General features: G+C 34.6%; 1 long non-coding RNA gene and 1 pseudogene across 1 annotated transcript; one reads left to right on the top strand and one right to left on the bottom strand.

Moving 5' to 3' along the window:
* Window positions 1-32,522: 32,522 nt before the first annotated feature.
* LOC109119602 (uncharacterized) lies at window positions 32,523-33,820 on the bottom strand (annotated as a pseudogene).
* An 8,902-nt stretch (window positions 33,821-42,722) lies between these two features.
* On the top strand, window positions 42,723-50,303 carry LOC138348508 (uncharacterized). Its single transcript, XR_011221142.1, has 2 exons — window positions 42,723-43,048; window positions 50,009-50,303. It is a non-coding gene; the product is annotated as an uncharacterized lncRNA (long non-coding RNA).
* Window positions 50,304-72,089: the final 21,786 nt, after the last annotated feature.

Raw genomic sequence — 72,089 nt, 5'->3', positions numbered from 1 at the left:
TTGCTTTCGATCTAAAGTTATCTTTAGAAATTAGCAATAATGATGCTTGATGGTTTGTTTATAGCATGTTTTTCGATATCTTAGTATAGTATTTCTATAAAAAGATAGTGTATTTTGTTAGTCAAGTGGACAGGATGCGAGGTTTAGGAAGAAATATGGACTTAAAAGATGGATTATAACCTGATGTTGTGATGTATACCTCGGTTATCTTTGGTTATTCCTAGTTTGGCGAGATAAATGAAGTGATTGATTACTTACAATATTAATTCAAAACTAATTACATTTAACATTTCCATAATAATTTCGGTGACATGGGACATATGTGTCAGCCAAAAAAATTGTATGGCAGAGTGTGTGTTGATTGTTACTCGCCAGAATCCAGATGTTTTTTTCTACATTTATTATATTAGTGATTAAATGAATATTAGGTTACACTCATGATTTTATTACTGAAGAAATAATTATCTTAATTTTATCTCGAAACATATATAATTTGTCTGTTCTAATTAGTATATGAGCAATGAGAATAAAGTAAAATGAAGGTCGAATGAGTCAACTGAAGTTGAGGGGTGATATTGTGTGAATAATGAATTATGCAACGCGTGTAATTTTACCGAAGAAAATGTCATATTATCACAAAATATTCAATTGAATTATGTCCCAATTGATATCATAGATGTTTTTTGGGCATCATGTCATGTTAAACACAAAGGAAGCTTATAAGTAGCTCTCATTTAATCAAAGGAATTGAATTTGGATTTATCATCTTCAATGTGATCTGTACTATTCAATACAAGTTTAGACATCCCAGTGGGTGTTCGATTAAAAGAACTATGGATTCCTTTACCATTGTTGACGAAAGACATGGATCCTTGTTAAAACATATCTGTTTACTTTGTAATATTTGAAGGAACCTGTGTATGAATGTTCCCTTAAAATGCTTCAAGATCAAGAAGCATGTTCATCATTATATCATAGAGGTGAGAGACTCAATTATTTTTTTTTTCATGCTTAATCTGGTAGTTTTGTTTTCCTGTTTTCATAAGTTCAGCTGCGATGTTTGTGAAATTAACATGACTGAAACTTTCGATTGACAAATTTATAAAACTTTTTGTTTAGACTAAGTTATCACCATAGGTAATAGGCGTAAGATTTTTTTTTTTTGGGGGGGGGGGGTCTCCATGTTAATTATGTAGAAAAATATGTATAATGACATGTGCTGGACATAGAACCTTGGGTCAAGGTTACAAAAAAAGATTGCACAATAATCTTGCTAGGAAATGAAGTAGCCTATAAACAATCCTTTGCAATTACCTTGAAAGAAATTAACCAACAAAGAAGTTACATGTTTATCTTCTGCTAAAAGTAGGAGTTTTTTAATTTATCAGCTTGAAGTATATCCTAGCATTTGTAGGTAGTTTTGAAAGACTGTGATATAAAGTTCTAGTTCAACTTGTAAAGACCATTTTAGAAAGGAGGTCTGCAGTTTGATTTGTTTTACTCTAGCAATGCGATATGACATACTGGATACCAGTGAGATGATTTATGATGCTGCTAACAATGTATTTAAGCTTTAAGTTGTATGTATCTGTGTTGATCAAAATGATGTAGATGATGAGATATTCCAACTCAGTGCCTAACTCTGTTAATTCCTCTTTCATACACCATTGTACATCGAACTTAACTGCAAAGCTTCAGTATCGTTGTTATTGTGGCCTAGATAAACCTCCTCTAAAAGGTAAATGTCCAAAACTAATCTTCTAAAAGATAAAAACGTATCCGAAATGAATTTTGGTTGTGCCGAAGATTAGAGACAATAGTGTTGATGTATTTGTGGTTCCTTATCAATTTCATCATTTTCAAGTCAAATAGATGTGATATATAAAGCCACTTGACTACAAATGGTGTAATAGAGCTTCTGACATTCCACCTCTCATTTCTCAGAAAGTCGTTTACCTATTTTATAGCATTATCTCTTGTCATAAACTTTGGATTGATGTTCACAAAAGCCCCTTTTTTTCTTAGTCACCCAACGAAGGACTACAATTACCATTGTTAATCTTCTACCCAATGCATTTTTTCACTCATATCTCTTGCTAGTGGAAGGAGTTGTCAGCATACAAGGTTTTGCCCACGACATGGATTTTAGAACAATATTTAGCATTTTGGAACTTTGTCCACATAGAATCCTTATCTCCAAATTGCTACTATCTTTTGACTTTGAGGATTGTAGAAAGATCTCTTATGCCTCTAATGCCAAAATTTAATTCCATAACTCTATCAAAAAAATATTTTAAGTTGCATCAGCTTCCTGTTCACTTGATCTGACATTATTTCTTCATTAGCAGGTGAAGCATTACATCCCTTTCACTTTTTGCTGGTTATAAGTTTTTCAAATCTCCCTCTTTTAAAGAAGACGTAAACAATAAAAAGAGCTAAGAAAATGATAAAATGCTTCACCTTATATTTTATGAGTCTATCAGGTCATCTTATATTAAATGTTATCATATGAAGGCTAACTACAAGGACATCTTATGGTTTGCATTGGAATCCATTAATTGGAAAAAGATTTTTAAAGAGTGCACCTATAACTATCAGAAACTTTAGGATTGTGCATGAAACTATCACCTCTTAATAAAAAGAAAACTACTATGCATCTTTTTCAATAAATCATTGGAATAACGTAATAATTCGAGTGAAATGTTAATGACTACATTGACTTAGAAGAATCAGAAATATGGAATTTTGGGGAGAGAATGTTTTTCAGAGAAATGTCCAGAAAAAAATATTTCCAATGTCTATAAAAAGTATTTACAATGTCTAGTAAGTTTTTCAAAACTCTGTTTTCTTGTTAAGTTATTCAAGGACCCTACAATGTGTCCTCTGTTCACTTCTCTATAAGTTTCATAGAAATGTGTTCAATTTCCTGAAAGAAAATTTCCCCTAAGTTATAAGTCATTTTGTACTGTATACATACTGCATTATTTTCTTTAAGGTTGTCTTGCATAAATCTTGTTTCGATATACTATAGTTATTCAATTTAATTATTACTTGATTTTATTTTGTTTTACTTGTGTTCTATTTTAGCTAATTTTATGATTGCTTCATGGTTTTCTTGTTTACTTGAATTTGTTCTACTTGAGCTGAAGTTGCTTCATAAATAGCATTTGTACTTCCAAGGAGTAGAAAAAAAGTATGTGTATGATCAACCATTCGTAGACTCTACTTGTGATATTTTACTAAGTATGTTGTTTTCGTAGTTATATTTTTATACATTATCTCATGTTCTATTATGTGGATCTGATCTTTTCATAGGTCAGGCATGTGAAATACTTTCTTGATGGTAGGTGGTAGTGCGACTTCAAATATAGAATCCCTACTTACTCTTCTGCTATACATGTTGAATTGTGCGTCATATTCCTAACTACTCAAACTTTTAAATGAGATTGGTTAAATAATTTAGCACTAATATCTGTTGCTTTCACTTCTTGCAATACCGAAATTAAAAAGAAAATTTCTTGTACAGTGTAAGACATGCTATTCTTTCAAACTCTAATCCTCATTATTGCTTATGTAAGTACCTAATTAAGTTTTTTGTTCATCTCTTTTTATTGTTTGCAGCATATTTATTTTCAAGAAAACCTATGAAATTTAGTACAGGGTGTGAATCTATACTATCAAACATAGTTACAATTATCTCAATTTTTCTTATTCCTCCTATTGTTAAGGTAAGAAGAGAAAACCCTTTCTTTGGGAAATTCGATTCAATTATAGTTAGTTTTCTTTTTGAATAAAATTTATTGGATTCTTCATAGTTGTTGCATTTACTTTCATATTGGTTAATTTTGATTTTTTGCAAAAAAAAAGTAGCATCTATTGCTATACTAACATGAACTTATTGTTTTAACAGATCAAGAATTCGGTGTTTTGAGAACCTATTCACGAAGAAAGTGCAGATAAAGTATCAAAAGCTAAAAATATCATAGAAAAAGTTGAAGATCAAAGAGACCTAGCTATTCGTTATTTCGTTAGGAATTATGTAAGATGTTTTCACTAATACACAAATTTATATTTTGTGAGGTATTGAATAAATGCTATAATTTTTATAGATATCCTTTTGGTCATGTAACTATTTAGTTGTTTGTAATTTACTACGAATTTTATAAGAATATATTTATATTTATTTTAAGATTCTTCTTTAATTTTAATACATATTTACAATATTAATCATATATTAATTTATTTTTTGGGGGTTGGAAGATTACAAATAATTGACAATGTAGTGTTCTCTCGAAAGAAGAACTACAACAAACTAATTTACTATTGTGATCTAATATTATCAACAACCAGTATGATAATTAACGAAAGGAAATGTTGGTCGCTAAAAAGAATTGAAAACAAACTAATTTACTATTGTTATGTTATATTATTAACAAGCAGTATGATAATTAGCGAAAGGAAATGTTGGTCTCTAAAAATATAAATAACGACCGGAGTCCTTATTGTCGTAAAAGTTCTTTGACGACTGAATTTGAATCCAGTCGTTAACTTTTTATAACGGAACTTTTAGCGACCGGTGACTACCAAACTTTCTCCGGTCGTTATAGATTATTAAGAAACTGGAATTGGACCTTTAACGACCAAATTCCCCCTCGTCAAAAGTGATTTTTCTTGTAGTGAATCTTAAAATACCTAATACACTTAAAATAACCATTCATGTATTTAATTTGACAAGGGAAATATTTAACAAACCACCCTTGGCTTGGGTGAAAGTTGAAAACAACACAAGTCACAACTCATGACCAACATCCACGGACCGTGGGTTGGACATGTTCATGGTTTTTTGTCAGAGAGTTTCCATTTAGTGGCCTGACCTATGGAGGTCATCCATGAAGAGTGGATGGACCTACGGGGCGTGAACTCCATATATAGGTCACCACCATTTGGTGAACTCTCTTGATTCAAGGAGGTCTTGGGGTTAGACTTAGGGTATTCCTCAAGGATCTGTTAGGGTGTTTCTTTGGGGAGTCTTACCCAAAGGTTTAACCCATCAACATGGTATTTTAAGTGAAGGAACATTTTATCTTGATTTTATCCTTTAAACGACACTCCAAAACTCCACTACAAGTCACTACAACACATTAGTTCAAAGGATTACTGTATAGACCTCATGGTCGTTCTTTGACGTTCGACCTCAAAAAAATTTAAGCTAATCATAAAAATCCATTCCTAATCATTTAATCATGTTACCAACATCACAGACACATATGAGGCTCTAGTTCTTCCTATTTCATTTAACGTCATTACAATATCCCCCACTCCAGAATATTCTTCCTCGAATGACAATTTAATAAAGAAATTAAACAAGACTAGCAGCCCACAACCAAGCATGCAAAATCAATATAAAAGAACACAACTAGGAGGAAACATCATCTCCACATCAAAATCTTAAAGCACAAGCATAAAGTAGGAACTACATCTATAAACTCATCACGCATCAAACTTCATATTTTTATTTTCATTGGAGTGACTTTGTTTTCCAAATCACATTATGCTCATTACAACATCATTAGGCCAATATGAAACTCTTTTAATAACACATTTCGGCATGTTCAACATTGAACCTCATAAAACATTTAAGCAAAACACACTAGATGCATACTAATTGGAGGAACTCATTTTTTTCTCATTAAACAAAAATTAAACTAAAACATGCATAACATGAAGAAGCCATGGAAAACACATTAATGCTCATAACTCTAAAACATACGGAAAGCTACAAGAAAACTCAAGATCTAAAGCTCGAGTAATAATACAAGGGAAAAAGACAAGGGTAAGGATCTCTAACAACCGTACTATTCATCATATCATCACCCACATAAGGGAACACATAAGAAGAGTATCAATATACATTAGAAAAAGAAGGAACTATCACTTACCACATACCTTTATTAATATTATCTCCCATTACATCTTTAGCTTGAAGTGCATAGAACGATTCTTCTTTTGAGCATCAAGATTTCGGCCATTAAGAGAAGCTTCTTTGGCCTCCCTTTCTCTAGCTGTAAGAGTGGGAAAATCTTTCACTTGGTGATCTTTTTTTCCACGACCATAGAACCAACTCGTACCGGCTAGACACTTCTCAAAATATTTCTTTCAGCAATTGTGGCAAGTAGGTTTAGCACTTTGAGATCCACCACCTCCATGTTGGTGACCTTTAGGAGAACTTGAAATTTTTTTATATGGAGCTGTCTTATTTAACCTAGGTTGATCTTGCTCATTGGATCTACCCTTCTTCACATCCCTACTCATCCTTTTAGGTTTAGACACCTTAATAGATTGAGCATACATAACAAGTATAGATATGTTCATAACATCATGGAGAATCAACATACGACACTTTTCCTTAACTAGGTTTGATACACTTGGAAAAAAACGTACTCGTCTCATCTCTAGGGTTAGACACCAAGGATGGTGAATACTTAGAAAAGTGGGTAAACTTCAAGGAATATTCCTCAACATTTATGATCCTTGCCTATGGTTTATAAACTCCTCAATCTTAACTTCTTTCTTCTCAAGGGAAAGTACCTACTAAGAAATGCCTTCTTGAACTCTTCCAATTCTATAGGACCCGCTCACTATAGACCTATTAGTCTTCCATTGAGTAAACCAAATTTGAGAAACACTTATTAATTGATAGGAAAACAAATCCACCTATTGTTTAGAGGTGAATCCTGTAGCATCAACTATGTTATAAACTTCATCCAAGAACTCTTGGGGATCTTCTCCCACTTTAGAGCCAAGAAAAATAGGAGTTCATCCTCACAAAGTCTCTCAATCTAGAGGTCATAGTACTCTCATTAGCATTCATCCTAGTCCCCACATGTCTACCCACTTGGTCCATCATAACTTGGGCCAAAGTTAGGAAAACCGCCCTAATCTCTTGATTAGTCATATCCGGGGAAACCACCAGAACCTCATTCTCTTGATTACCTTGGGGAGGAACTCCCTCATCCACAATCTCTTCTTTCACTCACCTTGAAGGTCTTCCTCTCGCATTCATATCCGATAAATAAAAGACAAGGATAAGAAAAAAAAACACTGTAGGACTCCAGTCTAAGTCACGACTTCAAGAATAATGAGAAAAATGTAACTTTCTATCATCCTATAGACTCTCACTCGTAAATGTATTGTAATTCTCACAGATGAACAAGACTATACTAGACATTGCAAGTGAGACATAAACCTAAAGACCATTGCCAAAACATTATGCTCTGATATCAAGTTTATCACGACTTGATAGCACCTCTAAGTCATGGAACAACGTACTTGACCTAGTAGGGGTTTTTAACAAGCCTGTTACCATTCATTCATCAAACATGCAATAAAAATAGCATCGAATTAAAACTTTTCTAAATAAAATGAATCAATCAAAAACTCTTTTATAAAGAAACGAAATATTAAGTCTCAATATAACCATCTTAGACAACACATCAACATCATAGGGACAAAACCCTCTACTTCAAAAAAGAAACTAGTAACAGTTTATTACATCAAAAGGAAACATAAGAAGTTCATTGTCCTCGAATCCATTACTACATACCGATTATTGGACAATAGATTTTCAAGCCTTCAACTATTGAATCCACGTAAAATTCTCATCCTACACTTAGTAGTAAACACATGAAGAAATGGTCTTACCACAATTAAGCACTAAGAATGAAGACCACACAAAAACGTGTTGAAAGGGAATTTTTGTTGACTGTCATGCTTTAAGCCATTTTGTAAAACTTAATGAATATTTGAACAATAAAGACATAGTATAAGTGAGAGCCAACATATAAATCACAACATCTCATTCAAACCATTACCTTTACCTTTTCACCTTGTCCTCAAATAGTCATACTTACACTAAAACCCACATGAAATTCATAAGCACATACATTAAGAAGATCATTCATCATTTTAGGGTCTCTATCTAAAGTTACCCTAAGACACTCTTATGTATGACCTAAAGTGGAAGCCCATACTACCTCTTCATGCGGCACCTAAATGTTTCTCAAGGATACATTTAGATAAGATCCTTTACATTTCGACACAACATGCTAAATAATCCTTTTCATCAACATAAGAGAGACATGCTTCACATTATAAAGACAATAAGTCAATGTTCATCATTAGATTAACTTAGAGGACTTTCAAATTAGTTAAGAATACTTAAGGAACTCACTCAAGTCCTATCAAATCCTACTCGTGTCTTCGGTAGATAACATCCAATACTACAACCTACACCTTGTAAAACCTATCAAGTAACTATAGTGCACATCCCACAAGATGGGAATAGGCATTAACAACCACAGACCATGCAAGATAGACATGGAATCTGGTGTTCTATTCCCATACGTAAAGTGGTTTTCTCCTTCAAAAGGGTAGAACTAGTACGCATCCTATATAGGCACATAGTTCAGGGGATATCCAAATATGTTCATTGAACTCTATCCTAACATTGGGAAGAGCCATCATCTTAAACATATCCACTCGGTGCATAGCCTTAGTTGTCATAGAGTATTTGCATTAAAAATTTATATGTGTGCTTGAGTGGTCTACCAACTTTAGTCCTGCTAACCCAATGCACATACACATGAAGGGCCACCACCATTAGGTCTACCGACTCAATGTATAGAGGATAGCTCATTTGATCTTCCTTAGGAAGGGCTATCACCATTAGGTCTACCGATCCTAGGTTAATAATCTCACACACAAAAAAGGCTACAACCATTAGCTCTACCAATCCTATGTTAATCCTCTCATAAAAAAAGTGGCTACAACCATTAGGTCGACCACTTCAAGGTGCTACATTCACCTAGGATTCTATACTCATCATGAAGGGCCACAAAATTTAAATCTATCGGTTCAAGACATGGGCTGAAATACCTTATAAGTCTTTCATGGGGAGGCTACCAATATTAGCTCTACAAACCGAGACATTAACTCATTCAAGAAAGACACGACAAGAAACTGTAGGTCTACAAAAGGATGCTTTAGCCTTCCAATTCACGATACATTCACCTTTTCATTCATTTATACAAGAAAAAGATGCCTAAGCCGATCAATACAAGAGTATTTAGAGAAAGTATACTTTCAATCAAAAAAATTCACATTCTATACATGATCATCAATATAAAATGTGAATCGTATGTACACGACCTTCAAGACATAATCACCTCTATTTCACTAGATTCACATTCATATAGATATCAAGTAAGCACCTCCACCATAAGTGGATCACACATCAATATTTCAAAAGTACATCTCAATAAGAATAGATCTTAACTCTTGTATCAAATATACTACAATAGATAAGAATATTGAAATAATTCATAACCAATTCCATCATTAATAAAAGCAATTTGATAATAGTTTGATCACAACATGCCTTCAAGGCCTTTATTTCCAACTCACTAACACACAAAAGCATCAATACCTCAATATAACAATAATTCTCCATCGTAATACATAGTTAATGACAAAAATTCGTAAACCAGCTTCATATTATCACATGATATTCAATGTACATTCGTAATCTACCAATTTCCATTCAATTTACAATTTAAGAGGAAGACATTGTTCTTGAAGGAATTCCATATAAAATCAACTTAAAATAATCAATAAAACTTTAATTCATTAACATAAATGCTTTATAAATGTTTTACCAGTGAACTCATGCTTAGATTAGAATGTAGGATTTTTTATCATTTAAAAGCTTTTAAATCTGTTTTAAACTGACTTTTTCGATGGAAAATTAATCTAGGATTAAGGATCACCATACCTTATACGTGAATAATCCCAAAAAACTGACTTGAAAAATTCAATAAATTTACCCTAGAACCTTGAGTTCTTTATCTCTTATGGAGTTTTCCTTGAGAGAGAGTTTTGGGTAAGAGAGGTTTCTAACTTTGGTGTTTTGATATTAATAAAGTCAAAAATACGTTTTAAATGTTTTAATACTCTTAAAATACCTAAAAACACGTAAAATAACCATACATGTATCTAATTATCCAAAGGAGAAATTTACCAAATAACCCTTGGCTTGGCAGAAACTTGACAACAACACAGGCCACGACACACAGCCACCATCCTGGACCGTGGATAGGACTGCAAGTTGTACACCTGTCCGTCATTTTAGTAAGAGAGAGGACATTTGTTTTCCTGACCCACGGAGGCCATCCACAAACTGTGGATTGACCTACGGGGTGTGAACTCTATCCTTAGGTCACAACCTTCTGGTGAGCTCTCTTGATTCAACTAGGTCTTCGTGTTACGCTTAGGGTCTTCATGAAGGACCCCTTAGGGTAGTCCTTTGGAGAGTGGCACCCAAGCATTTAACCTCGAAATATGATATTCTAAGTATAATAACTATTGACCATGATTTCAATCTTCGAACTATTCTCCAAAACTTCGCTATAAGTCACTAGTTTATGGGCGTAATGGTCGTTCTTTAAACGAAACGTAAAAATCGATTTCTAATCATTTCAATAAGTTACAAACATCACACACACATATGAAGTTATAGTTATTCCTATGTCATTTTAAGGTTAGTAAAATTATATTCTCTCTCTTTGTCAAACTCTAAGGCAAAATCCTAAGGGAAAATGAGTATTCTTTACCACCCAGGTAAGGCTAATGTACTTTTTGATGCTTTGAGTAGGTTATCCATGGAGAGTACCGCCCATATTGAAGAATAAAAGAGAGAGTTAGCTAATGATGTGTATAAACATGCACGCCTGGGAGTCAGGCTTATGGATTCCATAGATGGAGGGATAGTGGTGACTAATGGGGCTGAATTATCACTAGTGTATGAGGTGAAATTAAAGCAAGACAAATACCTCATTTTTCTTTAACTGAAGGTGAATGTTCATAAATAAAGAGTATTGACTATGGAATTAGGGGTAGATTATGTGCTTAAGTACCAAAGTAGATTGTGTGTAACTAGGGTTGATGGACTCTAGGAAAAGATCTTGGAGGAGGATGATAGCTCAAGATATTCCATTCATCAAGTTTCAACAAAGATGTACCGCAAATTTGAAAGAGGTTATTGGTTGGAAGGAATGAAGAAAGATGTTGTTGAGTTTGTTGCCAAGTGCTCCAATTTCCAGCAAGTTAAAGTGGAACACCAAAGGTCTGGAGGGTTGGCTCAGACTATAGAACTTCAAGAATGGAAGTGGTAGATGATTAATACGGACTTCATCACAGGCTTACCAAGGTCTCGCTAGGTGATTGATAATGGAATGACAAAATCACGTCCTTTCTTGTCGATAAAGACTACGTATTTGGCCGAGGATTATGCTAATTTTTACATTCAAGAAGTGGTAATACTTTATGGAGTTACAGTCTCCATTATTTCATATAGAGGTGCACAATTTATAACATAGTTCTGGAAATCTTTCCAAAAGGGTTTGGGTTCAAAGGTGAACTCAAGCACTTGTTTTCATCCTCAGACAGATGGAAAAGCAGAGCGTACTATCCAGGCTTTGGAAGACATGTTGAGAAGTTGTATGATTGATTTCAAAGGGAATTGATGATCACATATCTCTCAATGATTTCTCTTACAACAACAGTTACTATTCGAGCAACCAAATTGTTCCATATGATACTCTTTCTGGGAGAAGATGCAGATGTCCTATTAGGTGGTTCAATGTTTGAGAAACATGGTTTATAGAACCATATCTATTTCACCAAGCTATGTAGAAGGTTAAAGTGACTCAAGAGAGATTGAAAGTGACATAGAGTCGCCAAAAGTCCTGCATAGGTGTTCGGAGAAGGCCGTTGGAGTTTGAGGTGGATGATTGGGTGTATCTAAAAGTTTCACCCATAAAATATGTTATGAGGTTTGGTAAGAAGGGGAAACTTATTTCCCGGTATATTGGTCCTGACAGAATCCCCTTAAGACTTGGCAATGTAGCTTATAAGTTAGAGCTACCCCAAGAGTTAATAGTGGTTCATCCAGTATTCTTTGTTTCTATGTTTAATAAGTGCCTGGTTGATCCTTTATTGATAGTACAAACTGGGAATGTTGGGATCAAGGATAGTATATTCAATGAAGAGATTTCGGTCCAAATATTTGATCATCAAGATCGGAAGATGAGAACTAAGAAAGTTTTATCAGTAAAGGTCCTTTTGAGGAACCAATTTGTTTAAGAAGCAACTTGTGAAGCTGAAAAGGATATCAGAGTCTAGAGAGATTGCAGATCAAGGTACTAAATTATCTTTTTAGCACTATAGAATAATATGTGTAAGTGTTTTGTTACTTGTTTTTGTTTGTTGAAGAGCCTAAATGATGCTACTACCTTTTGCTTGGTGAAAGAGTTCTCATTTGAGTAGGAACGTTCCAAAGGGGATATATTGTAACATCTCATAATTCTAAATATCTATGATTAAACAAAAAAGCTAAGAATAGTTATTTTTGGAAAAATAGGAAAAATTTTGACAAAAAATTCCTAATTTTAAAAAGTGAGTTTGGGTCAGTTTCAAATGTCTATAACTTTTAGCTGAAAAGGATTTAGGGGAAGTTCTTTATATTGATGGAAATACCTTGGGAATATTTTTCTAACAACTCTGATTTTTCTCAAATTAAATTTCATATGTGGGAGATATGCCTTTCGGAAGTTGGACTATTGGTCTGACGAAAGTCCAATCCGGATTTTAGCAAGGGTAAAGTAGTCTTTTCTTCCTACTATTTCCTAATTTCTTTTAATAGTTTAATTAGGGTAAAAACTAGTTTTAGTTTAGATTAGAAAAATACTTTTTACGCTTAGGGTTTGTGGGAAAAGAGAAGGGAAAAGGAGAACGGAGAAAGAGAAAGATTAAACCAAGAACGCCAAGAGATTCTAGTGGAATTCATCAAGGGTGATCCCTATTTAGGTATGTGAGATATTTCTGTGTTGGGATCGTTTACTCATACACTAACATGTTTAATTCATACAGTTTTGAAGAGATTGGTTGATGAATATTAAAGTTGTTGATGAACAATTTTGAATTCTTGTTGATTGAGTTGTAATATGCTGTTAGTTGTTTGATTCGTCTTTCAAGGCTATTTTATGAGTCTAAACTATTTGGTATAGAGGTATTTAGTGATCCTAAGTGTTTTGAGGAGAGATCCATGGAATTTTAGAAGGCTTAGAGATGAAAAGCAGATAAGAGAAGTCGGAAGTCCCGACTGACAAGCCCTTGGGTGCAGCGCCTGCCAGAACCCCTCAGGGAAGGCTCTGTCTTATGGGCCTTGGCGCGCTACCCATTCCATAGACCCTCAGGGAAAGCTTTGTCTAAAGGATTTGGCGCGCCGCACCACTGGATCACCTCAGACTAGAGTCTGTCCTACAGGCTCTGGCACCCTGTGCCTCTCAAAGCACCAAGGCCTCCTGGAGACCCCGTTCTTTCCCTATCTTTTCTTACTAATTCCTATGTGATGTACCTAAGATTCCTAGTGGAATCCAATACTCTAAGGATAAATAACCATCATGAAATAATCCAATAACATGAAACATGAACCTTGAATCAATAATTTTATTCAAGGAATGTTAAGATTAATGTCAAAGAGGTTAAGGAGTTAAGTCTAAGTCTTTAAAGTAAGTTAAAGTAAAGTTTCTTAAAGCTTCCAAGAGTCTAATTAAATGTTTTGACCTCATTGTAAGGCTCAACTTTTGATTTGAAGAAAGAGTAAAAGTTGAATTCTTTCGTTAAAAGATGTATAAGGGAACTAAGTATTCCGTGAAGAGTTGATCAAGATAAAAAGTTTCAAGTTAAGCAAAGAGTAACTAGTTGAGTTCATTGCTCAAAAGATACTAGGGAACTATGTATTCCATATAAATTTAATAAATGTTTTTACATTTAAGTTAAGAGGGAACTAAGACTTCCAAAAAGAGTTTTGATTGAGAAAGGGGAACATTGATTCCAAAGGAGTATTTGTAAAGATGAAGTGTTGAGCAAATAACCTCAACTTAAAAAAAGGAAGTTAGTCTAAAAGTATCACCTCAAGTATACTTTGGGATTAGTATTGAGCACTGATGTTGGGATAAGAGTTCATATCAGCTCAAGTCCCAATGTAAACCATGTAGCTATCATGGGTGTTCACAAGTCTATCTTTTTAGATTATCATGTAACTTTTAAGCTAGTGGATATAATTTATGTAAGGTCCTATAACGATTGCAAGATATAGAATGGTCCTCGGCAGCATGAGGTAAAATGTTGTACCATCGCTTAGGCTCATAGTGATGGTTATCGGTTAAGAGAATTTCCCACTGAAGTTAATGTATTTTTATACATAGATGTTAATTGTATTTTCATATAAATCAATTTACTTTTATTTCTATATACAGGTCATAGTTAATTGTATCTTGCATACCATCAGACTTTAGCATGTTTCAGAAAGTTTTCTTTATATCGCACATTACTTTTAAATTGCATTATAATGAAATGAGTAGTTAATCATGAGTCGAGCAGAGCCAAGGTAGTTGTTCTTCCCTACCGCTTTTCAAGCCTAAGTGTGGTTTTTATCATTCCAATTCGCATACTTGTACATTCAAAGTACTGATGTCAGTTGGCCTGATCGTCTGATATTTCAAACGCAGGTAACCAGGATCAGCATCCAACATATCGTTAACCCAGATCGACCACTCAGATTTAGTGGTGAGCCTCCTAGAATTCAAGAGGATTCATTTACATGCTTTTCGGTATTTCAATTCCATAATGTTGTGGGGTCTTTCACAACATTCATGATTGTATGTTTAGATGATTCATAGAAGGATAGTCAGTTAGTTTAGTTTACTCTCTTTTATTTGAAATTTTTTATATTTGAGACTTAAGTGTCATTTTATCAAAGATAATTAATTAATGTATTTCTCATGAGAATTTTTTCATCTTTGTAATTGAATTAAGTTAAGTCTTCCATTGAGTATGTAAGTCTGGCCAAGGGTTCTCTCAAGGCCAACAATGGTTGTTGGGTGCTAGCCATGTCCAGGGTGTGGTCTCCTGGCTTGACAAATATTTTGTATGAAATGGAAGTTTAGACCTACATAATATGCAGGAGGATTGGTAATGTAGCTTATGAGTTTGAGCTAGAGTTAGTAGTAGTTAATCCACTGTTTCACATTTCCATGTTGAAGAAGTACATGAGGTATTCACTTATAATACCTACTGAAGATGTTGGTATTAAGAATAATTTATCTTATGAGGAAATTCCCGTTCAGATTTTGGACCGTCAAATTCGCTAGTTGAGAACCAATGATGTAGCATCTGTCATTGTTCTATTTAGGAATAAATTTGTTGAGGAAGATACTTGGGAAGTTGAGGAGGATATAAAGAATAGGTACCCAGATCTCATTGAATCAAGAGAAATTTGAAATTAATGTACGAATCCTTTTCTTGGCTTTTTTTTAAGTTGGCATGTTGTATTAACATTTTGCTTGTTTGGTATTTGAGCTGGATGTTAGATACTTAGCCTAAGAAGATTAATCTCATTCGAGGAAGAATGTCTCCAAGGGGTAGATATTGTGACAATCCACTATTTAGATCAACTTCAAATGATCATAACACCTACTAAAGGATGGGTTAGGTGGGATAAAAAGTACCAAATGAAAGGTCTTTGAATCATCATTCCAATGCCACCATGTTTGTTAATTTTTGAGCATGTATGAGGGAGATATGGCTAATAGAAGTTAGTCGGTCCAGATAAGAAAACTCACCCGGATTTAAGAGGGTTGATTTGGTGTTTCCCCAACCCAGTTAATAAAATTCATTTTTAGTATTAATGGTATAATCTGATTTAGGTCAGTTTACATTATTACAAATTTTGCTAAAGTTTAGAGAAGAGAAAAGAGGACAAAAAAATTGGAGAAATGTCAAGACGTTCTTGGATATTTCTTGTGGAATCGAAGTAGTATCACTAAGGGTTGATACCTAAATAGATATATGAGACTTTCGTAGAGTAGGGCTTGTTCATTCATGCGACATTCATGTATACTTTAGCGAAATTCATTTTATTAAGTCTAAAAATTTTGAATTTTGTTCTTGAAATTGACTTTCGTTCTTGAGTTCAGATGGGATTGTTGAGATATTGAGGAAATAATGTCAATTTTAGTGTTTTTTATAAGTAGATTGTTGTGAACATGTGTAGGATATCTGAATCAATGGAGAAATTTCAAAAAAGAATCTAATCTATGCAAATCAGGATTAGAAATCGAGGAAGAATAAAGCTAGACAAAAAATTTGAACCAGATCCACAACGTGGAAGTGGACTATTCATTAAGAGTGAACTTTTTCTCTCAGCATCGCATCGAAAGTGTGAACCCCAATGTCAAAAAAATTATTTCACGACCAAATCTTAAATGCATCTTTGTGTTGCGCACTTGCTTCAAGACAATGTTTTTTTATTCTTTCTCATTATAAACTATATAAAACACTCTTAATCATCACAATATCCTTCCCATCACAAATCATAACTTTTAATTCATAATTCATAATTCAAATTCAATGTAGAGTTAAGAGTCATGTCTTGAGTGTTCTTAGAGTCATTTCAAAAGTCTTTTGCAATTGCTTTACTTTATTTAGGACTTGAGCATTGAGTTTAGTAAGTGTAAGAGTGATGTTTTTTTTCTTCAAAAGATTATATGGCAACACAGTATTCTCAAAGAGTAAATGTTTGACATTTAAACAAAAGATGTAACGCTGATTTCCAAGAGAGATTTTGAGCTTGTTTTTAAGTGATAATCTCAAACCACAGAATCAGTTATTGTTTTAAAAATATTAGCTTGTTAGATTTTTAGAGTAGTATGGAGAACCAATTTGGGGACAAGCTTGAGATTAGATAATGCAAAGTCTTCATAACACGTGAAGCAAACATAGGTACAAAAAGGGTCATACATTTTAGATGATTCCTTAATGTTTTTATCATATACTAGTGAATCCACTTAGTAGTTAGGTCTATACCCCTGGAAAGGTATAAGACGTCCATAGCAACGTGAGGCACGACGTTGGATCAACACATAGATCATAGTGATCGTTGTCGGTTAGATAAACTCCCACAGAGATATTTGGTATTCTTATATACACAAATTCACTAGTATTTTAATATACAAACTGTGTTATTGTGTTTTTACTAATACACTGGGTTGTTATCTTCATATTTAAAAGCTTTTCTTATACCGCATCTATATTACTACTTCATATTGAAAAGAATTGAGTTGAATTATGATGAAGTAAATTTCTTTAGTTCCTTTTCAAACTTATGTCTTGTTTTCGAATTCCCCTTGCATTCTCATAAATTTTATATAATGACGCCATTTGATATACATAATTTTATGATATAAATATAGATAACTAGGGTCAACATCCAGTGCTTTGTTGATCCAGTTGAGCATTTCAGAGTCATTTGGTGAGCCTCCTTGCTTCCGGAGGGTTCCCTTTCGTAGCTTTATTATTATAGTTTATTAGGATTTCTTGGGTCTTGTCCCGACGTCCACTGTTGTTAGAGGCTTCATATACGGTTAGTTATTGTTAGTTCATTAGTCTTTATATTTCATTTTTTGTTTAATTTAATGCTTTAGTTGCTTTATTCGCCAGTTTAGTGTTTTGTTTTGTAACATTCTAGTTTATTTCACGAACATATCTTTGTTAAGTAAAGTCTTCGGTTGAGTATTAATCCATGTCATGGGTTTCTTGGTCTAGCAATGGTTGTCAAATTTCAGTCGTGTGCAGGGTGGAGGCTCGGGGCGTGACACATGGGCCTTTGAGCGCGATCTTTAATATTGATGAACTTGATCTTTATTTCAAAGTGTTTTTGATATTTTTTTTGAAAATTGTAGTCTTTAATTTGAGTTGTTCATGAACTTAAATGGTTGGTTGTTTGGATTCTTTAATTTGCAACTTGTAGAGATATGTGTTTTGTCTGATGCACAAGCTCTCTATAGCTTTTAATTTAATCCTGGTGTGACTTATGAGTAATGAGCACACTGTTTTGAAGTTTTAGAATAGGGGATTTACAATGAACACATACTTCCTTTCACCCCATCATATTTAACTCACATGACATAGTGGGTTTTAATTAATTTTGATCTTAAGTTGTAGCCCAAATCAATGGAGTAATCCAATTAAATTGAAATTTCATTAAATCCATATTTTTTTAAGCATATTAATTTATAATATCTACGTGGACTTCTATATATTTAATTTACTATAATACAAATTATCTTAAAAACTAGTATTCAACAATTTTTAAATGATTACAATGTAATGATAAAATCATATACCAATTATATAAGTACTAAATGTCTATAAGATACATTTAAATACTTGCATGAATCTCGTATTTTGTACTGAATTACAAATGCGAAGATTTTTCAAGCAGTGTAGTTCTAAACTATAATGGCGATTGTGAAATAATTTGATCCCTTTTTCTAAATCGTTTTCACTTATCAATTCAAAATGCCTTGGGTAATATTTCCAAGTAAAAAAAATCTCATATTCAAAATTCATTTCTCAATATAAGGTTTTGAGGTGATTAGCCCATTTTTCAATGTTATGAATTGGGAGTTGTTACATTCAAGAGGGGATGAGTCAAGTCTTGGTTATAATTATTGATTCCACTTAGACAAGTGATCTCTTAAGCTTTGTAATCTAGTATAATTCGTGAATTTCCTTCATTGTGTGTGTTGGAAAATAAAGAGGTTGAGGTGAAGGGTTTATTTTTTCACTGGGTTAATCTTGATGAATAAAAAGGACGTCAATGAAAAGACAATGTATTGATAATAAATGCTTTGTGCTCTGTGAATTGGCTTGTTGTGGCCCCTATTCTATTGATTGATGAAATGCCTTGATGACATGAATATGGATATGAATTGGTTGAATTGTTGTGTCTTTCTTATGGTGTCAAATTTCTAATGTGCTTTGATTGTTGTACATTGTGATGAGACATATAACATAAACATGAAGATTAATGGTTCCAGCTAGTGAATTGATATAAAGTAAAAGCGAAATTATTTTAACGAGTGAAAGATATGAAGTCGAAGGAAATGGGTTCCAGCTAGTGAATGATGTAAACCGAAGGAAAATGGTTATGTCTACTGAAATCATATAAAATTGAAGAAATATGGTTCCGAACTCAATCAATACATAGGAATAGGGTTCAAGATGAAAAATCGATATGAATAATAAACCCAATAGTTTCATTACACAATATACGACAATTTGATAACTAGTAATAGAAATTCAAACATAAGGAACTCAAAGTTCAACATCAAGTCATCTAAAAATACTAGATTTACTCTTCCGCTTTTTCTCAAACTAATACTCTCTTTCATTTCATAAACTGAAACACTTATAAAACATATAATTCCCATAGAGTAAATAAAAAATTGGAGTTCTTGTTGAATATAAACATGCTCAAATACTCAATTATCTTAATGTATAATAATATATATAAAAACTCATGATAAAGGAGTTAAAAATCAGAATTAATAACAGAACTAATATTAAAAATTCTATAACTAAGGTATAACCCTAGATTAATCTTTATGTGACCGAGTTGAGATATATGGAACGAGAACGAACACAATCCATCACTGTTAATACCCTTACATACTTAATTATTGAATCCACAAATTTAAAATTTTGCGGAGGCTTCATTTTATCTTGGGCTTGAGGAAAAACATTAGATTTTTGGAGGGAACCTTTGATCTTTGATTCTCGGTGCTTCATTCTGATAAATTGAACTCTTTTATGAATTTCTTAGAGTGGAAGAACATGGGGAAATTTTCATGCCTCAAGTCTACGCCATGGACGTGGCCAACACTCCAAAAGTATTTCCGGTTGCCAAGATAACCCTTAGTCTTGTTGAATACTTAGCGGAAGACTTAACTCAAGAAATGTTGAGCTTTGAATAAAGAGTTTAAATCATTTATCTCAAATAAAATCGACTAAAATATCTTAAAGTACTTAATATAATATATAGATATCATATTTTTCAAAACATGTCAAAATAAAAGGGGAATACTAGAGACTTTTCAACTGTAACTGTCTATGTAGCCTCTATTGTTCAACATGGATGTTGGGACAAGAACCAAGACACCCTGAAATGACTAAACTTAAAGGAATAAGGGGACTCGTTGGGAACGTATGGAGGCTTACGAAAACCTAATTAGAGTGTCAAATGGTGTCAACGGAGCACTTATTAATGATGCTAAACACCTGAATCTGCATCATAGAAAGATGCAGATCAAATGATATCAGTACACTGAATGTACTCATTTATATATATATATATATATATATATATAGAGAGAGAGAGAGAGAGAGAGAGAGAGAGAGAGCCCTAGTCCGGTCGATGTGGTTCCACCACCAATAAGGATTCCTCTTTAAATTTATCTATTTCAAAAACTAACCTTCCCCTTTCATGAAAAGTTGTGAATTTTATGATAAGTTGCGACCCTTGTGAAAAGTTGCGACCTTCAGAAAGTGGTGAGAATTTTATGAATACTTGCGACTTTTACGAAAAGTTGTGACTTTTATTTAAGGTTGTGACCTTTCCGAAAGGTTATAACTTTTCCAAAGAGTTGTGACCTACACTTTTTTTATTATAAATAGAGGGATTTTATGTCACTATTATTTTTAGGTTTTTTACGTTATAGGGTAGTCGAATTCAAATATATTAGGTGAATTTCTTATGAAGTGTTTTACATTCCTTGAAGTCCTCATCCTCCTACTTCAACGAGATTAATATTTATCAAAAGTCATAGTTATGCATGTAATTATTAGAATTTCTTTTTACTATTCTGGAGACCGTTTTAAACTCTTTTAAAATTTCAGCAAGGATGATCAGAAATCGATCTTCTATATCTTCCCATCCTACGGGTTTATTCATATAAAGAAAGAAAAATTAATTTAATCGCAATGTGACATTACTACTATTGCACCTTTTAGTCCACGACTCATAAAACTCACAAATTAATTAAGTTTCGTATAAAGTGTGTTTCATTCCTCAATGTTTTTTCCTCCAATCTAATAAAGCCTAATCTTTCATTGTAAAACATAGTAATTCATGTATCTATTGCATTTTCTTTTATCTATTTTAGTGTCTTTTTTTTTAACACAGTTAAAAATTCCAATAAGGATCATTAAAAATTTATCGTCTATTTGTCTCTTTATATAGTTTTATTTGTGTACTTTTTGGAAAATTATCTTGTGGGTTATGCTATATTTGATGCACATAACAAGAAATATGTGATAACCAATAGGCAACCATTATTGATGTTTCGAAAAAGAACCAAATAGATTGCTCTCTGCTTTGTCATAGTTAGTATATTATTTTGATTGCTCATTCTTAGGTACAAACATTTGATATGCCCTTGCACCCTTCCTAGAATATTAGTATAGAGACAACAAGTTCCTTCTTTTATCGCAAGTCAACCAATTTCTTATTTTTTTGTCTCTTTTTTTTAGGCATAATAAGTGATCATGTTTTCTTGAAACTAACGAATGTCCAAAAATACACTAAAAACACTTTTTATCGGCAATAAAAATATGCCAGTAACAAAGAGTGCTAGAGCCTTTATCTATACATTTAATAATTGTCATTAGATTCAATGTTACTATGAACTTTTTCAGGGACATTTATAATTGTTGCAAAATATCATTTTCGTTGTAGTGATAACTCTTTCTTTTGATAATGTTTTTTTTCGTTTTTTAATAAAGAAGTAATAATTCTTTATTTTATCTTCTTTCAATTAAATTTGTGAGCCATAAACATGGGTAAGGATTATTAAACTATTTATCTAAAAAATATGTGAAGCAACATGCAGTTTTCTTCATGATTGTTAGGAAAGTAAGTATTGTCTTTATTATTTTTTTGGGATATTTATGAGTTCAAGCACTCAGAAAATTATGCTTTGAGATTTCATTATGTTACATGTAAAAAAATTTGTTTAGAATATCCAGTTACGAATAATGTCGCCTACTGCTTGATTGATAATTGCATTAATTCATTGTGACTGCATAATATAACCATAACAATAACTATGATTCAATTTCAAATAAGTTGGGCTGGTGATGTGAAACCTAAGCAATAAGATTGACTATTCTGAGATGATGAGGAAAAACGTTTATGATACGAACAATTTTAGGTTCATAAGAAAGGAGCTGAAGGTCCTCCATTTGACTTAGTTAATTATGTTCTTGTATGGATGGGATATTCCATTTTACATGGAAGTGTTGTTGTTCGAGGATTTTTGGTCTCTTCTTTAACGTTTGATATTGTTGTATATATGTTCTTTCTTATAACATTTCATTACTTCTGACCAACTATTTTCATGGAGATTTCTTAAACTTCTTTCTTTTACTTAAAATATCTCTATGACTCATAAATTTTATATAAAAAATATAAAATTAAAAATATATAGGACTTTTAATATTTTTGGATTGCCTTATGACATATGATTTTGACAACGTAGTGTATATATCAAAAATTTGAATATTATTGAATGATCAATGTGAGATTAATAACATTGTTTAAACCCAGGCGAAGCACGAGTAATTTACCTAGTTTGTAATAAAGTTTAATGAATAACTAACTGAACTGATAAGTACTGAATAATACTCACCTCAACTCATCTAGAACCTCTTTAGTCATGAGGATATGCTTCACAACAACACTCTCTAAAGGTATTATCGAAGCCAGATAACCCGCACTGTCCAAAGGTATTACTGAAGCCGGATAACTCAGACATTCCTTCAATACAGGAATATGAAAAAGTTGGTGAACAACTGCTAATCCTCCTGGTAGCTATAACTCATGAGCAACATTAGCAACCCTTTTCATGATTCTATAAGGACTTACATACTTGGGAATGGGATTCCTTTTCTTACAAAATATTATCACTTCTCTTCATGGGTGACAATTTTAGGAAAAAAAATCATCGATTTCAAACTCTAAGTCCCTTCTTTTTATATGTGTATAACACATCTGATGACTTTGAGTTTGCTTTAGTCTATATTTGATAAGATGAACTCCCTCCATTGCCTCATGATCCAAAGCTGACCTTAATAAAGTTGCTTCTCCAACTTTGCATGAACAAACGAAGGACTAGTATCCACGCCCATACAATGCATGATAATTGCCCATCTGAATACTAGACTAAAAGTTATTATTAAAAGTGAATTCTATAAGAGGTAGGTGATCATCAAAAATGCTCTTTAAATCTAGAAGGAATTGTCTCGACATGTCCTCTAAGGTCTGTATAGTATATTATGCCTGATCATCCATCAATTATTAAAATGTTGTACTGAGATTTACTTGATTATCAAGACCTTTTTGAAATGATTTCCAGAAAAGAGAGGTAAATGGAGGACCCCCTATATGAGATGATATAAAAGGGAGCCCCAGGCAACCTTAGTATCTCACGTATTTAAAGTCGGGTAAAATACTCAGCAGAATCTATAGTCTTGACAACCAAGAAGTGAGTTGAGTTAATAAATTTTTCCACTATCACGAAAATAGAGTCATATTTGTCACGATCGGAGTCTAGACCCAGACGTGACCGGTATCGTTGACCTCTTAGAGGTCGCAGACAAGCCTACTTACGTGATTGTTACTTCATGTAGGTTAATTTTAGCAGAAAGTTTGAAATTTTTATTTACTTATTTCATATGAAACAAATCAATACTGCAAAAAACATTAACTTGCCAAAACGGAACCAATAAAATGCGAGAAATAATATGCGAAAGAAACTCTAGTGGAATATACTCCACTTACTCAAACCTATATCTAAGCTAGAATATAATAGCAAGAGTCCTCGAAAGCATGAGGTCCTACCAAGTACAGATGAATGCTCCACGTCTGGATAGCTTTAGCGTCAATCTGTCAGCATTAAAGTCCACTTATGCCTGCACCTAAAAATGTAGAGTTGTACGAGATTAGTACAAACTTATACCGAGTATGGGTATATTCAAGAACACACCAAGGATTTGAATAATTAAGAAGAGCTCTTTCCTAACGATATGGATCATTAAAAAGTCAAGTCTGTAGAACTGTCGAATTCGGATAAGGAAAGTCTTGCAATGAGAGTAACATGCATCATCGTACTTATATATAATGATACCTTGGAATCATGAATTTGACATTAGGACCTCCCAAAATGAGGGCTCAACACATGGGACCTCAACTAGGGAGCCTTCTTTATCAAAGAAAGAGTCTGCTTTATTCATTCATACGTATTTCATTTTTCATTCTTTCACATACTAGTGCAACCAGCAGTCATACCTAGGATGTAGTTTAAGAATCTCATCGGGTTCGCTGTGCAATGACCAAGAATAACCTAGTGTCATTAATTAAGTCTAGCTCACCTCTTGAATAACCTATCCTAACACCTTTGGTATCGTTCATTTCATAATTTGCCTTCCTTGAAGATGACCTCATTCTTTATTTGGGAACTTTAACCTCAACCGACATATATCATGTGAGCATCATGAATTCAAGTCGCTGCCCCACACCGAAAAGAGGTGGAATCACCGGCCAGAGTGACCCGAACATGCTAGCGTATATAGGGAGTCGAACCCTGCTAGATCCCTATATTGGCAATATAGGTTCAAAGACTAGTATATATAAGGATACCCAAACCCCGTATGCCGGACAGTCTCATCTCATGAAATTTATGTGAACCTCCGCCCTACTCGAAGGAAGGTGTCACCACTCATAGCTAGCCTATCAGTTCTTAGTATAAAGTTCCATTACATTCAACTCATACACCATGGAAGCTGGCTTCTTGCATGAGGACATCATATCTCAGTAGACGATTTCGCATGCCATCATTAGTATTAATTATGAATTAACTTCAATACTTTCATTAGAGTATTCATAGAGACTGGTCTCTTAATTATCTTTACAATCTCATAGATACGTATATTTTTGTGACATTTACTTAGTCTCATTTGAGATTGCTCTTATCTTTCACATTAGCCTCTTATCATGTTGTCACACTAAACTGATAGTGACCATATCTTGTCCGAAAGGTCATTTGGTGGTATGTTCATCTCTCACCCTAAGTTGGTGTTATCCTGACCTTAATTAAATTTTAGAAAAGTAGCTTTCCCCTAGGAGTTGGTCAAACAAGTCGTTAATCCGAGGGAGAGGATACTTATTCTTAATGTTCACATTCTTTAGTTGCCAGTAATCGATTGCACATCCTAAGGGACCCATCCTTCTTTTTCACAAATAAAATCCTGGCAGCCGATGGGGAAATACTATGTTGAATGAAGCCTTTGTATAGTAAATCCTTGATTTGAGCCTTTAACTATTTCAATTCGGTCGTAGCCATCCAATAAGAAGGAATTGAAATGGCTTTTGTATCTGGTAGAAAGTCAATACTAAAATCAATATCCCATATAGGAGGGATTTTAGGAATATTATTAGGAAAGACCTCCAAAAATTCCCTCAAAAGGAGGACTAACTCAATAGGAGGAACTTCTTAGTCTAAATCTTTGACTCTTACTATATGGTTTAAACACCTTTTAGAAATCATCTTACAAGCCTTTAGACAAGAAATGATATTACCTCTATGAATAAAGTTTCTCCCCTTTCACTCTAAGACAGATTCATTAGGAAAGTTAAACTTGACAACTCTTGTCATATAATCAATGGAAGCAAAACAAACATACAACCTCTCCATTCCCAAAATTACATAGAAATCTACCATATCATGTTTTACCAATTAAACACGGGGAAATCTATTGGGCAACACTATCGGACAATTTCTATATACCCTTTTTGCAACCACTGACACACCTACCGGGGTAGTCACCATAGAAGTTTCTTTTAAGATATCGGGAAAAATACCAAACTTGCTAGGTACCAAAGGGGTAACAAATGATAAGGTAGAACCTAGTTAAAGTAAAGAATATACATTTAAATATATTACTTTTAACATACAGTTCACCACATCAGGAGAATTCTCTTGTTCACCCCTAGAACGGAGATCATAAAAGTGATTGTTTGTTGGAGCATCAACATAAGAACCACTCACTTTCCCACTCCCCTTTTCTTGCCCCTTCACATTAGGGAAATCTTTAACCTTGTGACCACTTTTACCACATTCGAAGCAATTGTGAGTTCTAACTAGGCATTCACCCATGTGTTTCTTGCCACACTTCCCACATGTAGGCTTCTTGCTTTGTGAAATTATACCTCTTCAATTATAAGACTTAGGGTTAGACATCCTACCATCAAGAGCTTTGAAAAATTTGGAAAAGACTTAATTGGAGAACCTCTTCATAAATCTAGGCATATCTTAAATTTTAAACCTTTCCTATGATGAACAACTTTCAAAAGACCTGGCCTTTCGATCCTCTCTATTTGATTGACCAGGCTTTGCGGGTCGTGAAAGAGTCCATTTAATAATTTAATCAAACAGAAATTCCATCTCTTTGAGACTCTTCCTTTTCTTTATAGATAATTCCAGCTCTATGAGCCTCTATCTGAAAGACTAGTTATTCCGGATTTTAATACCCTCAACTAGTGATTAATCATAAAATGGATCTAAATAATGTTGTGCCAAAGAATTAGGTTTTAACATGTCTCAATTATCATCACTTTAAGAGGATGAAGCTTCTTCGAGGAGCTTCATTATTGGAGTTGGAGACCATCCTTTAAACAAGACTTTTCTTGAAAGATACTTTATCCTATCAAATTCTTCAATATCAAAAGTCTAACTGATAATATAAGAAATTCTTTTTTGAATAAAATATCTACACAGTTTTATGTTCTCTCGGAGAGAAGATATGTGTTGATGTAGCTGAAACTGAATGAATTTATCAGCAAATGTTTTTTGGCAAAACTTATATATTTCCGCCAAAACAGTTCCGCCATTCATAAAACTATCTCGGGATGACTCTCTTGATCACTTTTGGACTATATTTCTCAAACCACGTGTGAGTAGTTGGCCCAAGGTAGAGGAAGTTGAACCAGGCTGATCTGTATTCATGCCAAATTGAATATTTGAGGTCTGTGTTCTCTCGATAGGTTAATAAGGGTCAACTCTTTACGAAAGAACCTATCAAGAAAGGCTCTCTTGAAGATCTTACAAGTCAACGGACCACCTCTTAGCACCCTATTATCCATCCATTAAGTGTACCTAGTTTTTTCCACATCTTTAAATAGATAGATGACCAACTCAAACTTTGCACCCATCGTCACCCCATATCAAATAGGAACTTATAGACCTCATCCACAAAATCTTGAGGGTCTTCATCCATTTTTTACCAAAAGAACAAAGGGCAGTTCATCATAGTAAAGTCTCTCAAATGAGATGCCTTAGTGATAGCATGATGAGGCACACGGGGTCCAACTTCCCGATTCACTTGAGTCGTCATGGCTTGGACTTGAGAAGTGACATCATTATCTTGTGAAGTCATGTCTTACGCCAAATTGAGAAAACTTACCCTTATGTCTCCATCAGTCATCGGTGGAGGAGCAACCGGAACTTGATCACCCATAGAAACTTGTTCAAGTGGAAGGACTCGATTGTGTTGCCGATGAGCTTGGTTTTCATGAGACCACACATTTGAAATCCTCTTCCTTGGTGCTTTAGTGTCTTTTCATCGAGTATTCATAGCTATAACCATAATAAAAGGCTTAGGTTAAAATAAAACATAAAATAGACACTAGAGGCATGACATAAGATTACAAAAAGATGAGAATTTGATAAGTATCTCATCAATGAGTGTGGCGCGCTTCACAATAAAGAATACGAATATACATATACATGGTTTGGACAACCTATGAGAAAAATACATAGGTTAAATATGGAATATTTAAAACTTTTCATCTTCATCTACAAGTGAGGTTTACTTAGACCTCTTGCTTACACATAATATAATCATAGGGAGCTTACATATAATCCACACATAGGAAGTACCACATAGGCTTATACTTTTATTTCACATACATAATACAAAAATATAATCTCATAAGATGTCTAGGATAAGTCTCATATTAAACCATCTAGGTCTAGTGAAACATTGGGATTAGCCCATACTTCATTAAAATAAAAGCTACATATACGCTTATATACAACAATAGTCTTCAAATGAAAGAGAATGAACAAAATTGTTTTTAAGATTAAACAACATCAAATAGGAAGATGGTGGAATACTCTTCAGAAAGTGAGGACCTACCAAACACGGAGAATGAGAATCCAAGTCTTTTTAATGGACCTCTAAAATCTCAACGGATAGAACCTACGTAGTTGTATAATACATAGAAATATAGGTTAGTAACCACTTGTACTAAGTATGGAAACATGCATATAAAAAATTTGAATGAATTCATCAAAGAGGATGTTTACTTTAGAAAAAATTCTAAGTCATTTAAAAGTCTTTAATGCACATTCAAGAATCCATATAACCAATAATTATAGATTCATTAGGACAAGATCATACATCACAAGACCAACATCATCAAGTATAATAAAGTCAACATGTGTTGTAGCATTCTTGAGTACATAACCAAACGATTCCAACATCAAATTAAAACAACAAACCTTGTATACAATTCCTAATGTTACACGACATATAATACCCTTACTCATAAACCATCAGCAAGTCTACATGTTCAATGATAAAGCAAAGCCCCATAAACTTACTCAACCAAGTAAACCAAACAAAGGATCACAAGAAATATCTATATTCACATAATTAGCATCAAGAGTAGCCATCATCATATTTATTAATATAGATCATTAGCATGTTCATAAGTGAAACTTACATAATATAGGATCTTCAACATGTAATGTCAACATATGCATATTCATTTACTTTATACAACATAAGAATAACCTTCTAGGACTTCCCTCAAGGAGAACTAGTGTGATGTATAGGTAGAGTCCCATACCCATACCTATACCCATACCTAGACAAAGTCAAATCCCTTAAGTCACCCTAGTTAGTGTTCACTTCATTACTTCATTTTACTTTCGGGAACACTTTCCTTAACTGACATAGACAACAAGAGCAAAGTGTGGAATACGGTGCCATATTCATTGGGGAAATCAACTCCACAAAGTTTGAGGACGGGAGTTTGAATAACCTCAAAAACAAGACTGTCTGGTAAGGCATGAAATTGGGTTCTTGAAACGGGAGGTGTGCTCATCTTTAAGTGAAGAATATGTGTTCCCCGAGGGGATGAAGTTTTTTAGAATATGTTAACATAATCCCATGGTTCACGGTATTCCATTCATTTGGGTGTGATCGACATGTACTGAGATTTGAAATGACATTATTGGTTGCTTGGAATGAAGAAAGACATAGTTGAGTTTGTGGCTAAGTGTCAAAACTGCCAGCAAGTTAAGTATGATCACCAAAGGCTTAAAGGTTTCTTCATCAAATTCTAATTCCAAAAAAGATATGGAAAAGGATAGCTACGGATTTAGTGGTTGGTCATCCCAAGACCTTGGGAAATTTCTACTCTATTTCGGTGGTAGTTGAAATGTAGAATAATTTATACCACTTCATTCTGGTTAGAGTAGAGTATAATGCTTTGCAGTTGGCCAAGGTTTCGGTGAAAGAGATAGTGAGATTGTATGAGTTGCCCCTTTCTATCATCTAAAACCATGGCACGTAGTTCACATACATGTTTTAAGGAAAATTCCATGTGGAGTTGGGCAGTAAACTCACTTTTATAACTGTCTCCCATCCACAAACATACGACTAATTAGAGAGAACTATTAAAAAATTAAAGTTCATATGGAGGGCATGTGTTATTGACTTATGAGGTCACAAAGATAAGTTCCTACCTTTGTGTGAATTCTCCTATAATAACAGTTACCTCTCCAACATTAACATGGCACATTTCGAGGAACTTTATGATAGCAATGTAGATCACTCATAGGGTGGTTTGAAACAAAAGATCTCATACTTTTTTAGGTTTATTTTTTGAAAGATGATCTAGATAAGGTAAGCAGCATCCAAGCTATGGTTCTAGTATCAAAGAGTCGACCAAAAAACTTTGATCATCGCAAGGTAACAGACAGGTCATGCCTTGAGTCTACACTGTGGGCAGAACTGATTCTCGAGAACCATTATTTACCCAAGCGAACATTTGGCTTGTCTTATCACTTAGTAGAAAATTTAAACAACTTCAAACAATCACAAAAGATAATCTCATTCAATAAATGTAGAACATCTTAAAAGAAACATCCAAGAACCCTACAAGGAAACTCAAGTCTCAACATAAAAAAACTAAAATAGCGGACTTAAAAACTGTCTGAAGCCTCTGGATAGTAAGAGGGATGTCAACAAACAACCCCCGATCTTATTAATAACGGAAATAGTCAAAATAAATAAAGTAAAAGACAACTAAAGGGATCCTACAAAAATCAAAGAGGTGCATTAGCTAATGTTGAGTGGTTAACTTGATAAAGGAGGTGCTGAATGTTGATCCTAATTACATCTATCTCAATCATAAAATCATTCCGCACAAATGATATCAGTACACTAAATGTACAAGCAAGAGAGGAGTTAAAAGATGGTCGGTGTTCTCTTTCTTACTCTTTGAATAAACAAAGATGTCAGCAGTCAAGTTATTAACAAAATAATCTACGAATGGTTTGAACACACCATTCATCAAGCTCATGAAGGTTGTGGGGGCATTAGTCAACTGAAACAACACCACTACGATCTCATAATGTCTATAGCGGGTCATGAATGACTTTTCAGGTATATCCTCAGACCTAAGATTTAATTTATGGTAACAAAACAGTAGGTCAATGTTAAAGAAAACGGATGCACCCTACAAGTTGCCTAAGAGATCATCTATCCAATGCAACAAATACTTTTTATTAAGGGTGACCCTATTCAACTTCTGGTATTCTATTCATATCCTCACAATACAATCCTTATTCTTAACAAAATAGAGAGGAGTACCCCATAGGGAAGCACTAAGACAGATGAAACCTTTATCAAAAAGCTGATGGATTTGAGCTTTAAGATCTTTTCATTTTGGTGAAGCAATGTAATAAGGAGGAATTGAGATGGGGGCAAGCGTCAGGTTGAAAGTCAATTCAGAAACCTTTATCCCTATTCGGAAGCATTCCAGGAAAATTCATAGAGAACACTTCATTAAATTCTAACACTACACAAATAGACTCCATAGAGAAAGACTCACCATCAACATGCCAAATGAGATAAATATGCCAAACACTCATGCCCACAAGTTCCCTAGCCCGATCAAATGATATGAACTTAGTCGGCTTAGGATTGTACACCCCTTCCCACTCTAACCATTTACTACCCAGGATCTCTTGAGCTAGAAATTTAGCATTAAAATTACGCACAACTTTATTAAGGCCAACAAATTCATGCCTAAGATTTTATCAAATTCAATCATATCCTAAAAATAAAAGTCACCCCAAGTATGAAAAGCCATAATAAAATAGGACAAGCACGATACACGTTGGTGACTATGATAGACTCTCAAACTAGGTTGGAAATTTGGATGAAAACATCAAGAAGATTACATAATGCATCAAATCCCAAGGAAAACTTAACAAATACAAATGAATAAGAAGAACTAGGATCAAACAAAAAAGTATCCATCAAGTCATACACAAGAATAATACTTGTGTTCACTACATCAGACATCTCAAACCTAGTTCTTGCAAAAAAAGACATATAAAATTGAACCCTCTGAACTTGACGGGCAATCTTCTTTCCTGACAGCACTGCTTTTCTACCTCCATAACCTTTTCCCCTGCCTCCACGACACTTCTAATTTCCTTCACTCTCACCTTGTGGAAATCCTCTTACATTACTACCGCTACCAGATGGTACAACTATTCTGGTCTATTATTGCACGTGATCAGACATACGTAGATGGAGAAAAGCTCTCCTCACAAGCCCTAGTCTTACATAATTCTAACAATTGTGATCAAAATATTGCATGATGCCTAATGTAGGTGTGGATCCCTGACTATGCAAAAGGTAATTCTACTATGGATTTCCCGAATAGCCACATGTAGAAGCGGGCAAGGCTGACTAAATTTGTAGAACTATAATCGTTGGCCTACCTGAACCTCTGGAGTAGTAAGCATGAAAGTTATTTGTGCTCTTGGGAATCATATCTGAAGTGTAGGCCTGCCCATCACGTCGAACTCCTTCCACTTTATTTACAAAGTCATTCACCTTATTCAAATTTTACATATAGAGGTCATGTGAATAGAAAATACCTGGAACTTCGGGTTCAATTTTAGACCAATATACAAATCCTATCCTCCTTTGTAGTCACCTATTGGGTAGCATATTTTGACAAGGAATGTAACATTGCCTAACTTGTGTCCGGACTTTCCACAAGTCAAACATTTGTCTTCGTTAGAAGTTTTCTTACTTCTCGTTCCTTTAGAATATCTTTTTTCTTTTGAGGATATTCTCTTAGGTGTCCATTTTTCATAACAGTCTTTCTTTGAAACCCTATTCTGCAAGCAAGAATGTTGTTATGACTGAAGGCTAAACTCAGCCAAAGCCTCCATATCCAATATACTAGCCAGTGCAAAGTTATTTGTAGCTTCTTTCAGTTGTTCATATGGAAGAAACCGGGTACTAGTTGGATGAGGAAACGATCCCTGAGCAGGAACAGTCTCTACACACTTTGGTTTTTCAGCTTCTTTGTGGGAGCCTTTCTTCTGTTCATGATTAGATCCACATAAACAAATAAAGAGTGTTGATATCATAGTGATTATTAAGATGCCAGCAACAATCCCAACAATAAGAATTGAACTCGGATGTCTCCCTTTGTGTGAAGATACTGTTACTGCAGGAGCTGAAGGCAGATTCGGAGATGCTTCAACTAGTGACATAGCAAAACGAGGAGCTTGTATTGAAATTGGCGGCTTAAACAGGGTTATGTTGAGCAATTGGTATCAACACACTAATGTTGGGTCTAGTTGGATCTTATGCATTGATAATGAAGCGTTTACAGTTGAAACTTCATCATATTATAAGCAAACTCCCTTATATGGTGTTATATCCATAGATATATTTAGCTTTGAAAGATCCCCCATATAAAAGTTAATCAGCTCAACTTGAGACACCTTTGAAGGAAATGCATTTAGAAAAAGTTTCCAATTAGGATTTGATGAGACATTCATGAGAAGAAGGTCGATCTTTAACGGGTAAACCCACTTGTTCTTCGTTTGAGCACCACATCTTGTCCAAAACAGTCTGTGGAAGTGTGAGGAGAAAATGGTGGCTGAGCCAAACAAGAAGGTAGAGTACTAGGACTGAATTGCGGGGGTGCAAGGCCAGCACTAGGAGGCACCAATCCATTTTTCTTCATTGATGGCTTTGATAAGCTGGAACTTGAAGGAGCGTGCGCAGTAGTTACTATAGGACCGTAATCATGAGGCTGAGATGGAGCTAGCCTAAGCCATGGCACACCATGAGGAGAATGTTTCCTATGCTGTCTATGAAAACCAGGTACATTCGCTGGCATGGGAAAATCAGGTATGCCATGTGCTTCAACATGTTTATTGACTGGAGTAACAGGTTGTTACTCAAATGGCTCATCAGGCAACTCAGCATTAGTGATGCACAAGAAAAAAAATAAAATGGTTAAATTCTTCAGCTTCAAAGACTGGCCCCGCTTTGATAACCTTGCACAACACGGGAAGAACAGTAGCTTTGACAAGTCCAACATCACTTGACGCCAATGAAAACAAGCACTATTCGGATCTGAAGAAATTGAACAAACTAACAGCTAGATCAAAAAGTAGTAGTACAAACAACACTACAAGAAAAACAACTTGCATCAGCTATCAAATGAGGACCTAAAATCCCAAAAACTTTTTTCCCAGACCTTCTTTTCCTAATATCCAGTTTGAAGAGAACAATATGCATCCTCAGAGTGTTGCAAATGGTACAAGTATAACATAATGGAATATAGATGGTATGGCTGATAGTAAAATCTATAATAAACTCCAAGAGATGGGCATGAATATCACAACCTATAAATGGAAGAGTGCCACCGATAAGCAAGCAGCTAAAAGGATAGTTGCACGATATACAAGTACTCTATGAAATTGGTGGGACAATTATCTCACAGAACAAAATAAATGTGAGACAAACCCTGCACTGTGGATCTACCAATGCTTTGGAGAATCTATTGGTTTCTTTCATCTTCTGTAGAGATCCCACTGTTCAATTTTCCCTATATGGTCGTTCTCTAGTAGTTGGATGAGAGCTTGTATATATGTATTGGGTTGATATTTGAGGACCCAGGTTCAGTTGAAGTGGGATAAAAGTTTTTGGAGTGAGGAAGTCTATCTTTAATAGCTCCGACCTTATCACCCTGAGATATCTTAATCCTTTTAAGTTGCTCACTAATTCCTTCTAGCATTTCTGGAGAGTTGTTGAAGTCATTAGCTTGTTTAGGGAAATCTTCTAGGGAAAATTAATGGATTTTAAAGTTAGAATTAGTCTCTAAGTTGAAACCTAATTTGGAAGAACTGGGTTTGTTACCAATCTGGCTGGTACCACTGTAATTATACTTTGAGTCCTCAATTTGTTTGGAAACAACATGAAGAACCTAGTTAGTATAATTATTTTGTTAAAAGACTTTGTTTATTTCTTCAATAGTCACAAAGTTGTTTTCTTTATGTTCTGAGGGTTTTTTGAAAGGTGCTTCTTTCAAAACATCTTTTCTATAAGGGATGTTTATACCTCTAAGAGGAGGAAAAACACATTCGACAACCTTGTCTTTGGTATGCCATCTGTTAACTAATACCTGAAGCGATGAATTGGATTTACCGATTTGGCCAGTAGATTCAAAACATTTGAAGAATTCAATTTCTATTTTGAATCTCTTCATATCCTTAAACCATTTGTCTTTGAACAAGACTCTCTGATCCCTTGTGTATGTATCAACATACCAAGCTTTATTTAAAGCATGCTTAGGGCTCATCCACCACTTATTAATCTTCTTTGTGTCGGGAGTAAATTTTTTGACTAACTTAATAACTCCCATACAATACTTTTTCTTATAAGAAAAAAGCTTTCCTTTCACTAGCAGTAGGACTTCCAACAATATAAGAATCATTATAAACCTTGGGTATTGTTTGGGTGAAATCTACCCCGCGTAATTTATCCTGTTGTTCTGAAACCTCAGTGGTTTCATATAAATCTTCTCCTCCCTCGAAGACACTCAAACTAGAGTAAGGACCAAAAGAGAACATAGACGAGTTACCATCTGATTCAAAGGTTGTAGCTGACTGTCTTAAGTTAGGTCGAGCACCTGAATTTATAGTAGTAGTATGCTGGTACTCTATTACTCGCTGAACCATTTTGAGCAATTGAACCACTTCTCCCGTTATAGGCCTTTGGCTAGCTTCCGGAGCAACACAATCCTCAGGAATTTTGCAAACCCGCACAAAATCCTCCTTTGGGTACTTCCCCTCAAGTCTTGGATCAGCAAGTTCTTCCAAACGATTCTTGTCTCTAAGTATTGGTCTCGCCCAAGTGACAAGATTCTCCTGCCTCTCGGGTCCTTGAAGTAGAAGGTCTAGCCGTAGACATTCTTCTACTAGAAGAATCATGGCCGAAAGAATTGGATATAAGAAAGATAAGGTTAAAAGATCCATTAGTAAATTGAAGAATACTTTCTAGGGAAGACCTAGAAGGCTGAACAGGAAGGGGTTCGGTGATAGATTCATATTTCAAACTTTCATCGGAAAGAATATCATTCCACTTTAACATTCTGGGCACAAATAGTGCTATACTCTATGTTAGATTCCATAAGCATAGTAACACCTTTGGGACTAGAGTTAATTGCCTTTGGGGCAATAGTGGTTTTCATTAGCTTGTAATATACTCGATATATTATAGCTAAATCTCTGGTTCCTAATTTGCTATTCATATTCCTGGTTTTGTTGATGAAGTGTCAAGGTATCAAGAATATTAGGGTCTTCTATCTCTACAGAGAAATTAGGATAACAATTGAAGTAAACCGGCCCCTGAGCAACATTACTTTCAAAGATTCCTAACAACAAATCATCAACATTGAGAAGTCTAGCATATCTTAGCATTAAACAAATAGGAATATTTAAGCCTTTATGAAAAGGGGGTTTAACATCTACCTAAACAATACCAATATGAAGAAATTTAAATTATTTTCTATGCCTGTCTATGTTAGCAGCAATCAACAATTTAATAGTCTCTAAAGAGTTATTTATTGCAGAGGTAGATTCGCAAGTTTTTATAAAAAAACTTTTAAACAAATTAAAATTACCTATTTGATAAATCTTATTAATCTGTTCTTTAGGAATGGACAAATTTTTCAAACGCATATCTTCCTTTGACATAGATATATTAATAGAGTTAACAATATTGTTGCTATTCATGAGAACAAGTAGTTGTCTTTAGGCATGAAAGAACGTCAAGGATAAGCTAAGTAATATATTGGGTATATTATAAGCTAATGAAAACGACTATTGCCCCAAAGGCAATTAACTCTACTCCCAAAGGTGTTACTATGCTTATGGAATCTAACCAAGAGCATAGCACTACTTTTGTACTCAGAATGTTGAAGTGGAATGATATTCTTTCCGATGAAAGTTGGAAATTTGAATCTATCACCGAACCCCTTCCTGTTCAGCCTTCTAGGTCCTCCCTAGAAAGTATTCTTAAATTTACTGACGGATCTGTTCACCTTAAGTTTCTTAGATCCAATTCTTTCGTCCATGACTCTTCTAGTAGAAGAATTTCTATGGCTAGACCTTCTACTTCAAGGACCTGAGAGAGAGGAGATGATTTATATGAAACCATTGATGTTTCAGAACAACAGGGTACATTCCGCGGGATAGATTTCTTCCAAACCATCCCAAGGTTTATTATGATTCTTTTATTGATGGAAGTCTAATCCTAGAGAAATGAAAGATACTTCTCATAAGAAAAAGGATTCTATAGCAGTTATTAAGTCAGTCCACAAATTTACTCCTGACACAAAAAAGATTAATAAGTGGTGGATGAGCCCTAAGCATGCTTTAAATAAAGCTTGGTATGTTGATACATACACAAGGGATCAGAGAGTCTTGTTCAAAGACAAATGGTTTAAGGATATGAAGAGATTCAAAATAGAAATTGAATTCTTCAAATGGTTTGAATCTACAGGACAAATCGGTGAATCCAATTCATCGCTTCAGGTTTTAGTTAGCAGATGGCATATTAAACACAAGGTTGTCGAAAGTGTTACTCCTCCTCTTGAAGGTATAAATATCCCTTATAGAAAAGATATTTTTAAAGCAGCACCTTTCAAAGAACCCTCAGAACATAAAGAAAACAACTTTGTGACTATTGAAGAAATAAACGAAGTCATTGAACAAAATAATTATACTAACCAGGTTCTTCATGTTGTTTCCAAACAAATTGAGGACTCAAAGTATAATTACAGTGGTACCAGCAAGATTTGTAACGCACCCTGTTCATCTAAATCAGGTTTCAACATAGAGACTAATCCTATCTTCAAAATCCATAAATTTTCCCTAGGAGATTTCCCTAAACCAGCTAATGACTTCAATAACTCTCCTGAAATCCCAGAATGAATTAGTGACAAACTTAAAAGTATTAAGATCTCTCAGGGTGATAAGGTCGGAGCTATTAAAGATAGACTTCCTCACTCCAAAAACATTTATCCCAGACCTTCTTTTCCTGATACCTAGTTCGAAGAGAACAATATGAATCCTCAGAGAGTTGCAGATGGTACAAGTATAACGGAATGGAATATAGATGGTATGGCTGATAGTCAAATCTATAATAAACTCCACGATATGGGCATGAATATCACAGCCTATAAATGGAAGAGTGCCACCAATAAGCAAGCAACTAATAGGATAGTTGCTGGATTTACATATACTCTAAGAAATTGGTTGGACAATTATCTCACAAAACAAAATAAAAATGAGATCCTTGATGTTGTTGCAAGCAAGAATGTTGTTAAGAATGAAGGAGGTCAAACTACTACTTCTTTAGAGGTAGTTGAGGATGCAACAACAACTCTACTTTACAGCATTGCTAAACATTTCGTGGGAGAACCACGATTATTTCAAGACAGAAGTTTGGAAATATTAAACAATCTTTACTGCAAGAAGTTAACAGATTTCAGATGGTATAAAGATACGTTTTTTACAAAGGTCATGCTAACAGATGACTGCAACAATGATTATTGAAAAGAGAGATTCCTTAGTGGATTACCTCCCCATTTTGCAGAAAAGGTTCGATAAAAAATAAGAGATCGATGTGAAGGTAAAATTCCATATTAAGAAAGGACTTATGGAGATCTTACCAGTATAATTCATTTCATAGAAATGGAGCTATGTACTGATTTAAAGATAAAGGAACAACTTAAGAAAGATAAAAAAATTTCAAGTAATGAACTTGGTAGTTTCTGTCAACACTTTGGTTTCCCAAGTCTAAAACCCCCTTCTACAAAAAGGTTTCAAAGAAAGAATGATCTGAAAAATTGAGACCTAAGAGAAGATCCTCAAAAGAAAAAAGATATTCTAAAGAAAACAGAAATGAGAAAAATTCTAACGAAGACAAATGTTGGACTTGTGGAATGTCCGGACACAAGTCTCTTGATTGTGCTAGAAACATGAGAAAGTAAAGATGAAAATCAATCTTCATGAAGTAGATGACGAAACCAAAGAAAAGTTTCTATCTTTATTAAACGAAGAAGAATGAGATTCGTCTTCCTCTTCAGAAGAAGAAGAAACTGAAGATGAGGAGTTCCTCAATGTTGCTCAAGGTAGTTCTCAAGATAGTGGACATGAATGTAATTGCCAAGGAGCATTTTGTCATTGTGATAGCCAATCTGTCAGAGTCCTCTCTGAAGACTCTATAGAAATCTTATTCGCAACTATTGAACATATCAAAGATAATGATGCTCGAAGAAACTATCTTCTAGAGCTTCAAAAGCTTGTCACTAAACAGAAAGAAAAGGAAGTTACAAGAAATGTAATTCCTTTATGCATGAAACAAATCATGCAAAAATATACGGATAAGAAGGAACAACCTTCTATCAATGATCTTCGAGCAGAAGTTAACTACCTCAAAGAAGAAGTTAGAGAAGTTAATTCAAGATAACAAAATTGAAATTGATGCTTTAGCAAAACAATTTCTTAAGGACGCTGAAGTATCTCTTAAAGGAAAAGAGATTGCTAATTTTGATAACGAAGATAAAGAAAACAACTCTTCCAATCAATCAGCCCCTTCATCACCTAAAGGTATTGATTGAACATGAAGGTATCAGTATGATCACTAAGGTAAGACCACAAAGTTCTCACATTATGATTAAGTTAGTAGTTAATTCAGATTTTGTACTTAACAAAATTGCTTTGTTAGATAGTGGTGCAGATCGTAATTGCATTGTTGAAGGTCTAATCCCAATCAAGTACCTCCAAAAGGGAACTACCAAGTTATACATCGCGACAGGTGAGCGTATCTGTATAAATTATAAACTATCAAATGCTCATATATGCATTGACGGTATTTGCCTTGCTATTGATTTTATTATAACTAAAAACATTAAAGAGGAAATTGTTTTGAGTATACCTTCTATTACCCAAATCAAACCTTATATTTCAGATTTTGAATCAATCAAAACAAAAAATTTAGGAAAAGAAATTTTTAGGAAAAGAAATTTCCTTTCCTTTTATCAATACACTTTCGGTTGAAGAAAGTAAATTTTTGCATACACAAACTGCATTTAAAATCAATCAGATTTGTTTTTTAAAAAGGATATTAAAATTATGAAAACTGAGAAAATTTTAAAAACCCCGAGAATGGTTGCTAAAATAACCAATATTCAAAAGAATTTTGTAAGTGAAATTTGCTCAGATTTTCCAAACACATTTTGGGATTGAAAATCCCATATTATTGATTTACCATATATTGATGATTTAATGAAAAGTGCATCTCTACAAAAGCTAGTCCTATTCAGATGAACCATGATTTAATGGAAATTTGTAAAAAGGAAATTCATACTCTTTTGATAATAAAATTATTTGTCCCTCAAAATCACCTTGGAGTTGTTCAACATTTTATGTTAACAATGCAACTGAACAGGAATGAGGTTCCTCTAGACTGGTTATTAATTACAAACCCTTAAACTCGGTTTTAAAGTGGATTCATTATCCGATTCCTAACAAAAGGGATATTTTAAAACGAACTTTTAAAGATAATGTTGATAGTAAATTTGATTTAAAATCAGGATTTTGGCAAATTCAAATTGCTGAACAAGATAAATATAAAACAGCTTTCAATGTCCCGTTTGGACAATATGATTGGAATGTCATGCCTTTTGGGCTCAAAAATGCCCCATCGGAATTTCAAAATATTATGAATTCTATATTCAACCATATTATTCATATTTCTATTGTTTATATTGATGATGTATTAATCTTTTACGAGGACATTGATTCTCATTTCAAACATTTAAATGTTTTCTTTAAAATTGTTAAGCACAACGGATTAGTCATTAGTGCTAACAAGATTAAATTATTTCAAAAAAAAATTAGATTTTTAGGACATGATCTTTATCAAGGTACCTATAAACCTATTTGCAGATCAATTAAGTTTTCTAATATATTTCTCAATGTCATTTTAGATAAAACTCAGTTGCAAAGATTTTTAGGGAGTCTCAACTATGTAGCTGATTTTATTCCCAAAGATAGGCACATTTGCAAACCTCTCTTTGATAGGTTAAAGAAGAATCCTTCACCCTAGAGTGATGAACAAACCAATGAAGTTATTCTTCTAAAGAATATGGTTAAAGATCTTCCATGCCTTGGTATTTCTAAACCTGACTATTTCATGATTGTTGAGACTGATGCTTCTAATAGTAGATACGGTGGTATTCTTAAACAAAGAAAAGACCCCAATTCTTCAGAGCAATTAGTCTGTTATACTTCTGAATCTGGAATTCTGCTCAAAGAAATTACAGCACGATCAAAAAGGAAATCCTTCCTATTGTTCTTTGTATAACTAAGTTTCAAGATGACTTGATCAATAAAGAATTCTTGCTTTGAGTAGATTGTAAATCTGCTAAAGAAATTCTCCAAAAGGATGTTAAGAATATTGTTTCTTAAAAGATTTTTATCAGATGGTAGGCCTTATTAGCCTGCTTTGATTTCCAAATCAAATTTATTAAAGGTGAAAATAATTCTTTACCAGATTTTCTGACGCGATAAATCTTGCAGGGAAAATCATCATGAGGCCCTCTTCAAGAGCCATAACAGGGAGCCCCTTTAAGAACAAGGGAAAAAGTCGTGAAGGAAAACCTTCAGTAAAACCATTTGCAATCAGGACATCATCGAGTGAACAAAATAAATACTCAGCTTTGGCAAATTTACCACCTATTAACCCAGCCTTTACAATAACTCCTTTTCCTCCTTTGCCTCCAAGCTCTAATAAACCTTTTAAACTGATTGTCGAACCCTGTTCGCACTCACCATTAGGAGTACCCAGATACTCCTCTTCCAAACCAAAGACTCTTACACCATGAAAGTTCCACAGATCTTCAAAGAGGCGGTTGCACCGACTACTGCTTCAACTACAGATAAAACTCCAAAGGTAAGAGAAACCTTTGAAATGATCTCTTTGCAGATCTCTACAATATTAGCCCTTGACAAAGAATATGAGAATTTTGAGGTAAAGTATCTTGACAAACATATATTTTCTAATAGAAATTATGTCGGTACAAATAGTCCACTAAAAACAAGAAAATACTTTGAGTTTATTCTTGTTGATACCGGTTCAATTGAAATTGAACACAAACTATGTGATAACTCTGATCCTGATAGTATCGATTACTCTAAAGTGACTATCAAGAAAATTTTATCTCCTTTTGAAAGGCATGTAGATCACTTGCACATCCCTATTAATCTATCGAGAAATCACAAACCTCAAACATTCAATTAACATGACAACAGATCAGCTTGGTTCAACTTCCTCTACCTTAGGCCAACTACTCACACGTGGTTTGTCAAATATAGTCTACAAGTTACCAAGAGAGTCATTCCGAGATGGTTTTACGAATGGTGGAGCTGTTTTGGCGGAAATATACATGTTTTGCCAAAAAACTTTGTTGACAAATTCAGTAAGTTTCAGCTCGATCAAGACATATCTTCTCTCCCAGAGAACATAAAATTGTTTAAATATTTTATTCAAAAAAGAATTTCTTATATTATCAGTTGGACTTTCTGTATTGCAGAATTTGACAGGATCAAGTATCTGTCAAGAGAAGTCTTGATTAAAGGATAGTCTCCAGCTCCAAAAGAAGCTGCAATCGTTAACGAATCGGTTTCTAGAAGATCTCCCCAGAAGTCTTTATCTAAGAATGAACTAAAGATAAAACTACAAAAGGCCTTGTGAGACTTACAGTCTGAAGATAATGAACAACCTATAATGAAGCTCCTTGAAGAAGCTTCATCCTCTCAAAGTGATGATAATGGAGACATGTTAAAACCTAATGTTTTGGCACAGTCTTATTTAGATCCTTTTTATGATTAATCACTAGTTGAGGGTATTAAAATCCAGAATAACTAGTTTTTCAGATAGAGGCTCATAGAGCTGGAATTATCTAGAAAGAAAAGGAAGAGTCTCAAAGGGACGGAATTTATTTTTGATTAAATTATTGAATGGACTCTTTCAGGACCAGCAAAGCATGGTCAATCAAAGCATTATCAACAAATATGGCCGACAAAGTGGCAGACATAACTTTATCAAAAGATAAAGATAAAGGTGCTTTTAGAAAGAAAACAATATACTTTGCTTTATCAAAAGTAACGGACGGAAATCAACAGCCAATCAGAAGAAGATCTTTTAGATTTCCCTTATCTTTTCAAGTGTATCTATGAGTTTGTATTTTCAAATTAAGAGCATCAGAAATTTTACGAATACAAAATTTTCTTGAATACTCTACCTCTCTGTAAAAATTATGAAATATATCTTGGAATAAAGCCTTACTTCTGTAAGTTCCTTTGATTTTCTTCTAATTACCTTTTCTACTTTCTGCAAACAGATCCGAAATGATATTAGAGCTATGTTTATGACGTTAGTTGTTAGCATGAGTAGCTAAATCTTTAGGTTTTCTAGGCTGTTAGAAATCATGTGATTATTAAGATAATAAAATAATCTTAACTTAGTAATTATCCAGCTTATGATTTATTATATTTGATTCTTATAGTAATCTTAAGAATTTATCTTGGTTATCATCTTGTATAATATATTAGTTAACTTCTATTAAAGCAAGTTAAAGGCCATGGTTTCTTTTTATCATGTTGAGGTTTTGTCTCTGCATAAGTCTGAGTATGCCGATTAATCTCCGGCTTAAGGACTTGGTTATCCTGAAACTAAATCATTGTAAGTCCAGTAAGACCCATGGGGGCAGGCAATCGATCTTTTGGTAATCCGTCCTACAATATGACTTGCCAAAGATTTGTAATATCCAACATGTGTGATATAATTTGAGTAACTTCCAAGGCCAATTTAATTGCTAAATCATTGTTAACCGTTATATTCTGTAGATAATCACTGCTTTAATTTCTTTAGATTTACGAGAATCATAGTTAATTTTTCATTAGTTTGATAATCTTTGTTAAAATTATTCTTATTGCTTTGCTTACCCTTGACGTTCTTTCATTCCTAAAGACAACTGCTTGTTCTCATGATAGCAACAATATTGTTAACTCTGTTAATCGTTCAATATCTAAAGATGATAGGCGTTTGCTAAATTGCTTCATTCCTAAAGAACAGATTAATAAGATTTATCAAATAGGTAATTTTAATTTGTTTAAAAGTTTTAATATAAAAACTTGCGAATCTACCTCTGCAATTAATAACTAATTGGAGACTATTAAATTGTTGATTGTTGCTGACATAGAGAGGTATAGAAAAGAATCCGAAATGGTATCTAAACACGGGGAACTCTATTGGGCAACATTATAGGCCAATTTCTATATACTATTTTTACAACCACTTACTCACCTACCGGGGTATTCACCATAAAAGGTTCTTTTAAGATATCGGGAAAAATACAAAACTTTCTAGGTACCTAAGGGGTAACAAATGATAAGGTAGAACCTAGTTAAAGTACAGAATATACATTTAAAGATATGACTTTTAACATACCGTTCACCACATCGGGAGAATTCTCTTGTTCACCCCTAGAACGGAGATCATAAAAGTGATTGTTTCTTGGAGCATCAACATAAGAACCACTACCTTTTCCACTCCCCTTCTCTTGATCCTTCACATTAGGGAAATATTTAACCTTTTGATAACTTTTACCACATTCGAAGCAATTGTGCATTCTAACTAGGCATTCACCCATGTGTTTCTTGCCACACTTCCTACATGTAGGCTTCTTGCTTTATGAAATTGTACCCCTTCCATTTTAAGACTTAGGGTTAGACCATCACGAGCTTTGGGAAATTTGGAAAAGACTTAATTGGAGAACCTCTTCATAAATCTAGGCATATCTTAAATTTCAAACCTTTCCTTTGATGAACAACTTTCAAAAGACCTGGCGTTTCGATCCTCTCTATTCTTCCTCCTTAGTATACTTTCTTCCACTTGTTATGAATGAACCATTAGATGTGAAATATTAATATTTTCATGAATCATAGCCGAAGGACATTCTTACACTAAGTCATCAGACACTCCCGTTTGAAAATGACTCATATCATCCCTTAGGTTAGACACCAAGGATAGAACATACATAGAAAATTTTATAAAATTTAAGGATTAATCAAGTACACTCATACCTCCTTGACGAAAGTTGAAGAATTCTTCCAACTTAGCTTCCCTCAACTCTTTACGAAAGAACCTATCAAGAAAGGATCTCTTTATGATCTTCCAAGTCACCGGACCACCTCTTAGCACCATGTTATCCCTCCATTCAGTGGACCTAGTTTTTTCCACATCTTTGAATAGATAGACGACCAACTCAAACTTTGCACCCATAGTCACCCCATATCATATACGAACTTATAAACCTCATCCACAACATCTTTAGGGTCTTCATCCGTTTTCGACCGAAAGAACATACAGTAGTTCATCATAGTAAATTCTCTCAAATGAGATGCCATAGTGGTAGCATGATGAGGAACACGGAGTCCAACTTCTCCATTCACTTTAGTTATCATGGCTTGGACTTGAGAAGCGACAACATTAGCTTGTGAAGTCATGGCTTACGCCAAATTGAGAAAAGTTACCCTTATCTTTCCATTGGTCATCGGTGGAGGAGCAACCGGAACTTGATCACCCATAGAAACTTGTTCAAGTGGGGGGACTTGATTGTGTTTCCGAGGAGCTTGGTTTCATGAGACCACACATTTGAAATCCCCTTCCTCGGCACTTCTTGTGTCTTTTCATCGAGTATTCATAGCTATAACCACAATAAAAGGCTTAGGTTAAAATAAAACATAAAATAGACAGTAGAGGCACAACATAGGATTACAAAAAGATGAGAATTTGATAAGCATATCGTCAATAAGTGTGGCGCGCTTCACAATAAAGAATACGAATATACATATACATGGTTTAGTCATCCTCAGAGAAATTTTCGACTATCCATTAATTATAACATATCATAGGTTAAATTATGGAATATTTAAAACTTTTCATCTTCATCTACAAGTGAGGTTTACTTAGACCTCTCTCTTACACAAAACATAATCATAGGGATCTTACATATACTCATCACATAGGAAGTACCACATAGACTTATACTTTTATTTCATATACATAATATAGAAATATAATCTCATAAGATGTCTAGGATAAGTCTCATATTAAACCATCTAGGTCGACTGAAACATTGGGATTATCCCATACTTCATTACAATAAAAGCCACATATAGGCTTATATACAACAATAGTCTTCAAATGAAAGAGAACGAACAAAATTGTTTGTAGATTAAACAACATCAAATAGGTAGATGGTGGCATCCTCCTCAGAAAGTGAGGACCTACCGAACCTGGAGAATGAGAATCCAAGTCTTTTTAATGGACCTCTAAAATATCAACGGATAGAACATACATAGTTTTATAAAACATAGAAATATAGGTTAGTAACCACTTGTACTATGTATGGAAACATGCATATAAAACATTTGAATGAATTGATCAGAGAGGATATTTACAGTAAAAAAATTCTAAGTCATTTAAAAGTCTTTAATGCACAATCCAGAATCCATATAATCAATAATTACATACTCATTAGGACAAGATCATATATCACAATACCAACATCATCAAGTATAATCAAGTCAACATGTGTTGTAGCATTCTTGAGTACATAACCAAACGATTCCAGCATCAGGTTAAAACAACAAACCTTGTATACAATTCCTAATATTACACTACATATAATACCTTTACTCACAACGCATCAGCAAGTCTACATGTTCAATGATAATGCAAAGCCCCATAAACTTACTCAACCAAGTAAACCAAACAAAAGATCACAAGCAATATCTATCTTCACATAATTTATTATAAGGAGTAGCCATCATCATATTTATTATTATACATCATTAGCATGTTCATAAGAGAAACTTACATAATATAGAATCTTCAACATGTAATTTCAATATATGCATATTGATTTACTTTATACATCATAAGAACAACCTTCTAGGACTTTCCTCAAGGCGAACTAGTGCAATATAAAGGTAGAGTCCCATACCCATACCTAGACTAAGTCAAACCCCTTAAGTCACCCTAGTTAGTGTTCACTTCATTACTTCATTTTACTTTCGTGAACACTTTCCTTAACTAACATAGACAACAAGAGCTAAGTGTGGAATCCGGTGTCATGATACCCTACACTGAAAGATGGTGGACTACTTAACAAGGTAGTACCAAAAAATGAACATAGCATTCATGGTGGATACACTAGCTAGTATTCCTACGGGGGGACATAGTTTAAGAACTAGGAGATATGCTTGGGGCCCTCTTTATGCACATTGCATTATAGTCTCCAATCTTATGAGTACAATAGTGAACCTACCTTTGCTACTTGGGAATGTGTACTCCTCACTTCTAGTTCACTGGTGCTAAGCTTCATTCCCTTTTTGAAATATATTTAAGCCTTTATTATTCATCATAGCTTAATTTAGGCCATAAAAGACTAACCCCTTTTATATCATAGTCATTAATAATTGAAATTTCATACGAACATCATTTTAATACAACCCTCAGATGTGAGATCAACTCATCATCATCATCATGTCATAATAAGTCATATAGACAATTCATAACCACATTTATATCATCATCCCTTAAGCATAATCTCACAATCACATACTCATGACATTTAAATTTGATCTTTATACCAACACTTACCTAATCTAATCATAAGGCATGCTTCAATTGAACTTCATCACCATGTAAAAGCCATCACAATTGAAGTAAAGGTTCAAGATCACAAAGTTTTACCAAATCCTCCTTCAAAAGCCATCATCATTGATCTTACCCTTAACTAAACCAATTTCATCCACCAATAACTGTGATAACATCATTCGATTATAATTAAACCAATAACTAAGTCAATTGTATCAATACGAATCAATTCTACATGAATTCTTCACCTAAGGTTAGCGAATATGGGTCAATCCATGATCTATTTCACGTACTAGGCTAAATCATCAAAAAAATAGCATAATTTAACAATAATACATCATAATGTAAAATTCCTTTTAGAAATAAACCCATATGAAATAATCTTTTTGAAAATCAATTTTGAAAGAACCCTTTGGGGAAAGGAATCCCAAAGGTGAAAGGTTACCATACCATTATATTGTTTGAATATTTATGGATAAAAGTGATATTCTTAAAGCCCAATAAGCCTTAGAACTTGCCCTTCAATGGAGTGTTCTTTGGGAGAGAGAGGAGGTGGAGTAATTTGGGTTTATAAATTATGAAGTGTTAAGTTGGGTTTAGGCTTAGGGTAGGTTAAATAGTCACTAGACTAACTTAATTGACCACCCCTAATTAAGAACCTAATAAATAAATTATTAAAGGAAGTCACTTATGCCTTGACAGAAAAATTGCAAGCCTAACCTATGAGACCTCAACCTACAATAGGTTAATCTACAGCCTTGCCACCCACTGCTATGCACAACCGTCGTTTGTATTAGAGACTATACATTTTGGAAATTTTTGAAAAATTTTTATGTGTTGATCTATTGTTTCATCTAAGCCCCGTCAACCAGGCGATACCCAGTCGTTTGGCAAGCTTAGATGTTGCTGCCTACACTGCCTCCTTTGGAATGTTTGGCTCAAAGGCAAGGGTCCTCTCCAAGGACCTTTAGGCTGGTCGTACCCGTACATTTCGACCCTAAACACACTCTTACTCTAATTTTCCACCTTTCTAGCAATTTTCAGCAATTTCCGACTCCTAAAACCCCATATAATAGGCTAAGGAACACTAGCACCTCTTTTACAATTCTCAAGACGTCTTGGACGTTTCTTGACGTCTTGACTCTAAAACTTTCTAAATGACTTATAAATAATAGTTTTTACCTTAAAGCAGTATTACAACCCTTAGACACTCATGTGAGGATCTATATTAGTTCTTGGACATTCGGAGTGTTATACGACAGTTATGTTCAGTAGAATTTGTTATAGTAGGTTCAAAGTATGATGTGCGTTAATTATATTGTAGAAATTGTCTTTAGTTCATTAGATTTTATAGGATTGTTGAGTTTTTTATGGAATCGTGTCGATTTTAGAGTTTTTTTAAGTTAGAATTGTGTGTACATATATTGGGCACCTGAAACTAAAGAAGAATAAAAAATATAATTGCATGTAGTAAAATTGGGATGAGAAAAAAGAGAAGGAAAAAATCGAGCAGGTTTTGGGACGAGGGCCCGCTTCAATGACATGCTTCACCAGCGCACAAAAATCACCTCCACATTGTGTAAAGGACATACTCCTCTATTTCAAAAATAAATTTACCAATCAAATATCTAAATGCATCTGTGCCTTGCAGAGTTATTTGCAGACAATGATTTCTTGATCGTTTCTCTTGTTTAACTATATAAAAACATTTCTAAACATCATAACATCTTTCCTATCACAAATAACAATCCTCCAATCCATAAATACAATTTAAGAAAGACAAGAGCTACGTCCAAAGAGTTCTTAGAGTTCTTTCGTATTGTCTTTTGCAAATATTTTAAAAAATGTTTTGAGACTTGAGATTTTATTTAAATAAGTGTAACAAATGAAGTTAATTTCTTCAAAAAGAGTATGTGGGAAATAAGTATATCCTAAGATTAAATGTTTTCAAATTTAAATTAGAGAAGAAACACCAATTTCTAAGAGTGTGTTAGAGATAGTTTTTCTGTAATTATCTCAAACCACAAAAAAAGTTTTTTTTTGTTTTTAAATATATGAATTGAGTATTTTGTAAGTATTATTCAGCACCAATGTGGGTACGAGTTCATATTAACTCAATCCTCCATAGATCATGTAGAAATTGTAAATCTAAAGGGACATGCGTTTTAGATGATTCCTTAGTGCTTTTTAGCATAGACCAGTGGATCCACTTAATTGAGAGGTTCTCTACTCTGGTAAGGAATATGGCAGTTCTGGCAGCGTGCGCGAGATACTGTATGCTTACAGTGATAGTTGTTGGTTAGAGAAAATCCAATGGAATTATATTACTTTATATATAAATTAAACGGTTATTGTATATCTTTAAATACATTGTGCTTCTATATAATGTTTAAATGTTTTATTTAAACTGCACTTTACTGTTGTTGATTTCTACGTTGAGTTGAGTATCCATGAATTGAGTATAGTTGAGGTAAGTGTTTATATCCGAATTCATTTCAAGTTTATCCCATGTTTAGTTTTCTCCTCGCTTGCTCGTACATTCAGTGTACTGATATCATTTATCTGGAATGATTTTATGATTGAGATACATGCAATCAGGATCAACATCCAGCACCTCCTTTATCCAGTTAAGTACTCAACATTAGCTAATGCACCTCTTTGATTTTTGTAGTATCACTTTAGTTATCTTTTGCTTTATTTATTTTGGATATTTCAGTTATTAGGAAGATCGGGGGTCGTTTGTTGACATCCCTCTTACTATCAAGAGGCTTCAGACAGTTTTTTAGTCTGCTGTTTTAGTTTTTTTATGTTGAGACTTGAGTTTCCTTTTTGGGTAGTTGAATGTTTCTTTTAAGATGTTCTACGTTTATTGAATGAGATTATCTTTTGTGATTGTTTGAAGTTGTTTATGTTTTCTACTTAGTGATAAGACAAGCCAAGTGTTTGCTTGAAGCAATAATAGTTCTCGAGAGTCAATCCTGCCCACAGTATATATTAGGGGCATGACATGTCTGTTACCTTGCGATGATCAATGTAATATTATCTATGATGAATTTATCTCTCCTAAGAAAAAATAAAATGATTTTCTAAAGCCCTCTATCATATTACTATTATAAAAAATTATGCTACGCTGATAATGTGTTCTTAAAGAAGAAAAGGAAGAAGAAGCTAAAGAAAAGGAGGAAAAAGGTCAATCAACATTTAAAAAAATTCTATTATTTTTTATGTTTCTATTATGAACAATACTTTTAGGACAAAAATAGTTTTATATGTTTTCGAAACCAAATTGTTAGTCTTCAAAATGGTAAAATCAAAATTTAAATAAAATACACATTACAATACAAAGTCTGACTTCAATAGTTCTCATAAATAACCTAAGAAAGATAACTTTTAAAAATATACACTAGGTTTGTTGTTTATTATTATTATTAATAATCTACTTCACATGAAATATTTAAAACAATTGTGATACATATCATATCTTTAAAATTTTGAAAAGAACATTTTTTTTGTTATCAAAAATAAATTAACATTAAATTTTTATTTAGGTATTCATCTAAATATTTTTATACATGTATTAAAAGGAAAAAAAATGACTTATAACTAGAGGAACATTTTCAAAGCGAACCTGAAAAAAATATGAGCATTTGCTTTTTCCAATTTGTGGTGCAACACAAGATCGAGGATTTTCGATTATTATGTCTATACGATCAACTTTGTGATGCTTATCCAATTTCTAGAAGAAAATATCAAATAAAAAGTTATTACCAAATTGATAAAAAACTTTATGATCATATCTTTATTGAAAAAAAATTAAACACCTTATAATAACTATGTTACACAATGGAGATTATTTTTCATAGCTTACCAATGAGACACCACCTTGTGGTGCAATAGAAGATATGGGAATAGCCAATAATGCATTTCTACAATCAACTTTATGGTGCATATCCATTTTCTAGTAGAAAATATGAAATTAATTAAAGTTGTAGAAAAATATCAAAGACAAAAAAATACTTGTTCTTCCATAAGTCTTATGATATCAATAACAAGTGAAATGATTTTCTTGAGAAACTTAAACTTCTTAGAAACTTTCTAGCATCTTCAGATAAAAAGAAATTTTGACTTTCTATTCTTGTAATGAAATTAGAGTTTAAATAGTCACACAAAAAAATTTATATTTTAATTTATTTATCTATGACATAGTTTAAGTAGAGTAATAACAGTAAGTCAATTGCTCTATGTTAATTCAAAGTTTGTTCAATTTTCATCAAATTTAGCATGTTTATTTTGTAGGAATTTAGGCATGTGATTTCCTTTTTTAATTTTAAGTCATTAGATGAAAATAAGAATTTGGATAAGTTATTTCATCTCCTAATTTTAAATTGTGAGATTAAATCTCAAATTCTCCAAAAAAAATTGATTTGAAAATTTCATACCATAATTTAAGATTTTTCAAATACAATTATAAACCCACAAATTTCTATTTCACATTAAAAATAATGATATAACTACACAATGTTTTGCGAGGGTACGAAAGAACTAATGAAGTATTTAGAAAATGTGAACATGATGATATAGTTAGTAATTATATTGACCATGGTCAATTTCACTAAAGATTACTTGAACAAAATTAAAGTTTACTACAACTCATTTTTAATGTTACCTTTTAATTGAACAAAATTAAAATTTGAACAATAAATATTATATGTTTTTAAATTAAATTTTTTATAGTGTATTGTTCTTTTAGGTTTTGTCCTGAACTTTTACTTATTTATTATGATTGTAAAAATAAAAAATTGGGATACTTTTTAGAGCTTTCATAACCTATGGGGTTTTTATATTTATGATAAAAAAAATACAATTTAAAAATTCAAATTGCATGTAGAGACAAAGCTTGAACTTTATTTCATATCATAATTTCATCTCATATGGTTGTTAATTAATCTAGTATTTATTGTATGAGTATAAAAGGTTCAAAAGACTTCTATATGTGATGAGTTTAATTAAGGATATATGTTTCATTCCTTCATAACAACACAGGTTTTGTACCAAAGACATACCATAGTATCTTTCTATGTAATGTATGGTTTGAATTTGAAAAAAAATAATTATATTTTAATACTTGAAAACAAATTCACTCTCAAAAGTAAAAACATTCTTCATGCATCATAGGAATCAATTCAATAATAATTATTCACTGTGTTATGATTTTTTTAATGGTATATTTTAGTATACTCATAATCCCTTTTTGTTTAGAAAATTTTTTGTCCAAATACATTTGGAAAAGAATATATTGTCCTTCTAGGATTTGGAGAACCTTTTCCTTATAGGTTTGGGACAACTGAAACTTATATATAGAGATATAGTGGGAGATTATAAAGCATGGTACAGGACAAAATGTAGCCCTAAAGTCTTTGAGAAAATTGTAAGAAACACTTCATCTTTTGTTTCATAGTGAAAAACTCTTTTTCTCTCTTCTTGGCGGATTATGCCTATTTGAACCTCGTTAAATCCTTGTTACTTTTTCTTCTCAGTTGTGTTTTCTTTGTGATTGTGTGCTAGTAAGTCCACAATATTCTCAGAAAATTATATAATGTTAAATGAATTTAAAATATCTTGAAAAACTTTTCGTTGCTTACATTAATGTAGGACTTATCTAAGAAATGGTACAATTGGAGAATAGAATTTAGGGTTATTTAATATCCATTAAAAGTATTACTTAAAATAATACTTATCATATACTTGATGAGTGCTCATCTTGGGCTTTATTTTAATGCAAATAGTGTCCTAAATTGTTAATTTTATATCAATATCTTTATAAAAAATATCCTAATTTTCTGCTACTTGCGGATTTACTAGGAACATGGACACTTAGGTGAGAAACGAAAGAACAAGGGAGAAAATGAGTTGAAGATGCAAAGGTTCGCATCGCCAAGCACACTTGGCAATCTGCCGAATAGCAAAGTTTTGCCCTATGTTACGGCAAGTGAGCATGAAAAAAGAGGATCATAAGGCGACTAAAAGGAGCAATCGGCGAATTTTGCGAAGCAGAAGATTACCTCCCATCCAAGCAGAACATATAGAAAAAGGAAGGCATCATGCAAGCGGCGACGAACTGAATGAAGGGTTATTCACCAAATCATTTGGCGAATCACGACTAACTGGCTGAAAAGAATCGCGAGCACGTTTCTGAAGTCTATAACTACTGAAGTCTTTTATTATTATAATAAAGAAAATTAGAGAGTTTTATAATTTTACACTTGACATTTTATTTTAAAACATTCTTCTTATGTTTTCTCTCTAGTTGAAAGAAGGTTTTCAGGATGCTTGAAGAAAGAAGTTCTTCTTCCAATTTTGGAAGTAGGTCCTCTCCATTTACCTTTCTTTGATATTTTTAACGTTTAATCTCTTATACAAACTTGATTTGTTTATCATTTTAAGTTTATTTTTTTATTGTTTGATGTGTGGCTAAAAAACATCATTCTTGGTCATTTTAAGTATACTTTATTATCTCTTGATGTGTGGCAAAAAACACCATTTTGGGGTGTGATTTAGCAATAATGGGTTTATTAATTTGTTAGGGCGTGCTTGCTTGTAGCCTATATTGCATTTTCATGGTGATTTCTCCTAGTGGTTATGGTTTAACCTAATAAATTTGTAGTTCAAAATACAATATCAACCATGTGTTTTTGACTTGCTCGAGAGAAAGGTCATGAAACTGAGACAACTAGAGTGGTCTCCTAGTTCCATATCCAAGAAATATCGTCAAAAGAGTGAGTATATATAAGGCGTAGGCTGGATAATTTATACGACTGGGTGTCAGTGAGGAGCCCATTTGATATGGGCCTATTTGCCATAGAGGGAACTCGCTTTCACCTAAAGCTTAGCCTAAACATGAGGACCTACCAACACTTGGAGAAAGAGTCCCAAACTTCTTCAATCGACCTTCTTAAGCTTCAATGAAACCCTACATTTTATAGATATATAAAGGATATGGGTCAGTTACCACTTGTAGTAAGTATGGGTATATGCACATAAACTATTTAAGGATATACATGAAAAAGATCATTTCTTTAGATAGCATGCTAAGTCATTTGAAAGCCATTAATGCACATACAATAGAACATATACAAGATAAGGATCACAACAACATAAAGCATGATCATAACTAAAGACATATCATCATAAAGTTATATTAAAATTTCATGTTCAATAGTTCATATCAACATAACAAACAACACTTACAAATGATCCCATCCCAAGACTACAAGTGCAATGCTCTTTTGAAGCCCCATAACCGCACATAATCAAGTAAACAAGATAGGAGACCATCAGAATGCTTTTCTTCATACAACTTATATCATAAGTAGTCATCATCACATGTAGCAATATAGACCAACACATGTTCATCAACATAACCAAAATCCTGTAAGAGCAACATCATATATCATAAGCATTATACATTTCATATTTATATTACATAAGAACAATCTCCTAGGACTTCCCTTAGAGTAAACTTGTGCAATGTCTATGTAGAGTTCCATACCCCTAAAACTTAGTAGACTCCTAAAGTTACACTAATCAATATCCATTTGATTTAGCCTTTAATTTTACTTGAGAGAACAATCGCCTTAACCTACCTTAGACTATGTGAGCTAAACATGAAATCTGGTGTCATTAAACCCCATACCGAGAAAAGGTGTTCTACTTGCCAAGGTAGAACCAAAACATGAACATAGCATTATAGGTGGATCCACTAGCTAGTATTCCTATGAAGGTAACATAGCTTAAGAACTAGGAGATATATTAGAGACTCATAGTTCCACATTATATGCATCATCTATCTCATGAGAGTCATTGTGAACCTACCTGTAACTTGGGAAGGGACACCTCTCATATTTGGGTCACTCGGTGCTAAGCTAATGTCCCTTTTTGAATAACCTTTAAGTTATCATTTATCATAAATCTTATCATAGGCCATATGAGACTAAATCCTTGTATAAACATGATCATTAGTTCATTAGGTTTAGGATGAGAATTTCCTTTCATCACAACACTTCATTAGTGAAATTTACATATCATAGTCATATTGTTTAAGGCATACAATAGGGCCTCATCAACTTGTATTATCATATCCTTACCTTTATCTCACATTTAACATATTCATAGCTCAACGTATATGCATAGAAACATCATACATACTTTGGTTGCCACTCTATCATTAGGATGAAGGGAAAGGGTTCATTTATGAGTTTATTCAAACAATCCTTCCATTCCCTACATTACATTAAATTAAGTGAAAGTTATAACATAATCAAATTCCTTATTTAGGGAGAGAAAATGCCTCACACGAAACCAACAATACCATATCAATTATTCAACAATACGTACTTAATTAGCCATAGAAAATAATAATTCTTCGCCATTAGTCATAAATTTCGAGTTTGGAAGAAAATCCATTTGTAGAGTAAAAACCCTAGGAATTAGAATTGATACATATCGTCTTTGAAAGGACCTCTTGTTAATAGGAAACTCAAAAGTGAATAACCCATACCTTATTGATGAATTTATCCATGAATTTTGAATAAAAAACTTGGAGACTTTGTCTGCCTCCTCAAGATTTCTTGTTCTTCAATGGTGGTTAAATGGACAAAGAGTTTTGAGAGAGATGAGAGGGATTTGATAATTCTGATTTTGAGCACGTGTAAATGGTTTTAAAATGACCTAAGCCCAACATAAAATCGTCCCTAAGATTACTCAAAAGACCCATCACTTAATTTTGTCTTTTTGTGAAGTTAAACTGACTTTAAAACGATGCATATGAATTTGGGAAGTGGTTGCGCATCGTGGGGCCAATCGCAATTCCTTTTTTGAAAATTTGGGTTGAGGAAGTGAGCCTCGTGTAGGTTCTGCGTCGCGAGGCAAAATTTTCCTATCCAGTGCTGGCTGTGCGACGCGCAAGCGCTTACATATATTGGCTTTCGCAAGCTGTTTTGGCAGCTTGCTCGCCAATGTTTAGGTCCTCCTCAAGGACTCTTCGGGTGGTCCTTCGGGAGTCGTTATCAGAATTTTGAACCCTTTGTACTATATTTTACCGATTTAAAGTTGTTTTACAAGTTTTGAACTTCATTTGAACTCCGAAATCTTCACCAAACATAGGGACGTCTACTAGTTCAATTTAGCTAGTTTCCGGATGTCAAGGTCTTTCTTTATCGTTTTAGATCTAACATTTTCTAATTGAGTTTATTTCATTAATCTAGGTCTGTAAAAATCATTTTAAACATTATTTAATAGGCGAAGGTGTAGTCTAATTCATGGAACTTTAGTTGTGTTACAACTACATTGAAGAAGAAGACCAAGGTTTACCTAGGACTCTAAGACCACGACTTTCTCCCTTGTTTTAAAAGGATTTTCTCTCAGTTATGGATGCTTTAAGATCTTGGGAATATTTACCCAAGAGTCCCTCTAAAAATGTAATTACAAAGTTCGCCAACTTCTAGGTTTTCAATCCAATTCGTTGACCTTATCTAAAGATAATTTTATTGATCTAAATTGATTAGTTATGATTTTATATGAATGTTTTGATTAATTTATGTAGTATTGATAGTTTTTGAATAATTCACCAAAAGACCCATGATTTTCCCTTCTTTCTCAATTCTAAATCCGAGCTTGTGTTGGATGATGATTAAAGGATGAGAATTTAGTATGTTATCTTGTTATGCATTATTATTTTATGATATTGTTCTATAGGATGTATGAATATCAATTAACTATGGTTGAATCTTGAAAGATTCCTTGAAGTGTATGGTAAGGTCCTTCAATGTGATGGGGGTTTGTTATGTTGAATTGCTGATCCACTTATGGTGGAGGTGCTTAATTGATTTATGTATTGTGAAGTTGAATTATGATTTATCTTCCCTATACCCTATTTATGTCCAAGAATGATATTCTATGAAAATGAATGTTTTGAGATGTTTATGGCAGTGTTTTTATGTGAATAGAAGGTAATTCTCGTGAACACTATATGAATATGATATGTAAGATGTAATATCGCATGATGTTGGTTCTTTGATGAAATGGTAATCTCATCTTTGAAACCCTTGAGCTACATTAAATATAAGGGGTAAGAACTAATATTAAGTAAAAGATAAAGGTTACTTAAAAAAGGGAATTTGTGCTTAGCACCAAGTGGATATGTAAGTAATATGGGATCCATCCCAAAGTAAAGGAGGTTCCCACTATGATATCTTATGAGATGGAAACCCACATGTTAGCAAGTATAAGGTTTCTAATAGCAATCTCCTTATATCGCAAATATGGGCCAACAAAGGACTTTAGCTAGTGGATCCACCTAAATGCTATAATTTATGTATACCCTACCTTGGCAAGTAGGACACACTCTTTTTACTGTTGGAGGAAGACACTTCATCCCATGTAAGATCACATGGTCTATGTCGGATATGGCAAGAATCTCCATAAAGTTAATGAATGAACTAATATAAAGACCTGAATTCTAACTAGGGATTCTTGAGGGATGATACTTAGTGTAGGTGAGGGTATGGGACTTCACCTATGCATTGTACAAGTGATTCTTAAGAGGGGTTCTTGTGTGAATTCTTTATGTATGGAAACTTCTGAATAATGTTAAGAATTGTTTCACTTATTGTGATTATTGATGAAGAATGTGTCTATACTTATGACTTTTTGATGGTTTACTTAGTATGTGTGGGGGTATGGGACTTGATATGTACATTGCACAAGTGAGCTTCAAAGGGGGTTATGGATGGTGTCTTTATGGTGTAATAATAAATGAACTCAAGGATGTAAGATATGAATTATAGCATTACATAATGTTACATATGATCATGAATTTCTCTTTATCTTATTATTTGCGTTGATTGTATATTCCTTGAATGTGCATTATAGGTTTTAACTTGAAATAGCATGTTTACAAGAAAGGTCCCTTTTATGCATGTTTTTACTTGTTGTAATTGCATTGCTTCCACTCTTAGTACATGTGGTCCATACTAACCCATATTTCTTCTATTTTTCTACTATGTGTAGGTTATTGTTTTTAGGTTCTTGTTTCAATGAAGGAAGGCTTGGATTGCATTCTCCAAGACATGGGTATGTCCTCAAGATACAAGGACTTCATAATTACACTATGTTTTAGTTTGTTGCAATAGACTACTTATGTACTCTTTTCTAAAAGACTTTTGTATTGTAAGGGATATGTTCCCTATTAGCGACTCGATATTGTACTAGATAGTTTCATGAGACGACATTTAGACACTAATTTTCTAATATGATAGACTCTGACATTGATGTTGAAAAAATTTTAAATTCTACATTATTCAATGTCTTTATGCAATGATTATTATGGTAAAGGCTCGTATAAGTTATACACTCAAACTTTCTTCTCAAATAAGAAGTAAAGCAGTCATATCGAGTAAAGAACCCAACTAATGAGGTTTGGATTGTTCCCACGAGGAAAATAGTTCAGACTTAACTTTATTCTATTATTACTATTATTTAGTCAATTATTTTCCTACAAAACAAAAGACAAAAAGGGGGGTTTATTTCTAATTTAATGAAAATAATTAACTAAATTAAACTAAACAACTAACAGATTCAAATCTTGGAGCTTAATCAATTAATAAAAGTAACTAGAGTTTAAGTGTTCCCCACAGGTTCCTAACTTGATAATTCTAACTATAACAATTATTTCCTAGTATCTTGCATGTAAAGTGATAAGTTATGTATCTCTAAATCTTTGGTCCGGCATCTGGAAAATTTCACTACGCATCTTGGACCAGCTACGTATGTTGCTATATTAACCCTTACCTTTACCTCATATTAAGCATTGTATTCGATATTTGACTAAGTTATTACTTCGTACCAATATACACTAGCCTATAAGATAGTGTACATTGAATCTATGTTGATAATTATTTTCCTATTATCTACCTCCTTGGTCTGGCAAGTAGCATTAAGTCGAGTTCTAACGTTGGCAATTCGTTAAAAAGACTTCTAAACGAAAGAATTATCAATACATGCAAGACACTATTCTAGAATTGCTATATTAGTTAAATTTTATCTCATTATTCGCCCATGGTTCCAACAACCCTAGTTATGGTGTTTTTTTACCCATGGTCATAATCACTCTATTCATATATTTATAATAAGAATTCATGCACTTACTTTAATGAGAAAGAATAAAATCCAAAAATTCATTTGATTAATCAACAAAAACAGAAAAAATTAATTCCAGAAAAAGTGTAACAATTGCTGAAATTAATCCTTCAATACTTGAACAAAAGAACTAAAGATTATCCAAAAGTCTAACTATCAAAAAGTCTAACCCCAAAAACGAGGTTTTTCGACCTATTTATAATAAAAACAAACACCTAATAAAAGAAGGATTCTAATTACTGAAAATTTGTCAAAACGTGTCTGGGTAAATGAACCTCGTGATGGACCATCATTGTCACGACGAACCGTCATGGCCTCCATCGTCCCATACTTCACAAATTCTTCTGCTGCTTTCTTCATTACCCTCAACAAAAAGGTATGATGGACCGTTCCAACCACGACGGTCCGTCAAGGGTCTCTCTTCCATAATACTTTAACTTCATGGAATTTGGGTACTGGGACTACTCTCTGATTATTACAACGAACCAGCGGGACGGACCGTCGTTGCTATGATTGTTTGTCATGGACTTCCATAATCCCACACTAGGTTAGACTTCCCCATCTTCCTTCAGTAGCTTCTCACCTCACTACGATGTCACCTACGGACCGTCACAGGCTCGACGGACCATCATATGCTCCGTAGGTGGTTTCTTCTGCATTTCTCAATCAAAAACTTCTGCGTTCATCTTTGGACAGATTTCCTTCAAATAAGGAGAAACTTTCTTTAAAACCAATACAAAAAGGCTTTTGGACACACACTAAACTAGAGAAAAAAGCATTAAAAATACCTTGAAACCACGGTACATCCACACCTTCAACTTAAATTCATTGTTTGTCCTCAAGCGACGCACTATGAATCACTACAAAATCTTTGTACAAGAGTATCCATATTTTAGCTTTGGCATTCATTTGGTTATCAATACGATCATTCTCATCATGTTTATACATGTTATCACTATTAGGCTTGAATTATGTGGAACCAGACCATGACACAGACTCACCAATTTCTCACCGAGGTGATAATATTTCCCGTATTGCAACTAGTGTCCTCACTTCAAAATAACATCCTCATTTTTCACACAATGTTTTCAGTTTGAGTACAAGCATTACTTTTCAAAACTCAATCTCAGAACAAATTCACAAATCATTCATACATATTGTCATAAGCTTGCCCTTATTCTCACTGCTTTAAGTTCGCCATACAACTCTTAGAATCACGATAGGACTTTCTTATCTTGTAACATAGGCTCAGGGTCAGGTAGGGTATATTTAGGTATACTTTAGTGACTTTTTCCTTCCTTGACATATCAGTTGAGTGCCCTACCTTTTGATAATTTTATTTCGCCATTTTTTTAATATTATTTCACCTTGCTATTTTCCCTTCTTTCTTCATTTGTGTAAGTGACTCTTTTCTTTGCTTGTACTTATTATATTTTTCTTATTTCACTTTTCTTTCAAATGGTTCTTGAGTAACTTTACTTTTGTTCTTTCTCTCTCTTTGTTCTTTCAACCCCACTTTTCAGAGCATTCCTCGTAATAGCCACCCTCAACTCATGGCTTTTCCATGAGTCAAAGTACCCAATACCCAAAGTTGGGTCAGGGCCACAAAAAGGTTTTTTGCTGCAATAGCCACCCTCAACTTATGTTTTTAACATAAGATTAGGTGCACATATCCAAGGAGGGACATAGGCCAACACATTATTCCCAGAAAATATTAGTTGGGCTGAAAAAGAAAGGTCTATTTTAAGCTCAAATCATTTGGATCAAAGAGGGATTAATTTCATTTGGTTTTTTATGTAGTCTAAAAATAGGCTATATTGAACAAGGGACGATGATCCTTTCCTAATAATCTATTATAGCTTACTTTTAGCAAGACTAACCAGGCAAGTTCTAGCTCAGTACAAATAGTGGACTACTCAAATTTTTCTCACACTCACTTGACATCTCATTACTCTACCAGATTATCAGACACCTAGTTCGAGTCTTAGACTTAGGGTCATGCAGTGGTGTATCTCTATGTCATTCTTAGCGCCACACATTTATCAATTATTGTGCCTAGCCATGTATTATTTTTATTACATCAAGATATCATTTTTATTTTAACCATCATGCTTCACAGTTATACTATGTACACAAGATATAGACATGTCGGCTCAACAATAAAAATAATCAGTCTCTTGGGGAAAAAAAACATAGGAAAGAAAACCCCAATAGAGCATCGTTATTTGGGCTACTCAGACTTCACCGTAGCACTCAATTTCCATTTACCCCACCTCCTACAAAAAAATATGAAATTGTATCCAATGAATAAAAAAATTCAAATACGTGAGTGGTAGGTGAAGCAAACCTGGGGAGCAAAGAGTCGGCGATCAGCAAGCTGGTGGATCTGGTTCCCCAGAACCCACTACCTATGTAGTTTGGACACCCTCAGTAGTGTTCTCATCAGCAACAGCACTATCAGTATTGCCTCCCGTTGTCTCCACATATTTGAAGCTAGATGCCCCAGCAGCTGACTCTACAACCCTAATTTAATGCGCCTCCTCGTCAGCAATCGAGGCTCTCCTTGCAGCCTCCATCTAACGGCTCTCCTTCTTCCTTGCCCTAGACTCATCCTTCTCTCGACCAATGCACCTCTTGTTATTTTCTCGAGGGGGAGGTGGTGGAATCTCAGAAGTGGCGAATAAAGCAGCCAACACTATGTCCTTAGCGAGCGCTGTAGAAGGGGCCTCAGAAAGCACCCTAGCCGCTATGATCATATCAATATCTGCTCGCAGACTCTCAACCGCAAACTCAAGGGTCGACACGTCCACCGAAGGGGCTATCCAGGCTAGCACCCGCAACTCAAAAACGTCTAAGCGCTGATGAACCTCAGCAATCTTCCGCTGTGTATGATGTGTCATCTTACGCTCCAAGCGCTCCTCCGTCTCAGCAATAGACCTATGCATCCAAGGCTTGAACCAGAGAGGGGAAAGGGGCTGAGCGAGAGGAACTAGGGGCAGTGCTACTACCCAGGATAGACTCAACCGGGGTATTGTAAGTGGTTGGAGAAGTAGCATGCACTACAGTATCAATCAGATTCTCACCAACTGGAGGCACCTCTTGACGAGGCCCTCTGCGTGGAGCCAACTCATTAGCCTCATCCCTTATGAGGCCGAGATCAACAGTGCCCTGCGGATTCTTGAGGTGATCAATATGCCAGATGGGCATACCTGCGGACCTGCATAATGAAAATATCATGCATGGAAAAGGGTAAGTAGTGGTAACCTTGAAAGCCCTCTCGTGAATGACCGCCTGTAGAAGCTAAGTGAAGTAAACCTCAAACACGGCTATCATCGCTTCCATCAGAACTGTGTGATCCCATGTAACTATATTATATGCAGTCATGGGGGAGAGGTAGTGGCAGACAATAAACCATAAAAACATAGCCTTGAATGTCAAGTTAGCCTTTCTAATGTCTCCCTTCGGCTCCATTACCCAGTCAGCACCCTCTCTATCAATAGATAAGTGCAGAGTCATCCACCTCTTGCTGGTTTCTCTCAGCGATGGCTCACGTAAGTATTGGTCATCTTTAATAATTTGCCACCGGTAGTAAAACTCGGCGGTGAGAGTGGTCTTGGTGGTATTAACATCCTCGCCTTAAAGATACTGGCAGATGGTTGGCAGGGAGTTATCGACCCGTATGCTGCGTACTCTGACGTGCTCAAGTGGGGCCTGTTTGGCGGGGGCAACCCGCCTATCGATCTGTGATCGGAGAGTAGCCACATAAGAGGCGTAAAACTCTTGAACCAACTCCTCACGGTTGTGGCCCAAAGAACGAGTTGTCCAATCTGTTGGTGTCTAGTAAAGAGACTGTTGATATATCGACGGTGGGGAGACTTCCCATAAGGACGCGCCTCTCTTGTGTAAGGGTCCGTGTCATGACACCTTTATCATTTAGAAACTTGGCGTCTGAATACACTTGGTATTGCCCGTCAACATACCATCGGTTGGGTGGTCGGCAATCGGGGCGAGAACACCTGTCAAGAATCAGGACTGTCAGCCTCATCAGACGAGGCAGACTGTGCAGCCGTGGCAGGTGACTTCTGCGGACCTGGAGGCTTCATCCGACCACAAAACTCCTAAGGAGCCAGACGCTCCTTCTTCTTGTGTAGCTGACCTACAAGGTGTGTCGGTTAGTGTGCGCTCCTCATCAGACTGAGAGGCAGTGACTACATCGGATGCCACCTTTTTGGGCATAGCTCTGGTTGCACATGCAGCTCGTGCTAGAGTGGCAGTGCCTTGGGGCACGTACTCAGGATCATGCTCATCATCAGAGTCTATAACAAGTCAGCCAAATGGGGCGACAGGCTTTGAATGCCCACGTGCGTTAAATTGATCTTATTTCGTTGTTATTAGACATAGTACTGTAAAGAATAATTATTAGTGCTAGAAGGAGCAAAAAATACAAGCAAAAACGAGACAAAATACACATAAGAGGAAAGTTGTAATGACATCACTATAGTAGCAGTGAAACACGGTGGAGCAGGTGATGGCTCATCGTGAGTATGACGGACGTCATGGGGTCCTTCGTGTCGTAGTTCAACAATGTTTGTTTGGAGACCCCAGAAGGAAAGTCTCTGACAGTTCTGATAGATAAGTAGGATGTACCTTCGTGATAATGACGGTACGTTGTCGATGTCCGTTGTAAGAAATTTAGAAAAAAATGGAGACCATTAGGACAAGGGTCTCTGAATGTCATGACAATTGTGCAGGACGGTCCGTCGTGGTTATGACGGTCAATCATAGATGTCCATCGTGGGGCACTTAGAAAAAAATAAAGACCCTTAGGACAAGGTCTCAGACCGTCATGACGGTTGTGTTGGATTGTCCATCATGGTAATGACAGTCCGTCGTAGATGTCCATCAATGGAACTTAGAAAAAGTTGGAGACCCTTAGGACTGGGTCTTTGACCATTATGACGGTTGTGCAGGATGGACCGCCGAGGGTACGACGCTCTGTCGTAGATGTACGTCAGTGGACACTTAGAAAAAATGGAGACCCTTAGGACAGGGGTCTTAGGCAACCATGACGGTTGTGCAGGATGATAATGACGGTCCGTCTTAGATGTCCATCAGAGGACACTTAGAAAAGTTGGAGATCCTTAGGAATAGGGTCTCTGACAACCAGAACGGTTTTGCAGGACAGACCATCATTCCTACGACGGTCCATCGTATGTGTCCGTTGGTGGACAGTTATAGAAAATGAATAATGGAGTGTTGGAACAGACCCTATGACAGTCTGTCATGGGTACGATGGTCCGTCATCGGGGTATCATTCTATCATCCAGTGATAGAACTGAGGATGCCACAATAATCCTCTGTGACTCAAACGGAATACTTAATGTTAACCTACATGTTCCTAACCCAAATACCTAGCAGACTAGAAATGCTAAAGCACCAATTTCTAAGGTTTTAACAAGGAAATTCGAGGACTCTCAACCTAGGTCAAACAAAATTAGATCAAAGAACAAAGACCCACCAAAAATAAATAGGCTAATAGTAATTGAAAAACAAAAATTCAATGTAAATGGGTAGTGATCAGAGACACATATCTGAGAAGAGGAGAAAAAACAAGCAAGTGAGGCACTTGGTTATCAAGAGCAGAACCACAGCAGCATACTCCAACCAGTAGAAAGGAGATTTTTGGAATTGGGGATTTGGGGAAATGATATTGATCAGTTTATAGGAAAGACGGTGCGAAAGGTAGGAAGTTGGAAAGGGACGGAATGGGAGAAGGAGGGAAAGAAATTGTTGAAATGAAGGGGTGCGGGTTTTAAAGGTTGGCAATTTTAAAAATTCCCTAGCCGGGTCAGGTCGGGTTGCTGGTTAATGACACAATGAGTCCCCGACGATGATCCATCACATATGTGACGGTCTGTCATGGGATTCGTCGTGGATGCCCTAATTTTTAACATAAATAAAAAAACATACCTGGAACGATGGATTCATGCGAAGGTCTGTCGTATGCGTGATGGTCCGCCGATGTATCCATCAGTGAATGTTGTAGAGTGATTTTCTGCAAAATTTCCTAGTGATGTGCCGGAAAATTTAAAACTCATTACTAGGAAATGCTACCATTACTAGAAAGAAAACTATACGTATTGGGTTGTCTCCCAACCAGCGCCTGATTTAACATGCGGCACGACTGAAGATACTTGACTACTCAGACTTCATCAACATGGTATGCCTCAATCACTTCATTTTCCGATTCAGCATGCCCGAAATATGTTTTTATTTGTCGTCAATTCACCTTAAACCGCACACCCTCCTTGGTTTCCAACTTAACTGCTCCATGAGGGAAAAGTTGGGTAACCTAGTAAGGGCCAGTCCATTTTGACTTGAGCTTGCCCGGAAACAAGCGCAACCTAGAATTGTTTAAAAGCACCAATTCCCCAACCATAAACTCTCGTTTTTCAATTTTTAGGTCATGGTACTTCTTCATATCTTCTTTGTAGGATATAGCATATACCAATTGGAGCTCACCACTCTGCCTCATGGACCTACAAATGTTGAAGGTCACTTCTTCATTATTCAACCAAAATTTCATCTACCCTTTTTCCATATCAACTAAGGCCCTACCCGTAGCAAGGAATGGCCTCCCAACAATAATAGGCACTTCAAATTCGACTTCACAATCAAGAATAACAAAATCTGCCGGAAATATGAACGACTCCACTTTTACTAGCACATCGTTGAGTATCCCTATTGGCCTTTTATGTATTTTATCAACCATCAGTACCTGCATCGCAGTGGGATTTGGATCACCCAAACCCAACTTCTTGTAAATCGAGAGGGGCATGAGATTTATGCTTGCCCCAGATCACATAATGCTTTCAAAAAATGTAATAACCTGACTGTACAAGGAATAGTGAACGCACCCGGATCTTCTTTCTTTTGTACTAGAGATCTTGTAGCAATAGCACTACAATGCTACATTTTATCATCATCCTCAAAAGTGACCGATCTTTTCTATGTAACCAGATCTTTCTTAAACTTGGCATAATCGGGAATTTGTTCTAGAACTTCTACCAAAGGGACATTAATAGAAAGCTGCTTCAACATTGTTATAAAACGCCGAAATTTACCATCCTCGGTCTTTTTCACTAATATTTTAGGAAAGGGGGGGGTCTAGGCATGGGAGTTACCTTTTTAGGAACTTCAGCATCTTTTCCAGTTTTATCTTCTATTTCACCAGTAACTCTACCACTTTATCATTATCTTTTATCAATTTTTCCTTATTAGACGGAATAGGTGGGATAATGGTTTGCTTACCACCCCAAGTAGTAATTTCATTATTAGAAGGAATAGGTGGGTCAATGGTTTGCTTACTACCCCAAGTAGTGATTTCCATATAGTGTCCATCATTTTTTTGATTTTGGACAGTAATGCTAGGAAGAATGCCCGGTTGCCGTGTGTTCACAGTCGCAGATAATTGGGCCATTTGCAACTCAAGCTTCTTAATTGATATTGCATGTGTATCAACTTACTACCCAATACCCGCTAAATCACTCCTTAAATATTTAATGTTCTCATCACTAGCATCGAACCTCCTCATCATTTTGTAACATATCCTCAACTCGCGCCATACTACCTCCATCATCCCTTGGAGTAACTTCACAATTTTGACGACGAACATAAGGCCCATTCCTATCATTTAGTTACCATAGTTACCGCTGTTAATGTTTTTGTCACCATAGTTACCATAGATCCGACCTTGGTTTCCTTGACCTTGGTGCCAATTCTCCTGATTTGAGCCTTGGTCACTCGGTCAGAACCCCTCCGTCTACTCATTTACCGCATAGGAATCCTCTTCATAATAACATTCATCATTGGTGGTGGTTGTTTAGACAACTAGTTAACTGCATTTATCTTTTCTACACCCCCAGTTACATGTTTTAATACCAACCCAAGCTTAGTTCTCATCTGAGTCATCTCTTCACGAATCTCATCTATGGCTGTGTTGTGTGTGGATTGCACTGTGAAGCTATTTTTTCCATTATCTGACTTCCAAGAAATCCAAGCTTTATTATTCCGAGAGATTTTCTCTAACTTTTTGGCAATCTCAGCATAAGGACACTCCCCATAAGAACTACCCACTATAGTATCCAATACCGCTTTATTATTATCTTCATGTACCCGATAGAAGTTTTCCTTAAATGACTCATCAACTATGTGGTTATTGGGGACACTTCTCAAAAATAAAGTGAATCTATCCCAAGAACTTCTAACTGACTCTCCTGGTAGTGCCACAAAGTTGTTCACTCTGTGTTCATGATTTAGTTTCTTCGAGACCGGGTAGTAACGTGCTAAGAAAACGTCCCTTAGTTGGTTCCAAGTGAAAATTGAGTTATAAAGGAGCTTAGTCAACCAATAGCATCCTCTCCCGTCAGTGAGAGAGGAAATACTCTTAGCCTTTACATCCAATCCAAATCAGGCCTCCCTACACATATATTACACACTACCCTTACCTTAGCTATATGGGTATGTGGGTCCTCATAAGGTAACCCTGAAAACAAACCTCTAGCAGTGAGCATTTGCATCAGACTTCTAGTTACCACAAAGGTGTGGCCTTGTGGTAGAGGGGACAAGACAAGTTTCCCATCAGAGTTTGCAATATTATCATAACCTCAGTAGTATTCTTGAGGGCGTGGAGCGGGATTTTTTCCCCTTTGTTGATTTTCACCAGGATCATCAGGTAATAAATGACTGTGAACTTCAACCAGAGCTGGGATGTTCTGGTTTGGATCATCATCGTTAATATCCAAGTTTCGATTCATGCTGCATAGTGTACGTTCTAATTTGTGGTCGTAAGGAAACAAGGGTTCTCTTCCTCTCTGTGTATTTGGCATACTAAGAAGATAGTTCTGCAAGAATCAAAAATAATAGAAAAATAAAATTCAGAAAATATTGACTAAACTTTACTAAAAAGTGTAAGTTAATCTAAAAGCTACTTTCCTCGACAGCGGCGCCAAAATTTGATCGCTCAAACTTACATCTCAAATAAAAAGTAAAGCGATCGTATCAAGTAAAGATCCCAACTAATGAGGTTGGGATCGTTCCCATGAGGAAAATAGTTCAGACTTAACTTTATTCTATTATTACTATTATTTAGTCAATTATTTCCCTAGAAAACAAAAGACAACAAAGGGGGGTTTATTTCTAAATTAATGAAAATAATTAATTAAATTAAAGTAAATAACTAACAGATTCAAATGTTGGAGTTTAATCAATTAATAAAAGTAACTAAGGCTTTAGTGTTCCCCACATATTTCTAACTTGATAATTCTAACTATAACAATTCTTTCCTAGTATCTTCCATGTAAAGTGATAATTTATGTATCTCTAAATCCTTGGTCCGGCATCTAGAAAATTTCACTATGAACGTTGGTTTGGCTACGTGTGTTGCTATACTAACCCTTACCTTTATATCATATTAAGCATTGTATTCAATATTTGACTTAGTTATTACTTCGTACCAATCGACACTAGCCTTTTGGATAGTGTACACTAAATCTATGTTGATAATTCTTTTCCTATTATATACCTCCTTGGTCTAGCAAGTAGTGTTAAGTAGAGTTATAACGTTGGTCATCCGTTAAAAAGACTTCTAAACGAAAGAATTATCAATACATGCAAGACACTATTTTAGAATTTCTATTTTAGTTAGATTCGACCTCATTATTCACCCATGGTTCCCACAACCCTAGTTATGGAGTTTAGTTACACGTGGTCATAATCACACTATTCATATATTTAATATAAGAATTCATACACTTACTTTAATGAGAAAGAATAAAAAATTCACTTGATTAATCAACAAAAGCACCAACAATAAATTCTAGAAAAAGTGTAACAATTGCTGAAATTAATCCTTCAATACTTGAACAAGAGAACTAAAGACTATCCAAAAGTCTGACTACCAAAAAGTCTAACACCAAAAACATGGTTTTTCAAACTATTTATAATAAAAACAAAATCTAATAAAAGAATGATTCTAATTACTGAAAATCTGTCAAAATGCGTCTGGGACGATGGACCGTCGTGATCACGACGGGCCGTCATGGCCTCCGTCGTCCTATACTTCACAAATTCTTCTGCTACTTTCTTCATTACCCTCAACGAATAGGTATGACGGACCGCTCCAAGCAAAACGGTCCGTCGAGGGTCTCCGTTCCATAATACTTTAACTTCTTTGAATTTGGGTACTGGGACTACTCTTTAATCATTACGACAAACCAGCAGGACGGAACGTCGTGGCTATGACGGTCCGTCATGGACTTCCATAATCCCACACTAGGTCATATTTCCCCGTCTTCCTTCAGCAGCTTCTCTCCTCGCTACGATGTCACCTATGGACCATGATAGGCTCGACAGACCTTCATATGCTTCGTAGGTGGTCTCTTCTGCATTTCTAGCTCAAAAACTTTCGTGTTCATCTTTGGACAGATTTCCTGCAAATAAGTAGAAACTTACATAAAAATTAATACAAAAAGGCTTTTGGACACACACTACACTTAAGTAAAAAAGCATTAAAAATACCATGAAACCACGGTACATTAATAAGGCCCTTCAAGTTCAAATACTTTGTGTGATGACTAGGAGATGCTCTCGGGTTGTTACAGTTTAGGGTAAAATCTAATTAGAATAATGGGATAAATCCGACCAAAATGAAGTAGTTCAAGGATTGAATAATTAGGAAAAGACCCTATTACCCTAAATTAAAAGTCCATTGTCCCATCAATGGATCTACTGATGAGCTCTAAGTATAGTTATGGTCCGTCCGGTCAGTCATTGTTTGGCTGTCAGAGGGATGAAATCATGGTTGTGAAACTAAAAGTAGATTGGACCATTGACAGAGTTTACTCGCGAGACATAAGTTAATTGACAATCTATATATGGACTCCGTCGATGGCACCAACAACTATTGAAAATATGGAATTTTTCCTTTCTCGAATATGTGATGTTAAAATTGTGAACCATAACACCACCTTTGGTGGAATCAACTAATCCAACACCCAATCAGGCCCATCTATGAATATCTCAAACCAACTCCTTCTTACCATCCTCAATATGAGTAACATTTCCCAATGACAACAGAATAAGAGAATCCACTACCAAATTCGCTATGCTAAGGTGATACAGAACACACATTTGATAATCCTTTCGTAACTCAAGTCCCCTTTTTGGTGATGATTTAGGTCTTATTGATTAAACACATATTGCAATGTTTTTTGGTTGCTAAAAATATCTACATGAACTCCATATAAGTAATGTCACCATATCTCTAAAGAAAATACAATTTCCACAAGTTCTAAGTCATGGTAGGATAATTCTTAACACAATTCTTGAAGCATTACAACATAAACTACAAACCCATTAGTTTCTTTCGATAAAAATTATCGGGGCGGAAGTGAACCTATCTTTCAATCATTGAAAAAATCTTTTAACAACCTTCTAACCATAAGAATTTGAATTTATTTTTGTTCAATGCCATCAGCATAGAGGCTATCGAAGAAAACCCTTCTACAAACCTTCTACAATAATCAAGCAGATTGAAGAAACTTCTAATATATGAATGTTATAGAGGTCTAGGCCAAATCTTAACCGCATCCATCTTCTTAGTCCAAGAAAAGCAATAGATCTTAACCAAACCTCAGAGTTTCTAAACATTACAAAGAGTTTTCGGTCCTTGATGACTTGTAACACAATCATCAAATGTTTTTTATGCTCATCTTCACTCCTTGAATAGATCAAGATATCATTACTAAATAGGATTAAGAATATATCAATGTATACCTAAACACCCTAATCATAAACCCCAATAATGTGGAAGGAGCATTAGTCAACCCAATGAGCATCAAGGTTGAAATGTTTTTTTCAGAATTTCATCGTCTTTCACCTTCAGTTGGTGATAGCCAAATTGGATGTCAATCATATAGAAGTAATGTGCTCCTTGAAGTTGATCAAAAGAGTCATATATCCTTTGGATATGATACTTAGTCTTAATGGTAACCTTGTAGAACTGACAGTACTCAATGCGAATTCGAAATGAACCCTCTTTCTTTCAAACAAACAAAACTAGAGCAACGCATGAAGAGATACTCAACCTTATGAAACTATTATCCAACAAATTTCCAATTTAACAGTTAATTCCTTATGTTCATCTGCAATAAATAGAGATAGGTTGCATATATGGGAGAGGGTTAATATTTTTTTTCTTTAAGACAAGAAACAAACTGACCTTTCGGCAAAAAAAATCCCTTCTTTTACTCTAGGATGAGTTCACTTGGAAAATGAAACTTGACTACACGGGTTCTACAATCAATAGAAGCATAAAAAAATGCAACAGATTCATACAAAGGATAGCATTCAAATCTGACATATTAAGATCTATAATATCAACATGAGACTCTATAGGATAGGGAGATGAG

The sequence above is a fragment of the Solanum lycopersicum genome, chromosome 1 (genome assembly GCF_036512215.1).
Source record: "Solanum lycopersicum chromosome 1, SLM_r2.1".
NCBI classification, from domain to species: domain Eukaryota; kingdom Viridiplantae; phylum Streptophyta; class Magnoliopsida; order Solanales; family Solanaceae; genus Solanum; species Solanum lycopersicum.
This window is presented reverse-complemented; position numbering and strand designations above follow the sequence as displayed.